Source organism: Cetorhinus maximus, chromosome 23 (genome assembly GCF_964194155.1).
Source record: "Cetorhinus maximus chromosome 23, sCetMax3.hap1.1, whole genome shotgun sequence".
Classification (NCBI taxonomy): domain Eukaryota; kingdom Metazoa; phylum Chordata; class Chondrichthyes; order Lamniformes; family Cetorhinidae; genus Cetorhinus; species Cetorhinus maximus.
Window position 1 is genome coordinate 8848641 of NC_135901.1, and position 72089 is coordinate 8920729.

The following is a 72089-nucleotide window of genomic DNA, read 5'->3' on the forward strand; positions in this document are numbered from 1 at the left end:
CAGCTCATTCGATCCAGCCTAAAAACGGTTCCTACCCCATGGAAGTCAAAGGATATCGGGTGCAAGTGGGAATGTGGAGTTGTGGCCATGATCACGTTAGCCATGATCTGATTGAATGACGAAGGAGGCTAGAGGGACCGAATGGCCTGTCTCTGCTCCTGATTCGTATGTTTGTATGTCATTGAAACACGGTTTCAATCCAAGGTTACTCATTTAATAGTTTAGTGGCATTGCCACTATAGTAATCTTCCCTTTGAGTTTGGGCCCCTTTACATTACGCCAATCAATCACTATTTCCCATTCTGCGCTAAAATTGTCCTTTAATTTGTTTCATTGTGGGTTTGCTGTTATAACGAAAGCCATGAAGTTATGAACTAAATGCAGTCTAAAAATCAATGCGGAGATCTGATCAAAATAATCACTGATGTCAAATGTTTTTAATTACAAACTCAATCATTATACTTACCGAGTAAGTTAACATAAGTAATTATGTTTCAGTTCTTTCATGAGAAAACCAGGTGAATATTTACTTTTTGTAGCTTCTCTTGCTGAGGTGCCGCTGCTTTGTTCTAATGGTTTTGCTACTCTGTGTTCTGAAACATTTTTCTCTGGCCAGAGCTGGTTGAGCGAGAAAGGAAATGTTGTTGTTTTGTTTCATACATGACAAAAATCCCCGGTAGATAACCGAGATCAGACAAGTTTGCAGAAAAATCGTTGTGGCTGAGCAAAGGAATTTACAATTTAACACAGATGTTTCATGGGAATCACGCTACGTTCCGTGAACGGAAGCTCATGGTTACGTCACTGGATTAATGATCCAGAGGCCTGAGCCAATGACATGAGCTCCAATTCTAATTCTATTTATTAATTTAAATGGAGATAATAAATAACTATGGAATAAAGTTGTAGTACCAGAAATAGTGATCAGGTAACGACAAGATCATCGCAATACACTCTACCCGGTTCACTGACGTCCTTCAGAGAAGGACATCTACTCCGGCCCAGATATGATTCCAGATCCACAACAATGTGGTTGAACATTAATCGCCTTCTTAAATGACCCAGAAAACCACTCAATCGGTAAGTGGCGGCTCGCCACCACCCTCTGAAAGGCAATTAGTGATGGACAATAAATGCTGTTGCTCTAATGTCGCCCAAATCGAGTGAATGAATGAATAAAAAGGGCCTGGGTGTAGGAGGGGCTAGAGTGCTAACCCTACATCCGGGAAGCTGGAAGGTAAGTCGAAACCGCTGTTAACTTGAGAATCAGGCATTGTACCGAGACGTGCACCACTGGAACAGACATACACCTAAACACATGAGCAGCTACCTGCGTGTAAATGAACAATGGACAAGTTCCATGTTTCTGTCATTATGTGCAGCTCTAACTGAGCATGATAAGGTCTTGTGATAGGCAACGCTTAAATAGGTACCAATAGGCTGCAAAATTTGCATTCCGCTCAGTGCGAGATGAAACGTGGCGAATGGGTAATTCACATAGAACCAAGCGTTCCCGATATTGGGGAGGTATAAAATCGGTGACTTGCATTGGGATATCCATTTGATGCCCTGGGGATCGCCAGACTGGTGTTACTGAGAAAGATTCTTCTATTCGATCCGGCCCAAAAACGGTTCCTGCCCCATGGGAGTCAAAGGATATCGGGGGCAAGTGGGAATGTGGCATTGAGGCCGTAATGAGATCAGCCATGATCTTATAGAATGGCGAAGAAGGCTAGATGGGCCGAATGGCCGGTCTCTGCTCCTGATTCGTTTGTTTGAATGTCCCTGAAACATTCGCCCAAGGCTACTGAATTAATAGTTTAGTGGCATAGCCACTATAGTAACCTTCTGTTCATTGCGGTTACAGGGCACAGATTGGCACGCTCCATACTTCAGCCGCTCAAACGTCAGAATTCACCTGGGAGTGAAGACAAATGTCAGGGGGAAAAATTAGTTTTTCCTGTCGCTCAGAGTGAGAGAGATTCCAAGCAAAATTCAAACCAAGACAGAGTTTTAGTTCAATCATTGTGCACTGTCCCAAAGAAGAATTTCAACGCCAATATTTGGTTTGACTCCCTTGGGGTATTGAATTGCCTTTTGGCCAATGGGGGTGAAGAGTGGGGAAAGAAGTACGAACATGATTCTGGTTACATCTATGGGTGCAGACTTTTAACTATTTTAAACAAGAGTTGCTCTGGGTCTCGATCTGTATCCCCGCCTCTTCATTGGTGTCACAGGGCCTGAAAATTATCGCTCCCATTTTGAGGCCCTCTAAAGGCAAGTGGTACTCATGAAAATCGCCTCATCTTTATTTTATTAATCCAAATTATATCACCTTGGACACCAGCAATAATCCAACTTGTTGATTTAATTAATGTCATTAGAACGTTAAAGTATGTCATCCATCCACACTTACAGGTAGCACAGAGACTGGGATCTGAAATACATGATCCAATCCAGGGGACTGCTCAGCACTGAGTATCAAACAATTACTGAAAATTATCTGGTTTACATATCCAGATGGACGATGTGTGATGGCCAAGAGGTGATCATTGTCATGCTATATATATATGTGGTCATGCGCTCTTACAGCTGCAGATTTACATATGGCACCACATGTGCTCCATTCATGCTGCGGTGTGATTGATGTCTTTCGGGAAGATCAGACAGGTTGGTGTACAAGAACACCAGAGATAGAAGCAGCAGAAGACCATGTGGCACGTCGAGCCAGCTCCTCCGTTAAATGCAATCATGGCTGATCCCGGGCTTCAACCCACTTTCCGCCCGGTCCACATATCAGTTGATTCCCTGGAACGCAAAAATTCTGTCTATCCAAGTCTGAAATATTCTCAACAATGAAATATCCACAGACTTCTGGGTATAGAATTCCAGAAATGCACAAACCTTTGAGTGAAGAAATTTCTGCTGACGTTCGTCCTAAATGATCGCTCTCTTATCCCGAGGCTGTTCCCGCGGGCTTTAGATTCCAGCCAGGGGGGAAAACTTCCGCATATCTATCCCGTAAAGCCCTTTGAGAATAGTGTTTGTTTCCATGAGATTACCTCTCATTCTTCTTAATGCCTGAAAATATAAGCCGAAGTTATTTAGCCTTTCACCGTAGAGCAATAAAGATCACACCTCAACAGAATGGGAACTCTGGAAACGTAGACATGTCGCCTCCAAACTAGCAGTGTTTCAGACATAAATCACTTGGTGCTTCTCCAATTGCATTCACCCGACACATCTTGCTTCCTAAACGCCCACCCGTGGAATCGTAACGAGCTAACTTAAACGATGTCACAGTGTACCTTTCAACGACAGAAAGATAATTAAGGTGTCTACTGTATTTAGAGGAAATGCATTGTAATATGATGCAATATCGAAACCTTGAGTGCCAAAAATTACAAGTAACCTCGAGGCCTTCAGCTGTTACGTCCTCAGCTCTCAGCAATTCCCTCCCTAAAACATTCCACCTCTCTGCTTCACTCTCTTCATTTAAGCCGCCCCGTTAACCTATCTCATTCTCATTCTTTTTCACCATTTGACATAATATCTCCTTATGTGGTTGGATGTCAAATTTTGCTGTATCACTCTCCTGTGTCGTGTTTGGGCCACTTTTTTACGTTAAAGGCGCTACATAAATGCAGTTTCTCCGTGTTATTTATGTTGAAACAGAGGTGACATTGAAAAGCTATTAATCATTGATTTGGTTGTCTTCGAAAAAAGAGGACGAAGTATCAAAAGCCTGTAAAGTTCACGTCCCTGCTTGAACTTTACAATGTTAATTTTGTTGTTTCGCTCAGTTAACGTGGTGGCGATTGTGATCCTATCCCGAGGATGGTGTGGTCTCTCCAAAGGCATCACTCGGTACCTGGTGTCTATGGCAGTGACGGATCTCCTAGTCGTTGTGAGCGCTGTGATATTCAATCGGATCATTGGCATTTATTTTCCCGTTAGTTTTATGTCCATGACTCCAGCCTGTACTCTCAGTACCGTGCTAATCTACGCAGCCACGGAGAGCTCTGTCTGGTTAACCGTCGCTTTCACCTTTGATCGATACATAGCCATTTGCTTCCAAAAGTTGAAAACAAATTATTGCACTGTGAGAGTGGCGGCTGTGATTATAGGAATGGTCTGACTGTTAAGCTGTTTAAAAAGTGTTCCTTGGTACTTTATGTATCAACCACTCTATATAATGAACAATGTACCGTGGTTTTGTAATATAAAATCAAACTTCACTCGTATGGACAGCCTATGATTGGTTTGCAGGTATTTTAAATCCGGGGTTGTCATTTCTCCTGATTCTGTTGTTCAATGCTGTCACCATCAGGCACATCCTCGCGGCCAGTCGAGCCCACAGGAGACTCCGGGCTGACAGCAGCGGAGCGCAGCAGAGTGATCCTGAGATGGAGAACCGGAGAAAGTCAATTGTTTTACTCTTTACCATCTCGGGAAGCTTCATCCTGTTGTGGATGACGTACGTTGTAAATTTCCTGTATGTGAAGATAAAAACGAACCGTATTTCGCAGGTTCCAATTTCAATGACTCCAAATTCATTCGCCAAGAAAGTGGAAACATGCTTCAGCTCCTGAGCTGCACCAACACGTGTATTTATTCAGTGACCCAGGGAAAATTCAGAGAGGAGCTGAAGAATGCAGCAAAATATCTTAGGAACCTAATTGTGAAGTTAGTAAACTAGGAAAGTCACAGGTTTTAGTTTCGATTACGAGTCAAAATGTATATTTTTATCTCTTCATTTTTCTCCCTGACATGTGGGGTGAAAATGGCCTGGGACAGCCGTGTATAACGAGCTCTAAGCAACCTGTCACCAGTTTGTATCCTGTTTCACTGATACGTGAAGTGAAGAAAATCGTAGCAGATGTAAAATCGACAGCCGGTTCGTCATCGCCAGACTTGTGTGACCAGTCCCTCCAATCCTGTCCCGCCTTCCTTTGGAGATTTCTCCTTAAGAACATAAGAAATAGGAATAGGGAGGGCCATGCAATTCCTCCAGCCTGCACTTCATTTAATACGATCGTGACCAAACTTCTATATCAAAGACAGGATTCTGCTCCGTCCTTTTAACCGCTGATTCCATTAGTGCCCCAAAATCCATCAACCTCAACCCTGAATATGCTCAGTAACTGAATTCCCACAGTCCGCTAGCATAGAGAATTCCAAAAATTGGCAACTTTTTGAATGCATAACTTTCTCATCATCCAAGTCCTGCATTCCTTATCGTGAAACTATGACCCTTAGTTTCACACTATCTGGATGGAGAAACAGCTTCTCGATGTCTGCTTGTCAATTTCCCAAAGAAATTGAAACATTTCAATGAGATCGCTTCTCATGCTCCGAAACTCTGAGACTAGAGGCCCATTCCACTCAATCTTCACCCTGCCTCCCTGGTACAAGGCAGCTCTGTCCCAGTTCCTTCCTCCAGATACCGAAGGATAGTGTAAAGTGATCTGGTAGATTTGCAGGTCAGTAAAGTTCACAAATGAACTCTTAAAAGTGCAGTACCTTACTTGGTGATTTATATTTACACGGGTCAATAAAGTATTTCAAACGAATGTGCTAACAGCTGTGAGGAATCTTTTACACATCAATGTTAAGCCTTCAAGAAGGAACTTCACCACTGGCACAGCTGCCTTCCTGACTATTCCAAGCACTCGCCATGTTTCCCGAAACGCCTGATTAAGATTTGACACTGTCTCACGGACACTGACGACCGTAAACCTTGACTTAAAATCTTGCCAGCAAACGCAATAAGACGCGCAATTTATTTCATGCCACCTCTTTTATACATATTAAGGGGTTTTAGATACTGTGAATTTCTGCTCACCGAATTGAACAAACATGATTTGTAAACATTGATCACTCCTCAAATATAACCCTGACATTGCTGAAACCTGGCCCTGGGGAGGAGGATGGTTTGTTTCATTAAGATGTCTTCAACCCCCCTTACAAAAACAACTTTGGGCCCTCAAGAGCAGCAGGATTGCATTCCAGCACAATCTGCAACCTCATGCCCTGGCCTATCCCTCAATCTATCATTACCATATACCCGCTCTATCCCATTAGCTCTGTATGTTTATTTTTCTCAATCCCCCATAACATTTCCTTTTAAAATCAGAGGAATGGTGGAGCTTGAATTCATAATCTTGAACCATTCTGATAATTCTTCCCTGCACTATCTCCAGGAGCCTCACGTTCTTCCTAAAGTGTGATGAACAGAACTGGGCGCAATGCTCGAGTTGTGGCCCAAGCAAATCTATTTAAAGGTTCAGCATATTTTCTGACTTTTGCATTCAATACCTTTATTAAGGAAGCCCAAGATTGACTGTGCCTTTCTGACTGCTCTCTGGATATGTCCTGCCACATTCAAATATCTATCCATATGAACCCAGAGGACCCGCTGTTCCTGTGAACTCTTCAATTTAGTATATGTTGCCTCTCCCTAACCCTTCTGCTAAGATGCTTCACATTTAATTCCACCTCTCACTTGTCTGCCAACCCTTGCTAACCTAACCTATTGTATCAGTCTCAATTGTGAGACATTTCAAAATTTGGTAGCACCAGCCAATTTTGAAATTTTACTCAGTAATGCAATACAATGGAATTTCCATATAACAAGACCGTGGCCTTAGTACTGAACGTTGGGAAACACCACTGTCTACCTTAACAGTTAGCCAAATATGTGTAAAAGTGAGGTTGTCCACATTGGTGGTATGAATAGAAAATCGGAATGTCTGGCGAGAAACTACAGACTGACAGAGTACAGAGGTATCTGGTTGTTCTCGTACACGAGTCACAAAATGTGAGCAATGGAGAGGATGTTGTAGAATGTTGCAACTGCACAGGGAGTTGGTGAGACCACATTCAAGGTACATTGTACATTTTTGGTGTCATTATTCAAGGAAGATTATACCTGCATGGAGGTTGTTCAGGTAAGATTCAATAGGGTGGTTCCTGGGATCAAAGAGTTGACTTCTGACGAAAAGTTGACCTGGTTGAGCCTATACATATTGGAGTTTAGAAGAGTGCGAGGTGATATTTTGGAAGCATATGCGGTTCTCAGCCGGGCTCAGAGAATAAATGTTGAGATCGGGGAAGCGAGAACCGGGGGCACAACGTCAAAATTAGAAGTCTCCAATTTAACAGCTTTGAGTAGAAATCTCCTCTCTCAGAGGCGTTTTTTGAAAATTTCCTACGCAGCGAGGAGTAGAGGCTGTGTTATTGCACATATTCAAGGCTGAGTTGGAAATGTTTTTGATCTACAAGGGGGTCAAAGGTTACAGGAGGCAGGCAGGAAAGTGGCGTTGAGGCCACAATCAGACAAGGGGGTGGAAAAGGCAGATTTAAACATGCCTTTCAAAAGCCAATTACATGAGCAGCTGAAGGAAATCAAATTCCACGATCATTGGGGAGTTTCTGGATCGCGGGGCTCATTAAATTGTTATTGCAAAGAGAGAGAGAGAGAGAGAGAGAGAAAATGACAGACAGGCATGCAGAACGAAATGAGCAGAAAGAACCTGGAGAGGTGGAGGAAGACTAATTGGCGAGATTCTGAAACAGATATCGACAACTGGTGAGTGTCTTTAACAGAATGTACATCACTTGCGGAGGGGCGGGGGCGATGGTGGTTGGGAGTTCCAAACAATTGCCTGTTGTGTGGAGTCAGGATGTCACATTGGAAAGATGGGAGAGCTTATTGTCCGGGCCTCTCGTGGTCAGGTGACGTTGTGTTTCCTAGAACATAGCTATACACAGCGTTGTCAGACAACTTCGCTTCGTCAATGGTTAAACGGACCGTTCTTGCAGCTTTATGTAAGGTAGCATAAAACAGAAGCATCCCAAAGGTGTTTGTTATGACGAGGCAGGTGATGTGTGCCAGGCGGGCCAAATGCACAAGGGAAACTTGGCCACGCTACCACAATGATTTTGCAATTTGTTTTTATTACAAGACGTTTTGTGCACTGAATTCTGAAGTAATGAGTCCACTAGCACCTTTAGAGGTTTAAAAAACTATATTTAAGCATGTCTTTACAAAAGAAAACATTTCAAGCACATGCATAAGGTCAGAGTCGCTCAAAGCGATAGCAAATCTCAAACTTCCTAATTAACTTGCCTTCCAACTACACACCCCCTTTAGAGCAGCAGCCCAAAATAGATTTTAAATTTATAGAAAACAAGCCAGCAAGGTTACCACAGCACCCGCTCGCCAGTAGAATTCCAAAGCCGTTTACCCAACTTTAGTTACTGTCCACAGCATACTTTTGCAAACATGACTGGAGGCTTCCCCAAGGCTGTTTCACACACTCCTGTTAGATCATACAGCCTGCCCCCCAACAGAGCCATTCATTTCCCTTTATGTTTCTCTCTCTCTTTGATCTGTAAATTCTATTTGTAAATTTATTTTCCCCATAATGTAAAATATTTCATGTTGCCAAAATGACCTCTTTCCTTTTGGGAAAAATAAACACACCGCATGCCTTGGTTATCTTGCCAGTTGTAAACATCCGACCATTCCTTTGAAATCTGAACCATTCCTTCACATGTCTAAAATGCAAGTTTCCTTCACAAATTACGTGCTAAGATCTCATCCATGTTTACTCATTAACATTTCAAGCACCCCTCTACTCCTAAGTCCTTTTGACAATTTCAAGCTTGCAGTCTATCCGTCTCCAATTTAACTAAATCACACAGACAGAATCGTACACACCCACCCCATAAACCTAGTTTACAATAAATCACAACAACATGATAAAAATTGTTAAAGTTTTGTGTCACATTGTTTTTTCCGAACTCGCTTTTTTTCCAATATATATTGAAGTTTTCTCCCTGGGTACTGAATATACCAGAGAAGGGAAGGATGAAGGTGTGATGTCGAATAATTGCAGTTCAAAGTCACACTGCCTCCGTAACTCACCATGATGTACGTTGGATCCTGAACCACGGGCCCCATTTCCTCAGTGGCTTTAATGAAAGTGAATATCGGTGTCAAACAGATGAAAGACAACATGTTATCAAAATAAAAAACATACCAGCAATAGAGGTTCATACCCTCAGCAAGAACTACATAAATCCTGAACCACATGGTATTGGATACAACCCACCATCCGTGTGAACAGTGGAGTTACGTGAGGCAGCCGCCAGAGAATGCACAGGAATTTAAACCTCTGCGACGCATGAGTGGAAATGGCAGCTTTGATGACAGACTGACAGGTTGCATGATATATGTCAATTTTAAGTGCACCCCCCCCACCCCCGCAACCACAACGCCCCCGCCCCCCTCCCTCACCCCACCTAATCAACATCACTGTAGACTCGGTCATTAATATATTCCTTGGTTATTATCACCTTGCTGTTTGTGGGAGCTTGACGTACGTAAATTGCCTGCCAAGTTTCCCCTATAAAGACAGTGAATACAGCCCAAAGCCTTCTTTGGTTGTAAAGTGCTTTGCAAAGTTCTGATTTCGTGAAAGGCGCTATATAAATGCATGTTTTCCTTTCTTGTTTGCTTTTGAGCGACAGAGTGCGAATCAGAGTCAGAAGATGGGATTGAATTCGTTACACTGACTGCAGTGTTAACCGTTACATTAAATCCCACTAACAGGTCTCTCCCTCTCACTGAATTTTTCTCACTGTCTTTGTGTGTCTCTGCGTCACTCTGTAGCTCTTTATTTCCATATCTCTCTCTCTGAATTGATCTGTGTCTTGAAAGGATTTGAAGGAAGTAATCGATAGACAAATTAATGAATTTAGTAACAGACAGAATAATAATAATGGGGCTTGCACTGTCTAGTATTACATCCCTGGGAGAAGTATGTAAAGGGGCTAAGGGAATGGAGTTCCCACAATGTGCACTGGATATCTCTCTAAAGCAAAATGCAAAAGAAAAAGAACGGCAAAAAGAAAAACAACAGAACGGGGAATGAAACAAATCAGGAAGAGAATAAAGCCAGAGGAACATCTAGGCATTGTTGACCATAACATAATAATGCTTTAAGGTGGGGATAGGGGTGGATAAAGTTATGACGGAAACCAACCAACCATCTGGTTGATTGAACGCTAGGCAGGTAATTCCAGTGAAGCGGGATGGTCGAGTGATTGAGGTAATAGAGATAAAATTGAACAAACGAATGCTCACGTGAGTTTGAACTCCATTCCTCAGAGTTTGTTTACCAGTGCTGCTCCGATTTTTATTGATTAAGGGAAATGGAGGTAAGGTAATGAAGTTGATGGACAGACCAACAATTCTCTTAATAAGTGCTCGAATGGCCTCCTTCTGTTCCTATGCAGAAATATTATGTCTCCAAATGAAGCGGTAGAGTTTGTCCAATGGAGAGAGATACAGAGTGGGGGAGAGTCAGATTCACAGAAAAAGAGAATGTTGGACTGACCGAGCAATTTATTTAAACATAAAGAAATTTTGACAAAGTGTGTCACAATGGCAGATGAGTTGAGGAGTTTAAAAGACGATTTTGGAAAGGCAGTTATTGATGCTTGAAGACAATTAGGGTTTAATTGGGGACAGTTGAAGACAATTGGAATTAAAAACATTAAATACTGTCGTGTTTAAAAAAACAATGTCGTAAAATAGGCGGGTGTATGAACTCCTCCTATTTCTGTATTACATCTCCTAATTTCCTTTCAGTTCAATAAAAACACCTAATAAATAAAAGGACGTGAGGGGGAATGCTAGAGACTGCCGCTCTTAACAATTACACTTTTCTAACCTTCTAACCTCAGCGCCTGAGAGACGTGCAGCTGTTAACCGTTTTCACTGTTCAGTTTCCCAATTCCACACTGAACAGTTAAACGAGCGGTTTCTGCATTGCGGTCGCCGAGAGCTCGATGTCCCTTGATCAATAGAACAGAATTTAGTCACATTGAAATCACACAATGGGACAAAATTAAAACACAATTTGCTGGAAACCAGAAATTGAACCGGAGGATTTTATAGAATGAGCAGCGGGCTCTCTCTCTCTCTCTTTGACTGTCTCTGTTTCTCTCTGCCTCTATATCTTTCTGCCCCTGCCCCCGCCTGCACTTCTCCATCTTTGTCTATCGCATTCTTATCCTCGTTCTAAATTTCTGTCTTTGTCTGTGTCTCCCTCCGTTGTCTCTCTCACACTCTCTCACACACACACAGACAAATACACTCACACACAGACGGACACACGCACACACACAAACAGACACACAATCTTTCTGTTCCCTGCGTCAACCCTTATCTCCTTCCTCTGTATCTTTCCCAACGCCTCGGCATATTTTCCTCCCTTTCTCTCTCTCTCTCGCTCTCTCTCTTTATTTCTACCTTTCCTTGGCTTTCGCTTTCCCTACCGCAGCCTCTTCCCTCATTGTTTCCAATCGAAAGTTAAATTTCTCCCGTTTTTGTTCCGAATCCGAAATGTTCGCAAACTTGACTTTCTGTCAATTAACCTTTTTAACTCCCGATGCAAATTTACAGCCGGAAGGAGTCGGTATCTGATTCTGATGCTGCCAGAGGTGAAGGTTCAGTGTTCACAAACTTAACTCCCACCATTCAGGTTATATTGCAACCCAGCGATAGTTTCCGTACGGGTGTTGTATCAGTTTGTATCACTGTGAATATTCAGCACACAATAAAACATCCCACTGTCACTCAGCTGCACATCTGTCAGGGTTAAACTGAAAAAACGATCAGATGCTCGGAGTGTTGAGGAGATTCGGCCTCCCAGACGCTCTGCTTCCTGTCCTTGTTCCTCCGAATTCATTTTGATTAAAAGTACCGGCGCCTCTTCCTTTCTTTGTCGGTACCAGAGCAGATCATAGCGGTGGCTGTCTGTGGAGTATGAACAGGGCAACACCATACGTTCTTTCTCCAAACATGATACCGATGATGCAGGTTGCTTAACTGTATTTGAATAGCACAGACTTTCGAATAGTAAATGAACAGAAAACAAATGGGCCTTTAGACACTGGAGACATAAATGAATACACGTTCCCTTGCTTCATCGGACTACCTTCCAATGAGACCATTCAGCACATCGTGTCTGTGTAGCCTCTTTGGCAGAGGCAACAAATTGTTCCCACTCCACTATTCGTCCCGTGAGCTTTGCCTAGCGAAAGTTTCCATTTCAAGTAGCTACCCAATTATTTTTTGATAGTTGATATTGAATCTGCTTCCACCATCCTTTCAGGCAGCGCATTCCGCAACACACAACACACATTGTAAATAAATGGCTGCTCAGGTTGCCTCTGATTCTTTTGCAAATTAATTTAAATCCAAGTCCTCTGATTACGGAGCTTTCCGCCGCTGGATACAACTTCCCTTATTTATTCAACCAAAACAGCTCATAATTGTTAATATATCCATCAAATCTCCTCCCAATCTTTTCTGTTCTACACAGAACAGCCGCAGATTCTCCGTTTCTCCACAAAGCTAAAGCCCCTCTTCATTTTTACCTTCCTCATAAATCTCTCCCGCATCTTCTCCAAGACCCTCAAATTATCCATCAGGTGTGGGGCGCCCCAGCTTTGTAGAAATGTTTAGCATAGCCTCTTATTCCTATTGATGAAACCAAGAATCTAAAATGTTCTTTACAGAAGTCTTAGCCTTCACTGCCAACTTCAAAGGTTTCTGCACATTACACCGTATCCATGTCTCTGTTCCTACAGCGCCGATCAAAGTGCATCATTTAGTTTATATCGGATACCCTCATTCTTTCCACCAAAATGCATCGCTTCACACTTCTCCGGGTTAAATTCCATCTGGTATGTGCCTGGCAAATTGAAATGCCCACATCCCTTTGAAGTTTGTTACCGTCTGCCTCATTGTTTATTACAAACGTCTCTTGTCATCTGCAAAGCCTGAGCCAACGGATAGGCTGTTACATTGTTATGTTCACTGGATTATGATTTTCTTATAATTATTGTGTATAAATCACTGGCCCGTGTATCGAGGTTTAAGGAACGCGCTTGTAAATTCCATCCACATTCAAACGAATAATCGATTAAATCTATCTGACTACCGATCCCTCATTCACTTTTGCCTCTCTCCATCCGTCCGCACACCCAGCCATCCATTCATGCATCAGCCCATCCGTCCGTCCTCCCATCTATCTTTCCGTCCATCCTTCCGTCCATCCGTCCGTCCGTCCCACATAACTTGTTATTCCCTTCGTCTCACCATAGCTGTCCTTGTGTTCGCACCACAAACCCTCACTCATCAGGCGCATGTCTATTTTATCAAACCTGTGTTTTAATGGAGCCTACGCCACTCACCTAGTTTCAGAACAAAAATTATAATGGAAGCTCCGAAATCCTTTGACATTTTCTTCCCTCCGAATCTAATGCTCCACAGACTTTGAAAATTTCAAGAAGGCGATCTGGAACCGAACTGCATTCGGTCCTAATGTTTCCACTGTTTGGAAACTAATATCTGAGTGGTGGGTTGCCTACCTGGTTCTGTCAGCCACAATTTCCCTTTCACCCAATAGGACCGCAGACAGAAAGTGCTGCTCTGAATCCAACAGGGAGAAAAATGGCCCCCAAGTGGCTTTTGCGAAACTACTTTGCACACGGAGAGGAAGGAGGTGGTTAAATCAGGATGCAGAGATTCCACGGTGGGATTCTGACTTCCGAGTGACTTGATGCATTAGCGTCGGGATATGATTTCTCTATTGTAAAGTCAGGGCCAACCTATTTATAGGAAGTGGATTAATCGCCACGGTGTGGAGAAAGAAATATGGAGACAGGTTCTAAACATCGTTTCCAAGACTGTAAATGTTGTTATTCTAATGCCCTTATGGTTATCCGCCTGACAGTGCAGGGGTGCTGATTCTATATTCATGGTGATCTGAGGTTCTGTAGCGGCGGAGAGCTTAATGCTTTGCTGCACTTGGAAGAGTTTCGAGTTTCCGATAAAAACAGGCTTTGAACAGGACCAGGAAAGAATTTCGAGCTACCGCCCAACCACACTGAGGAGGGAAATAGGGAAAGGAACAAGTGCGGTAATGCACAAACGTGGTACAATCTTTACTGTAGATGATAACATGTGAAACAATAATTAGAAACTGCAGATATAGCAATTTTCACCACCTCATCACGTATCAGAGATCCGTTCAGCCACTGAATTGTAGGCACTGCTGTAGGAAACACAGGCCCAATTACCCACAACAACATCCCACAAAAAGCAATGTGATAATGACCGGATGGTGTTTTCTTTTTAGTAATGTTGCATGAGAGACAATCATTTGGCGAGATATCAGCAAGAACAGCCCTGCTCTTCTTCGAAATAGTGCAATGGATATTTTAAATCCACCTGTGTGGGCAGACATTATAATATGACGATATCTGTGGAAGGCGACACTTCTACAGTTCAACACTCCTTCGGTATTGGGCGAGAGATTTTGAACTCAATACTCGGGAATGGGCCTTTAACCCATGATCACCTGACTCAGTGACGTTATATTGCCACTGAACCACGTGGTTGAACAATAACAGTACCGTCACTGTCACATAGTGCTTATGTTACAGGACTAGACATTTAGATGCCTGGGCGAATGCTCCAGAAGCATGAGGATATACATGGCCATCCTGGAAATTCAAATTAAGTTCAGCAAGTCGTGAAAACCAACCACCTTTCAGTGAAAGAACTTTCCGAGCCGCACCCACAGATAACTATGAAATGCCCAGCATGCCGCTCAGTCGTCGGAAGGGGAATTAGGGATGGACAATAAATGTTGGCCATGCCAATGGTACCCACATCAAGTGAATTGATTTTTAAAAAACAAAACACATTCGCGGCCATAAGCAGAGGCCAGCGGTAGTCCAGATTGTTACAGCACTTACATATTGTCCAGAGTGAAACCCGCTCAACAACAGGAAAAGTTTTCAATTAGCCTTAAAATACCTCACAGATGTTGCTTTTGTATGGATCAACGTCGATATAGCGCCTTCACATGGTCATGATAAAAAAATACAAGGATGGCATCATCACTGAAGGGTTGCAACTATCACGTAAGGTTGAACAGGCTGGTCTGTTCTCGATAAAAAGATGTGGCTTAACGGTGACACAAGAGAGCTCTTTAAAGTCATGAGAGATTTGGATAACATTCACAGAATCACACAGTGCAGAAGAGGCCCTTCGGCCCATCGAGCCTGCACAGACACATGAGAAACACCTTACCTACCTACCTAATCCCATTTATCAGCACTTGGTCCACAGCCTTGAATGTTATGACGTGCCAAGTGCTCATCCAGGTACTTTTTAAAGGATGTGAGGCAACCCAGTCAGCTCCTTCCAGACCGTCACCACACTCTAAGTAAAATGTTTTTCCTCACATCCCCCCTAAACCTCTTCTCCCTCACCTTGAACTTGTGTCGGCTCGTGACTGACCCTTCAACTAAGGGGAACAGATGCTGCCTATCCACCCTGTCCATGCCCCTCATAATCTTGTACACCTCGATCAGGTCGCCCCTCAGTCTTCTCTGCTCCAACGAAAACAACCCAAGTCTATCCAACCTCTCTTCATAACTTAAATGTTTCATCCCAGGCAACACCCTGGTGAATCTCCTCTGCACCCCCTCCAATGCAATCACATCTTTCCTATAATGTGGCGACCAGGACTGCACACAGTATTCCATTTGTGGCCTCACCAAGGTTCTATATAACTCCAACATGACCTCCCTACTTTTGTAATCTATGCCTTGATTGATAAAGGCAAGTGTCCCGTATGTCTTTTTCACTACCCCACTAACATGCCCCTCCGCCTTCAGAGATTTATGGACACACACGCCAAGGTCCCTTTGTTCCTCAGAACTTTCTAGTGTCATGCCGTTCAATGAATACTTCCTTGTCAAATTACTCCTTTCAAAGTGTATCACCTCACACTTTTCAGGGTTAAATTCCATCTGCCAATTATCTGTGATTTATTCGTTCAACACTCTACCGATGTCCTCTGGCTCCACCCATAGATTGCCCCGTTGGTCCCTAATGGGCCCTACTCTTTCCCTGGCTATCCTCTTCCCATTGATATACGTATAGAATATCTTGGGATTTTCCCTACTTTTACGAGCCAGAGCTTTCTCATATCCCCTCTTTGCTCTCCTAATTGCTTTGATAAGCTCCACCTTGCATTTTCTGTGCTTCACTAATGCCTCCGCTGATGTGCTCCCCTTGTACCTGCAAAAAGCCTCTGTTTTCCTTCTCATGGTGTCCTGAATATCTCTGGTCACCCATGGTTCTCTGGGTTTGTTACTCCTTCCTATCACCCTAGAGGGAACATGTTGAGCCGGTACCCTCCCCATTTCCTTTTTGAACGCCCCCCACTGCTCCTCCATAGATTTCCCCGCAAGTAGCTGTTCGCAGTCGACATTGGCCAGATCCTGCTTTATTTTACTAAAATCCACATTCCCCCATTCCAAAACATTTTTTTGCAACTTGTCTATTTCTTTGTCAATAACCAACTTAAATTGTACCATGTTGTGGCCGCTATCACTAAAATGATCCCCCACCACCACCTCAGCCACCTGTCTGGCTTCATTCCCCAGAATAAGGTCCAGCACTGCGCCGTCCCTTGTTGGGCTCTCGACATATTGGCCCAAAAGTTTCTCCTGTGCACATTTCCAGAAATCGACTCCATCCAAGCCCTTAACACTATGTCTATCCCAATTAATGTTGGGAAAGTTGAAATCACCTAATATAATTACCCTATTGTTATTGGCTTTACACACATCTGCAAATTGTGCACATATTTGCCCCTCAATTTCCTGCTGACTATCTGGGGGCCCAGAATAAACGCCTTACAATGTGGCTGCCCATTTTTATTCCAAAGCTCTACCTACAAAGTATCATTCGATGCCCCCTCTAAGATATCATCTCTCCTTACTGCAGTATCTGACTCCTAAACTAATAATGCAATGCCTCCTTCTCTTTTACCCCCTCTTCTGTCTCGCCTAAAGATTCTATATCGCGGAATGTTGAGCTTCCAATCCTGCACCTCCCTCAACCACGTCTCTGTGATGGCTACTATATCACAATTCCACGTGTCAATCCTCACCCTTAACTCATCCGTTCTACCTTTAATACTCCTGGCATTAAAGTAGAGGACATCCAGCCTTGCCTTACTCCCTTGAAACCTAATGCAGCTGTACTCCCTCTGACTTGATTGTTTTACTGTATTATGATGTGTTCCTATACTGCTAACATTCTGTGTCACCTCCCCCTGCCGAATTAATGTGAATTCCTCCCAACAGCACTAGCAAACCCACCCGCAAGGATGTTAGTCCCGCTCTGGTTCAGATGTATACCGCCCGCTTGGACAGGTCCCACCTTCCCCAGAAACGGTCCCAGTGATCCAGGAATGTAAAACGCTCCCTCTTGCACCAAATCTTAAGCCACATATTCGTCTGCGTTATTCTCCTATTTCTGAGCTCGCTAGCACGTGGCACTGGGAGTAATCCAGGGATTAGAACCCGAGAAGTCCTGCTTTTTAGTCGACTGCCTAATTCCCTGTATTCTTAATGCAAGACCTCATCCCTTTTTCCAACTATGTCATTGGTACCAACATGCACCATGATCTCTGCTTTATCACCCTCCCCCTTCAGGTTGCCCTGCAGCCGTTCAGTGACATCCCGGACCCTGGCACCAGGGAGGCAACACACCATCCTGCAGTCACGTTGACGGCCACAGTAGCGCCTATCTGTTCCCCTGACTATAGAATCCCCTATTACTATTGCTCGTCCTCTCTTCCTCCCCTCTTGTTGCTTATGGTGCCAGGAGTTTGGCTCCGGCTGTACTCCCTGGAGGAACCAGCACCCTCGTCAGCCTCCAAAATGGATTACCGATTTGCGAGCGGGACCCCAGGGGGCTGCTGAACTACCAGCCTGTTTCTCTTGGACCGCTTGGTGGTCACCCATTCCCTTCCTTCCTCAAGTCCCTTCAGCTGCGGTGTGACCACCTCTCTAAACGTGTTATCCACCATGCTCTCAGAGTCACGGATGCTCCACAGTGTCCCCAGCCGCCGTTCCAGCTCTGAAACCCGAGAATCCAGGAGCTGCAGCTGGACACACTTCCTGCACATATGCTGGTCCCGGGCACTGGAAATGTTCCCGGATTCCCACATGCAGCACGAGGAGCACACCATGGATTTGAGCTCTCCTGTCATGATCTATCCCTTTAAATTAAACCTTTTACATCAATTACGCTAGGGCACTTCTTTCCTGATCCTCGTTGCTAAAGAATATACTAACTATCAACCACAAAAAAAGACCGTAAACCATAGGCAATAAAAGTAGTAAATACTTACCCGACCATACCTGTCATTTCTCTCCCTTGTAGCCTCTACTGCTGCAGCAGGGCAAGACTACTCTATGAAGATTTTACAAGTTGGATAGCAAAGAAAAAGTGCAAAGAGCACCTCTTCCCCTCTCCACCGAATTCCCACTGTGTACCAAATTGCCCTTGGCCACACTCTCTCTGGCTGTGCCTCACTCAGGATGAGTCCCATCCCCTGCTCGTGCGAAAGCACACTGATCATGTTGGGGCAAGGGTTTTGCCTGTGGGGGTCCAAAACCAGAGGCCTAAATATGAAATTGTCACCAATAAAATCCACAAAAGGATTAAACAGAAATTTATTAAACCAGCGACTTGTTGGAATGGGACCTCGATACACTTGGGTTGGCTGAAGCAATAACAGTCGATGCATTTAAATGAAAGCTAAATAAAGGACAAAAGGTGAAATGAGAAAAAAACGTTGAAAGTATTAGATCAGGTCGTGTTGGGAGAGGTTCATGTGGAGCATAAACACCAGCAGAAACCAATGGGCAGAATGATATGTTTCAACAATATAATTTTACCAATATGCTGTCGCGGACAATGATACGTGTAAATCCTCATTGTCTCACCTAATGGCCACATGCATTATTAAGAATAATGTCACGGTTGACCTTTTTAAACCAGAGTGAGCCTTCCCCGGGGTCAGGGTTTTGTACAGCGGGGTCGCTATTGCTGTCACAGAGAGTGCCAAATGAAAGTAAAAATAGGCGAATATCTCCATTTGAGGATATCAGCTCCCAGTGATGCCAATTATTCGGATTTCTACCTGAATCGGTGATCAAGTTGGTAATCGATATCTCAATTTGTCAGCTCCTGGCAAAGGCGGCTGCATCTTATATGCCTGTTCTTCATCATCTAACAATCAGGCGGCTGAAGTGTTTCTCACAGACACGCCAGATATTCGAACTGGTTTTCATTTCGAAATGTCAAAAAGCGTTTGGTGTCTTTCCACTCTGGTGGAGGAGGCATATTTTGTCCTTGTAATTGGTTCAGAGAAACCATTCTATCCTCTGAGACTCAGTTGTTAAAATCTTGGCCAGAGGAAAGGGATAGAGGCCGCTCCTTGTGGTGGAGGCGACTGAAGTGAGCAATGTCCCAGGCTGATTAACGGCTAAGGCACCCAGGGTTACCGAACAGCAGAATGGACATGAATGGACTTAAATACCCGAGATGACAGAATATATGCCATACGATTGGTCGAACTTAATCCGGAGGAATGTAAGGTGCAAGGGATGTTCACATAGACAGGGTGAATTGATTTAACATTTTTTTAATCACATTTTGTTTAATTATGGGATTCAGCAGCACAGCACAGCGGCCGGACATGTGTGAGGAAATTACTTCATTACTAACACAGCGATAGAAAATGAAATCCCTCATTGCTAATCCTAGATTCAGGAAAGTATTTGCAGATTTGCTTCAATAACTATAAACCTGATCACCACTGATCTGGTATTAAACTCTCCGGTGAACGTAGATAGGGGCATGGGAACAGGATGTTCTATTCTATAAATAGATGTTCATCAATTTCACAAAATCCCAACCAATTGCAATTTTTAAATTAAAGTGAGAAGCGTATTTAATTCGAAACTGTAAACTTGAGGTATTAAACTCATTGGTGCTTAAGCAATATCTGAAAATGTTCGATGATAAGTGGACGGTAGAATATTAATGAGCGTAGAACTGAAATGTGATTTTTAGAAACTAATGTTGCTAATATCAATGGCAGTTTGTATTGGTTGGTGCAAAGGAAGTGATATTTGGAAGAAAAAAAGAGGTGTGCCAGCACTACCTTGGAAATCACTGAATTCTCACATGCGGTACAATTATATCACATGCCGATTCTCATTAGGATGAGTATTACATACTTCAATTAGATAAATATATACACGGCATTCATGCAATCTTCATTTTATAACTTGATACTTTCTTGCGTTTATTTTAACGTCCAAAACATATATAACGAAAGAAGTGGGTGCAAATCAACATGAAACGTTGCAGATTCGAGCTCCTGGTTACCTTGCCACATGCAGTGGGAAGAGATTTTGTTATCATTCCCGCATGTCACATAAGCATTTCAAGTGTAACTGCTGTTATTTCAAACTTTCCTGTGAGCTGAAGAACGAATTTTTGCTATTATTAACGGGCGCTTTGCATGGAGAACTCGTTGGAATGAGATTCTGAGGCAAGTTCGATTCTCTAAACTCCGAACTTTCATGGAAAACCGAAAAGAGCGGCAGAGCGAACGACTGATAGTGACATACACCGAGACAGAGACAAAGAGACAGAGACAGAGGCACTAAGAACGCAAGAAAGTGAAAGAGATCCCATCGGACATTATCATTCTTTACAACTCTCAATGATTGGTGCGAAACTCTCATCACTTCTGACAGAACAGCCAATCGTGTCCCTGAGGAAAGCCCCTCAGTTTCCCATTAGGTGATGCCCCTTTCGGACCTGCGTTACGCTTTAAGATCCGACTTGACGGGTGAAAATATTTAGAACAATCTGTTATTTTCTGTCGAACTCTAAACCAGACACTATGAATTCCCCCGTGTTTCTTCCTGATGATACTGACCTTACTGCCTGGTGAATTCATGTTTAAATAGTCAGTGTGTTACCCATGCGCTTTATTTACTCTCTTAGTTTTGAAATATTCTGGATTTGTGTTACAACAACAAATAATGATGATCCAGTGTGACAGGATCCGTCCGAATTAACGATTCGGGAAAGACAGAACATTATTCTGGACTGTAGGTACTCGGCAAACTACCCTGCCCCCACTCTGTTCCGGTATGTTCAGTGTCGCGGGGAAGTTCCGAGGTATTTACGGAAGATATAAATCTTGGGGAATGAAGGGGGTTCTCCAATCTTGCCAGACAGGTTCTCTGCTAATTTGCACAATGGAAACAAAACGTTTCCTCTAAATATCGCAAGGATGATTGTTGCCGACAGCGCCGTCTATTTCTGTGCTATGAAGCCCACTTTGCTGCAGAGAGATAGCGGATCCCGTACAGAAACCCTCACTGAGAGTTCCATTAAGCCCCCACCAGAGGGCGCTCTCGCACCGATTACGAGAAACAGTAATTGAATTTCCACAATGAGGATCACAGGGACATTCTTGAAAGATCATAACAAAACACAACACTCAACAAGAAGAGGCCAGGAACACTTGCAGAATTATATTAGGTGGCTTCAACTCGCATTTTTATTATAACCGACCCTCATAGTTTTATTTACTTTAATTTGCATAATGCATTTTGCAGCAGTTTCACTGCCTGGCTGTAATATTGAACAGCCCTTTCCCATCTCCCCTGTTAGTGCGCTGCAGCCTTTGACCGCGGGCTGTTCACAGGCTTTATTTGATCAGAGTGTGTTGCCCGGTCAGAACGTGTTTATGCACAATGAACAGGTTTCATAAGATAGTGGCTGTGATCTTTAAAACAAACCCCAAGTAAAAATTAAGCTTCAGAATGTTTCCTTAATGCTGGAATGTTTTAGACCATAAGACCATAACATATAGGAGGAGAAATTAGGCCATTCGGCTCATCGAGTCTGCTCCGCCATTCAATCATGGCTGATAAGTTTCTCAACCCCATTCTCCCGCTTTCTCCCCGTAACTTTTGATCCCCTTACCAATCAAGGACCTATCTATCTCGGTCTTAAATACACTCAATGACCTGGCCTCCACAGCCTTCTGTGGCAATGAATTCCATAGATTCACCACTCTTTGGCTAAAGAGGTTTTCCTCATCTCTGTTATAAAAGGTCTTCCCTTTACTCTGAGGCCGTGCCCACGGGTCCTAGTCTCTCCTACTAATGGAAACATCTTTCCCACGTCCACTCTATCCAGGCCTTTCAGTATTCTGTAAGTTTCAATCAGACCCCTCCCTCATCCTTCTAAAATCCATCGAGTACAGACCCAGAGTTATCAAACGTTCCTTATATGTTAAGCCTTTCATTCCTGCGATCGTTCTCGTGAACCTCCTCTGGACCATATCCAGAGCCATAACATGCATCCTGAGATACGGGGCCCAAATATGCTCACAATATTCTAAATGTGGTCTGACCAGCACCTTATAAAGCCTCAGTAGCACATCCCTGATTTTATATTCTAGTCCTCTCGAAATAAATGCCAACATTGCATTTGACTTCCTAACTACTGACGCAACCTGCAAGTTAACCAGAAGAGAATCCTGGACTCGGACTCATAAGTCCCGTTTTACTCCAGATTTCTGAATTCTCTCCCCATTTAGAAAATAGTCTATGCCTCTATTCTTCCAACCAAAGTGCATGACCTCACATTTCCCCACGTTGTATTCCATCTGCCACTTCTTTGCCCATTCTCCTAAGCTGTCCAAATCCTTCTGCAGCCTCCCCGCCTCCTCAATACTACCTTCCCCTCCACCTATCTTTGTGTCATCTGCAAACTTAGCCAGGATGCCCTCAGTTCCTTCATCTAGATCATTAATGTATAAAGTGAAAAGTTGTGGTCCCAACACTGACCCCTGCGGAACCCTACTAGTCACCAGCCGCCATCCTGAGAAGTACCCCCTTATCCCCACTCTCTGCCTCCTGCCAGACAGCCAATCTTCTATCCATGCTAGTACCTTGCCTCTAACACCATGGACTCTTATCTTACTGAGCAGCCTCCTGTGTGGCACCTTGTCAAAGGCCTTCTGGAAGTCCAAGTAGATAACATCCATTGGATCTCCTTTGTCTAACCTACTCGTTACCTCCTCAAAGAATTCTAACTGATCTGTCAGGTATGACCTCCCCTTGGTGAAACCAAGCTGACTTTGCCCTATTTTACAATGCACTTCCAAGTATTCTGAAATCTCATTCTTAATAATGGACTCTAAAATCTCAACAGCGACTGAGGTCAGGCTAATCGCCCTGTAATTTCCCGTCGTTTTCCTCACTCCCTTCTTAAACAGGGGGGTTACATTAGCGTTTTTCCAGTCCTCTGGGACCCTCCCTGACTCCAGTGATTCCTGAAAGATCACCACTAACGCCTTCACTATCTCTTCAGCTATCTCCTTCAGAACTCTGGGGTATAATCCACCTGGTCCAGGTGATTTATCCACCTTCAGACCTTCCAGTTTTCCTAGCACCTTCTTCTTGGCAATGGCCACCATACTCACCTCTTCCTCCTGACTCTCTTGAACTTTGGGGATGTTACTCGTGTTTTCCACCGTGAAGACTGACAGAAAGTACCTATTCAGTTCCTCCACCATTTCTTTGTTCGCACTACTACTTCTCCAGCGTAATTTTCCAGCGGCCCAATGTCCACTCTTGCCTCTCCCTTACCCTTTACATCTCTAAAAAAACTCTTGCAATCTTCTTTTATATTACTGGCTACTTTACCCTCATATTTAATCTTCTCCCTCCTTATTTCTTTTTTAGTTGTCCTCTGTTGGTCTTTGTAGGCTTCCCAAGCCCTTGGTTTCCCACTGCTCTTCGCCGCATTGTATGCTTTCTCTTTAGCTTTTATGCTGTCCCTGATGTCAGCCATGGTTGACTCGTCCTCCCTTTAGTATACTTCTTCTTCCTAGGGATGAATTTTTGCTGTGTCTCCCAAATTACTCCCAGAAACTCCTGCCATTACTGTTCCACTGTCTTTCCTGCTAGGCTCATCTCCCAGTCAATTCTGGCCAGCTCCTCCCTCATGCCTCTGTAGTTGCCATTATTCAACTGTAATACCGTTACATCTGATTCCATCTTTTTCCTCTCAAATTGCAGGGTAAATTCTATCATTAACAATCCCGAGTTTGCTGGCGGCAATGAAGAGGCCAGGGTTTTATTCCCACCACCCTCGTCTCCAGAAGCGCAGCCATTCCACTATCAGGACATTGACTGCAGTCCAGCTGGGGGTATTTCCATTCAATGTCAGACAGCTCACCACCGACGGATCTCACAGAACCAGAGAGACTGAAGGAAGTGAATTGAAACCACCTTGAGACATGACAGCAAATTATTGAGGGTGGGGATTAGAACGTGCGTCTTGCAATCTGCTTCCGTGATGACCTGACGGTCGGGTCGGGTTCAGGAGTTTGTTTCTCTCGGCCGCTGCTGGAAACAGTTGGTGACAGTTTGATGCGAGGTGAATGTGGTTTCCTCTCTGTTTGTGTTTGAGCGGCTGACAGAGCCGCTGACATTGTCGCTGCCTCTGCCGCCGATTCTATGCAACCCGCAAGACGGGAGCTCATATTCACAGTCCAAAGGCAGTTTTTGTGCAGGGGTGAGACTGTTTTCCATCATTGTGAGTGAGAGCGCAGTAATACACGGCAGCGTCAGTCAGCTGCAGACCCGAGATGCTCAAACTGGTGAATTTATTCGATGTCTGGAGCTCTGCAGAGAAACGGTTTTTGGCAAAATCTGCTTTATCTTCACTACCGCCCGAGTATTTCCCCAATATAAACTCAGGCTGCGAGTCTGGGTGTTGCCGGTACCAGTATAAATAGTAGTAGCTCTCTGTAGTATCATAGGTACAGCTTAATGTCACCGCTTCTTCTTCTGTCTTAACATCCGAGGACAGCGGCTGAGTGACAGAATCTCCATGAATCACATCTGAAAAACATGTTCAAACAGAAACAATCAGGTCGAGAATCGTTTAAAATTCACGTTTTATCCATTTGTTTAAAATAGGAGGAAATATTAAATGTGTCTGGTCCACATCTACCTGTCAGAAATGATCCCCACACAACCCAGATGCTGAGTAGCCGCATTGTCGCTGTCCGGTCTGTAAAAGGGGAGTTGGACATTTGAAGATACCGGTTCTAAACCACACCCTCAATAATCTGCTGTCGTGTCTCAGGATGTTGTCATCTCACTTTCGTGTGTCCCCAGTGGTGATGTGAGGACGTCAGCTCGTGAGTTGGCTCCCAATGCATTGAAACATCCCGAGGTGGGGTACAGTCAGTGTTCTTGTAGGCGAAATGATTTCGCAGTTAGACACGTGGGACAGGAAACTGAAACTTTTCTTTACTTGTTGTAACCGGAAACACGGGATTGCTAATGGGGGTTGTTTATTCTGGCGTCAATTCTTCAGCTCATGTTCCAGTAGCTTTTCCATCAGGGCACAGGTAACCGTGGCTCCAGTGAGATGTCCCTCCTCAACCAGTGAAGCAGTGAACTAACAGTCACTCCGTATTTTTCCAGAGTGGTTTTTAGATCCGTCATTTTAAAAAGATGATCCCTGCTGTTACTGAGCATACAACTGAGTAAACACGTAGGATAAACTCGGGCTGTAATTTAGTCAGCGTTACCAGCACTGTCCTTTTCTGTGGTTTGCATTTAAATGTCTGTTTCAATTTGTTCTGCTGAATTCTGACATCCTTCGTGTTGTGATGGTTAATCTAAACATCCATAATCTACAGGTTTAGAATTTGCGATGAGAGAGAATTTGAGGTGCGGCGCATCGGTGCTATTTTTAGCAATTTACCTCTGATCGGTTTAAAGCGGTCAGGAACAGAGCGCGGAGAGCGGGTTCAAATTCTCCAGGGTGAGGTGTAGAGCTTGTTTTCGTTAACAAGAACTCAACACCAGCAGGACTGTTGTTACAACGTTAGCTAGTGTCAGGAAAAAGCAGTGCAGCAGAATAAGAATTAAACCACAGCCGTTTTTAGCTTGTCTTGCGCTCCTTTAACATCCACTTCCACCATTGGTGCAGTAAGAAATATTGTTATCTTCCGCCTTCTGGTGGCTATTCTGAGAAATGTTCAGGCGCCCTTAGTGAGGTTGTACTAGATTCTTTGTTTAAACAGCGACCTGATGCGACAGTTCACATTTATAGGATGTTCAGTTTCAGCGGCCCTGACTTAATATTCTGAGACGAAACAAATTTATTAATTTATCATTAAAGTAAAGACTGCAACAAGGAAGGGGAGGCGGTGGCATAGTGGTATTGTCACTGGACTGGTAATCCAGAGACCCAGGGTAATGCTCCACCACGGCAGATGGGGGAATTTGAATTCAATAAAAACCAAGAATCAAAAGTCTGTTGATGGTGATAATGAAACCATTGTCGATTGTCGTTAAAAAAAAAACCCATCTGGTTCACTATTGTCCTTTAGGCAAGGAAATCTGCCGTCCTTACCTGGTCTGGCCTACACGTGACTCCAGACCCATTGCAAAGTGGTTGACTCTGAACAAGGGAAATTAGAGATTAGCAGCAAATATTGGCCCAGCCAGCGGCACCCATATCCCATGAACGAAAGAAAAAGAATATGGGTAAAAAGTGAAGAAAGACGGTGAGAGGAAACAGACAGGGAAATTATATCGAAAGGCAGAAGGTCAGTTAAGGTTCCACAGATGCATTTTTTTTTGTTATAAATGCGAGTTGTTGATGTAATTTTACAAGTGGCCCTCTCCTGTGCTTGCTGAGTGTTGTGTTTCAATGCAGTTTAAATAAACCACTTGTTAATCTCACGGCGGTGGTTGAATTATTGCTTCTGTTTCAGTACTGCGGCCTGCCCTCTAGTGATTCTAACTGGAACTTTCAGTGTGGGTTTTTGTCCGGGATCTGCTGTATCTCTGCAGCATTGTGGGCTCCATGGTACAGAAATACACGGAGGTGTCGCATAACAGCGCTTTGCTAGCCATTAACTCAGTTGTTTTGGCCGCCTTACTAAACATCGAAAAAAATCACTCTGCAAAGCCTGGGTTCTGCTTTGCTATCCCTCCATAGAGATAAAACACAAACTGTGGAGGCTGCCCGGGCTACTGACTGTACCAGGATACATAAGGGCTGGGATCGCTTGTCTTCAAGGTACAGTTTATGGCAACATCCTTTTCCTCTTTGACTGTCATTTCAGATAGCGACTGCTCCACCGAGTCCAGATTACTCCATAGATAATCACAATGTTTATCGTTACATCATCATTACAAGCATTTTGTTATTAATAGTGTTTGGGATACGGCAAGAAGGGGGAGGGTGATTTTTTACTGGGAAGCATACACTTACTGAGAAGCGGTACAATAACGAGGAGTGATCTAAGATAGTTCCACATGATGTTCCTTCCCTGAGTCTGTAACTCTGCAGCCTGTGAAATCCTCTGGCAGTGTAGAAATATGAATCGCCTCGCCACTGCGCCTCTGATTCAACCAATGACAAACAGGGAAAAACAACAACAATCTTTCCAATAAAACACGGCGGGCAAGGCGGGTCAGGGCCAGAACAGCAAATGGAAGCTGTGGGCGGGGCTACAGCGTGCAATGTTGTCACACGTAGCAGTTATCTGCAAGGAACTGAACTCAATAATAATCACACTTCGAAAATGATATCATTTTTCTTCTCTGTGAGAAAAATAGCTTATTCTTCATTCCATATTGCGGTTTCGCAACAGGGGGGTGGGGGGTGGGGGGTTGGGGGGTGGGTCAGGGTTAATATATTATTCAGTAGTATGCAAAATCTTCATCAGTGATAAGATTTGAAATCAGGGCTGAATACATGAGCAGCCAGGTTGAAGCTCTTCTGAAATAATGTACGATGTAGCAGAAAAATCTTTTATCACTTATATTAAAAACTGGAAAAAGTAAATGTGCACAATTTTCGAGGGAGACTGAAGATACGAGTGGTAAGGAACAAATAGGAACGGAAAGAAGTCGAAAACCAAAATAAAGTTTGAATGAAGGCATCACGGATCGATTTGTCAATCTCATGCCTATTATTATTGCAAGGCGCAATCACAGACTAATGTGACTGTTCAGGTGGACGTCACCTGTTATTGTTATTGGGTGCTGTGTTTTGCTGCAATATTCACTCTCATTGTGGAAACTGAATTACCGGTGTGTGCGCGCCCCCTGGTGAGCACTGGATGAAACTGCCTGTGACGCTTTTGTACGGGATCCGCGAAATCCCTGCAGCAGTGTGGGCTCCATGGCACAGAAATAAACGGCGCTGTCGGGGATCAGTGTGTTGTTGATCGTTCGCTCGACAATCTTGTTATTTTTATCAAATGTGGAAGAGAATCGATCATTGATGTCGGTGCTCCTGTGCACATTCTCACCAATAAGACGAAACATGTACATTGGAGGTTTCCAGTGGGCGCTGGCTGTCCCAGTACACAGTAGGGCTGAGATCGCTTTTTCTCAACGTGCAGGTTAATGTGATATTACTTTATTCGTCAACCGTTATTTCAGGAACTGATTGTTCCACCCTGTCTTGGTAGTTCCATTCTAAGATAAATAACAGTAACAGGCAATCAGCACCAGCCTCCTATTGATTAACATAATCATCATTATCGCCATCACTATTGTTTTACCAACAGTACCATTTGGGTTACAGCATTCAGGGTGGGAATTGAGTTTTACTGGGAAGGAAATACTTACTGAGAAGTGACAGAAGGTGCGGAGTGAGACGGTTCCCCAAGGCACTTCCTGAGTCTGTAACTCTGCAGTGCGAGAAATCCCCTGCCGGAGCTGAAATACAGACCCCCGTCCCACTGCACTGCTGATCTAACCAATTACAGGAATGGAGCAGCGGCAGCAATCTCTCCAATAATCGAGTCAGAGCGAGAGCAGCAAATGGAAGCTGTGGGCGGGGATACCGCAGGCCCAATATTGGGTGAAGTGTGCGGTGTCTCTCAGCTGCACTCGGAACTGATGGAGCCGAAATATCGACAGTTGAATCTCCAGACGTCAGTGACCATCCTGCACCTGCTCACTGTTCAAGCGACTGAGAACAAATGCAGCGGGAGGGGAATGAAGATACTGGAATTATAAGATCTTAGAGCAAAGAGAGGCTACTCGACATCTGGCGACGGTGCCTCTTTGAAAGAGTTATCCGATTCGTCTTTCAACCCCTGCATTGCCTACATAACCCTCCACCCTTCTCAAGGCATATTCACTTTCCTTCTGAAAGTTATCCTTGAATCTGCTTCCGACGCCCCTTTAGACACCACATTCCAGAATTTAACAAATTACAATGTATTAAATGAATAATATCTATCAGTGGATGTTTTTAATACCTACATCGGGGCGCTTGTGTTATCCACTGTTCTGTCAGTGGGAACAGTTACGTGTGATGTACTGTAACAAAACCACATAATTCTGAGCGCCTCAATTCAGTCTCACCTTTACCTTCTTTGATATAAGGACAGGAGGTCTTGTGGCGCAATGGGTAGTGACCCTGTCACTGAGCTGGAGGGGGCCTGGCCCCTCCAGAGCTTTATGGCCAAAGAAGATTCATTACCTGGTCAAGCAGGTACCGACTTGCAAATTCTTCTTATATACGCCAATGACAGGTTGTAAGAGTTGGAGAGATTCCTGGCCAACCATGTGATGGAATGACATTGGAGCCGCTACCACCACCATTCACAGCTCCATGTGTGTGTGGTTATGACCGTGTCCAGCAGAGGGTAGATAGCTAAAGGTGAGTGTGTGTGTGTGTGATTATGACAGTGTCCAGCAGAGGGTAGAATGCAAAAGGTGTTTGTGCGCGTGTGTGTGCGTGATTCGGGCAGTATCCAGCAGAGGGTAGATTGCTAAAGGTGTTTGTGTGCGTGTGTGTGGGCGTGATTCGGGCAGTATCCAGCAGAGGGTAGATTGCTAAAGGTGTTTGTGTGTGCGTGTGTGTGTGTGTGTGTGTGATTATGACAGTGTGCAGCAGAGGGTAGATTGCGAAAGATATGTGTGTGTGAATGTGTGTGTGTGTGTGAAGGGAACTCTTGAGGAAGCAGAGAGAGAAGGAGCCCAGGGAAATTGAGTTAAAATATGCAACACCAAGATGTAATAGATTCCACCATTTCAAAAAAAGAAGCAGTCATTCAATTTCCCTATTCTTCTTGGCAAGGAGATATACCTTTCTTTAAAAATATGTTCCTATTTAACACCTTCTTGCAAAGACAATTAACCATCCGATATCCTTTGCAGCCTCTTAATAGCTTTTACTTTCCAATATAACTCTGTGTCATCGGAAAGCTTCGGTACATTTAATCTGTTCCTTTTCCATCTTGATAACCTCCAGTTGGACATCAGCGGTCCAGGGAATATGTCTTCACCAATCCTGCTCTGTAAATCCGGGTCATTCCCTCTGTAAGAATAGTGAGTGTAATCCAGGCCAGGGCGCTTCGAGTTACTGTCCGCTCCCTCAAAACCTGCCGGTCTCGCCGCACCACAGGGGACACAGGAAGTGAGGTGTAAACATCCTGAGACACGAAAACGGGTTATTGAGGGCGGGGAATAAAAGGGTGTCTTCAAATATCGAGCAGCCTTTGACAGGGCGGACAGCGACAATGCAGCTACTCAGCGTCTGGGATGTTTGGGCAGCAATTCTGACAGGTGATCCTGAAGGGAATACATTTCATATTTCTCTCATTTCCCAGGCATGGGTTCAATCAGATTTGAATCAAATGTCGATCTTAACTTCTCTGTTTTAATATATTTTTTCCAGACGGGACTCATGGAGATTCTGTCACTCAGCCAATCTCATCAGATGTTAAGACAGAAGGAGAAGATGTGACTTTAAACTGTAACTATGACACTACAGGGAGCAGCTATGCGTTATACTGGTACCGACAACACCCAGACACACAGCCTCAGTTTGTACTGTTAAAGGATGCTAATAGCTAAGAAAGAAAGGCAGAATTTGCGGGGTGTCGCTTCTCTGTACAGCTTCAGGTCGCCACTAAATTCACCAGTTTAACCATCTCGGGTCTGCAGCTGACGGACGCTGCCGTCTATTACTGCGCTTTCAGACTCACAGTGATGAAAATCAGTCTCACCCCTGTACAAAAACTGCCTTTGCACTGTGAGTGGGAGCTCCTGTCTGTTGGGGTTTGTGTAGAATTGCGGGTAGATGAAGCTACAATGCGAAGCGGCGCTGTCAGCCGCTCAGACACACACAGAGAAAGGAAACCACATGAACCTCGGATCAAACTGTCAGCCAACTGTTCCCAGGAGCGGCCGGGAAAATCAAACAAACTGCAGAATCCGATCGACCAGACACACATGGAAGGTTATCGTATCTGAAAACACCCTGTCTAATCCTCAGTGGTTGTTCAAGATCACCAGTACATCAAGGCTAATGGAGACGGGATACATTCTAAATTGAGGGAGATATCCGAAAAAATAATACACACTGAGGGCGCTCTATGCTTGGTTTAATCTTCACAGGGCTATACTGGGCCTGCCATATAAATACTATGGCTATAAGGGCAGGTCAGAGGCTAGGAATCCTGCGTCGAGTAACTCAGCCACCACTCCCCAAAGCCTGTCCACCATCTACAAGGCACAAGTCAGGAATGTGATGGAATAGTCTCCACTTGCCTGGATGAGGGAAGCTCGCACAACGCTCAAGAAGTTTAACATCATCCAGGATAAAGCAGGCTCCTTGATTGGCACCACAAACATTCACTCCCTCCATCACCGACGCACAGTAGCAGCAGTGTGCACCATCTAAAAGATGAACTGCAGGAATTCACCAAAGATCCTTAGACAACACCTTCCAAACCCGCGACCTCTACCATCTGGAAGGACAAGGGCAGCAGATAGATGGGAACACCAGCAAAAAATAGGACAGCAAAGGAGGTAAAAAAGACATAGATGCATTTATGAACTTTCCTATATATTGTGAGTTGAAATAAACTACTATAAATCCAGAACTGAATGTCATCTGCATTCAAAGGTGAAAATATGGATAAAGGAGGGAAGACTGTGTGCAAGAGAAGGCAATCCAAGCCCTAACATGCGTGAAAAACCTTAAACGCCTCACAACTCAGTTTTGCGCTGCTTTCTGATATATCAGGGAGGTCTCCTTGAAACTCACTGTGGAGCCTGAATTCTCCCTCCTGCTCATTGGTGTGAGGGAGATCTCTAGTGGGCACTGACTGGCACTCTCGGTGTGAGGTTTTCTTCAGGCTCCTGGAAGACATGTTCACTGTTATTTGTTATTTATTCATGGGATGTGGGCTTCGCTGGCTGGGCCAGCATTTATTGCCTTTGCGTAATTGACCTTTGAGAAGTTGGTGGTGAGCTATCTTCTTGAAGCGATGTAGTCCATGTGATGCAGATTCTGCCAAAGTACTGTTGGGAACGGAGTTCCAGGATTTTGACCCAGCGACAGACATGGAACTGCATGCAGTAAATACTGCATGTATCACAATTGCAATGAAGCACATCAAAGTGAAACAGTTATGTAGATATCTTAAATAAAATTGCGCTGCCTGACTGTCTGTAAAGATTAGGTTGGACTGTCTGTAATGGCCAGGTTGAAATGTCTGCAATGTTCATTGATTGTATTGAAGCACCTCATGATCCACGTAGAAAACTGGAATATGATTTCACTTTTTCTGATTGCCATTTTGAAACGCATTGCAATATTCTTTCAGATATTTTATGAGTGAAGCATATTTTTCCTAAAATCAACTAGGTCACAGGAGGCAGACTCACTAATGGGTGTGGCATAATTACTGATAGCTTTAGTGACTTAGTTCATTTATTACCATCACCTTAGTAAGATGCGAAGAAGACAATAATTGATACAATAGATAAAAGCTTAGAGATCGCGTAAAATACTATCTGAAATGTGCAGGGACAATAATTGAACCCTGCTCCCAGTGAGAGCGGGTACTGTCACTGATACTGTATCTACTCTTTTAGCTGGGAGGTCTCCTGGAAATCTGGCCTGTTTACTGCACTTTGCCTTGTACAACATGCAACGGTCGAATTACCACCACAGCCGTTTCGGGGCAGTTTCCAACTAAGCCACTTTGATGAGCAACTCTCGCCCACTGAATGGAAGTAGAAATTGCTGGGTTGAAATTTTGATTTCCTCCACCAGGTGGCAGGCAAAGCCTTGATATCCCCCTGCTCCCTGCCTGGAGCCGGCCTCACCCACTGACCAGCCTTGGAATTGTCTGTCATCCAACAAGTGCTTCCAAATCCCATTTCGCTCCTGGAATCCACTCGGACTCAATGGGTGGCATTCATCCGCCTGCAGGGAAACGACAGTCTCTGTCCCACTCGCCGGTCCCTGGGAAAAGCAGTGGAGAGTTCAGTCACATTTACTGATCTCACATCCATTCTGTCAATGCTTCCACAATCCGTTATAAGGGGGATCAGTAGTAGAGTAATTAATGCTGCGGAGCCCGCACAATCTCCACCACACCTCTGCTAAAACAACGGCCATCAAAGCCCTCGGCCCCCACCTTCCGTTCTGAAGAAAATGTGGCTCTTTCTCATTTTGTGAGCTCTTAAATGGAGATGAATGGTAACGTAAACCCATCTGATATACTCCTGCTCCATCTCAGAAGATGGGTCTCGCTCCTTCAGGCTCCTGGGCTTCAAGGCAAACGCCACAGGTTGAAAGGTCAGTCTCTGCCCCAATGGCCAACTGAAAGCCTCCTCGGCGACAGGAGGCCCTCTTCGAACTCGTCTGAGGCAGAACGGACTCCGGGTCCGTGAGGATCCTAGAACAAGGATCTGACTCACCACATCACAGTTCTGTGCAAGACCGCAGAAAGCATTACAGCATTGAGTCCTGAAATGAGGCGAAATGCCACGAGAGTGTGTGTCAGCGCCAAGTGGGCATCAGCATGGCAGTGTGACCTGAACCTCCGGCAATATGTAAGAGACACTTGCACTCAGACCCGGCAGAAAATGCCATCATCGATTGTAATCGGGAATATCGCAACTGATTGAAACTCAGTGCAGTGTAAACACCATCGGTGCCGAGGCTAAACACTGGTCCAGACAAGGACAAAACCGTGGCCCAGATTCATCATATCTGCGACCGCTACACTGACGGGGCCGTACAGATTCTATCTTCACCGAAGTAGAAGTTATGACAATCTCAGTATTGAGAGCATCGGGGCATCAGCCGTTGGTGTGTTTGGTGTTCAGTGAGACCATGGTGGGACGAGACCGAGCGCGCTCATAGAATACCCACTGCGGATTCCCATCAGCCAGTCCTACACAGGTACCATTATGGGGGTTCCTTTCCACAGGCTTCACCCATTCCATTAAGGGAAGGATAAACAGTTTCCTCTGAATGTGCTGACTCCGTTGGTCGGCAGAGTATCATCGAGCCCGCCCATCCTCCCGGTGAAGGGGTTGATAGACCACGGTGAGCGTGTTAATTGCTTTGTGAGGTACAAGTCCACAAGGGCCACGCATTCTGCAAGGAAATGACTCATTGGGCTGTCCTGATGGTGTTAGCTGTTTCCTGAGGTACAGTCCCTCTAGAGATCACTCATTCTGTAAGGAATGTTTTCCACTGGAGTTGAACACCCAGTGTCAGGTTGGACGCTTACGAAAGTGACTCTCAGAAAGAAATGTGCTTCCTCTGACTTGCCTCCACCCGGGCCAGAAGAAGCTGCTGGTCTTCAACCAAACTGATAGGTTCAGGCGTGAACCACAGGAGAAATGAACAGCGGACCAACAAGCCACCTCCTTGTATCCGGTGAACAATATCAATTTCCAGCCAATGAGGAGCGGGGAAAGTTAACACGTGACCGAGACTTTAGATATCCCATCGTTGACTTTAATCAGCCAACATTTTAATCTCTTCACCCGCTTCATTTTCTTCTGTTGTGAGCTGTGTCCCGTTTTTGTATAGACATTCTCATAGCAAACATGTGTTGTGTTGCACAGTTAAAGCTATTATCCGTCATCCTGGCGATACGAACAGGTAGGTACAGGACAGGTACCCAATGACCCAGAGTGAGTTTTTAATTATTAACCTCGTTGATCCAGTGTTTCATTCCCTGAATATTATTCCAGGTCGATGTCTCCGGAACCGTGTGCTTCAATCTCCCGCTTCGAAAGCAGTCCAGAGCGGGGATTCGGTACAGATAGACTGCAGCTACGACGTGCCCGGCTTTTACGCGATACATTGGTACAGAAAGAAATCCGGTCAGGGACTGGAGTGGATTGTAAAGCGAGCATCGAATGGCAAGGAGAGAAGTGGGCGATTTGAACTGAAACGCGGAGAACGCGGCCAATTGCTCATTGGGGGCAGTGAGGCCGCCGATGCCGCGGTTTATTACTATGCGGCTGAGCCCCACACTGAGGCAACACGCGGCAGTCACTGTACAAAAACCTCGCTCCTGGTTACAGTTCCAGAAGAGCGGCAGCAATCTCTCTGATAACACAAGGCGGGCCAGGAGGCTCCGAGCGTCAACAGCTAACGGGAGAGACGGGCAGGGCTGCCGCGGGTTGTCTGATAAATCCCATTAGGGAGGGTGTTTCATCAGAGATGCTGACGGTCACAGCAGAGATTGTCGGACTGAGGGGGCAGTTAGTCAGTGCAGTCTTTGCTACGTTGGGAGCTTCATTGTCTGTTTGTGTCTCAGGGAACCGAGAGAGATCCTCAGTGTTTATTTCATGCCGTTGTGTGATGATTCTTAAAGAACATTGGCATAATTATACAGTAGAATCCGTGCTTAAACTGAAATGTCCACAATGTGGGCAAATTTACTCTCGTCCCAAATTGTAACCAAATATTTATCTAAAAGAATGCGCCTGTGATTCTCCTGCGGGTGACATTCTCCCGTCCTCTCTTGTGCCCAGCATCATAAAGATAACCAAATTCGACGCACAAACTGAAAATGCTGGAAGTGCAACCAGAAACAGAGTGAAGGTCCCAGTCTGCAACTGGTCAAACTGAGCTCAGATGAAATGTCACAGACATGAAACCTTATATCTGATTCGCTCTGCACCGATCCTTCCTGATCTGCCGAGTATGGCAATAACTATCTGTTATTGTACCTCAAAATCCTTTGGATGGGAGCATAAAAGCTGATAATTAGACTCGCTGCTGGTGACAGAGACATACCAAGAGAGAGAGAGAATATCCATTCTCATTTCTAAGTGGCTGTGGGCCTAGTGTCTCCTGCTGGACAGACCATTCATGAGCCACATGGGTTTTCATAAAAATCGACAACGGTTTTCTCCTGCAGATAATTCAAGCAAGTTATTGCATTCAAATTGCATTATTTGACGTGGTGGGATTCGATCCCGGAATAATATATTGGATCGTTAAATTGCCAGTGCAGGTACAATACCCCTATGCCAGCGCCTCAGCCTTCGCTGAAAAGAGATCAGAAAGGTGAAGGCGTGTATGTGACTCCGGCAGTGTCCAGAAAAGGGTAGATTGCTAAAGGTGTGTGTGCGTGTGTGCGTGCGTGTGTGTGTGTGTGTTTGTGTGTGTGTGTGTTTATGTGATTATGACAGTGTCCAGCAGAGGGTAGATTGCTAAAGGTGTGTGTATGTGTTTGTGTGTGTGTGTGTGTGTGTTTGTGTGTTTATGTGATAATGACAGTGTCCAGCAGGGGGTTGACTGCTAAAGGTGTTTGTGTGTGTTTAGGACACTGCACAGCAGAGGGTAGATTGCTTAAGGTGTGTGTGTGTGAATGAGTGTGTGTGTGTGTCTGTGTGTGTGTGTGCGAGAGAGAGGATCCGGCAGTGTCCAGCGGAGTGTTGATAGCTAAACGTGTGTGTGTGTGTGTGTGATTTTGACAGTGTTCAGCCGAGGACAGAATGTTAAAGGCATGTGCGCATCCGTATGTGCTTCTGGTAGTGTCCAACAGAGGGTTGGTTGCAAAATGTGTGTGTGTGTGTGTGTGTGTGTGTGTTTGTGTGTGTGTGTGTTTATGTGATTATGACAGTGTCCAGCAGAGGGTAGATTGCTAAAGGTGTGTGTATGTGTTTGTGTGTGTGTGTGTGTGTGTTTGTGTGTTTATGTGATAATGACAGTGTCCAGCAGGGGGTTGACTGCTAAAGGTGTTTGTGTGTGTTTAGGACACTGCACAGCAGAGGGTAGATTGCTTAAGGTGTGTGTGTGTGAATGAGTGTGTGTGTGTGTCTGTGTGTGTGTGTGCGAGAGAGAGGATCCGGCAGTGTCCAGCGGAGTGTTGATAGCTAAACGTGTGTGTGTGTGTGTGTGATTTTGACAGTGTTCAGCCGAGGACAGAATGTTAAAGGCATGTGCGCATCCGTATGTGCTTCTGGTAGTGTCCAACAGAGGGTTGGTTGCAAAATGTGTGTGTGTGTGTGTGTGTGTGTTTGTGTGTGTGTGCGTGTGTGTGTGTATATGACAGTGTCCAGCAGAGGGTAGATTGCTAAAGGCCATTGCGCATCTGTGTGTGATTCTGCCAGTGTCTAACAGAGGGTTGGTTGCAAAAGGTGAGTGTGCATGTGTGTGTGTGTGTATGCATGTGTGCGTGTGTGCATGTGTATCTGAGCCTGTATGTGTGTGTCTGTGTGTGATTATGACAGTGTCCAGAAGAGGGTTGACTGCTAAAGGTGTGTCTGTGTGTGTGTGTATGTGTGTGTGTGTGTGATTTTGACAGTGTCCAGCAGAGGGTAGATTGCTGAAGGTATGTGTGTGTGCGTGTGTGCGTGTGTGTGTGTGTGTCTATGTGTCTGTGTCTTGTGTGTGTGTGGTGTGTGTCTGTGTGTGTTGTGTGTATGTATTTGTGTGTGCGAGAGAGAGAGAGAGAGGAACTCTTGAGGAAGCAGAGGGAGAGGGAGCCCCGGAAAATTGAGTTAAAACATGTCACAACAACATGTAATAAATTCCACCATTTCAAAAAAATTCATTTCATTTATTCATTTCCTCTATTCTTCTTGGTAATATGTTCCTCTTTACCACTTTCTTGCAAAGACAATTTACCATCCATATCCTTTGCAGGCTCATTATCGCTTACTCTCCAACATAACTCTGCATCATCGGAAAGCTTGGAACATTTTATCTGTTCCTTCTCCATTTTGATAACGTCCAGTTGGACAGCAGCGGGTCAGGAAGGATTTCTTCCCCAATCCTGCTCTGTAAATCCGGATCCATTCCCTCTGTAAGGATAGTGAGTGCAGGGCACTTGTCGTTACTCTCCGCTCTCTCAAATCCTGCTGGTCTCGCCACACAACAGGGGGCACAGGAAGGGAGGTATAAACATCCTGAGACACGACAACAGATTATTGAGGGCGGAGATTAGAAAGTGTGTGTTCAAATATCGAGCAGCTCTTTGACAGGGTATACAGCGAAAATGAGGCTACTCAGCACCTGGTTTCTGTGGGCAGCAATTCTAACAGGTAACCGTGAAGGGAATACATTTCATCTTATATCTCATTTCCCAGGCATGGCTTCAATCAGATTTCAATAAACTGTCGGTCTTAACTTTTCTGTTCTAATATCTTTTTTTTCAGACGGGACTCATGGAGATTCTGTCACTCAGCCACTCTCATCAGATGTTAAGACAGAAAGAGAAAAGGTGACTTTAAACTGCAACGATGATACCACAAGGGGCAATCATAAGATATACTGGTACTGGCAACACCCAGGCACACAACCCCGGTTTGTACTCTTCAAGGGTACTAAAAGCTATGAAGGTAAAGCAGAATTTTCGAAAATTCGTTTCTCTGTAGAGCTCCAGATCTCCACTAAATTCACCAGGCTAACCATCTCGGCTCTGCAGCTGACTGACGCTGTCGTCTATTACTGCGCCCTCTGGGGTCCACAGAGATGTAAATCAGTCTCACCCCTATACAAAAGCTGCCTTTGCACTGTTAGTGGGAGCTCCTGTCTGCTGGGGTTTGTGTAGAATCGGGAGTATGTGAAGCGACAATGCGAAGCGGCGCTGTCAGCCGCTCAGACACATACAGCGAGAGGAAACTAAATTAACCTCGGATCGAACTGTCACCCAACTGTTCCCAGGAGCGGCAGGGAAAATCAAACAAGCTGCATAATCCGATCGGGCAGACGGACATGGAACAGAATGATACCTGAAGTCCAATCCTCACTGGTTGTTCATTATCACCAGTAAATCAAGGTTAATGGAGAATGAGGGACATATCCACAAACAGAATACAAACGAGGGCGATCTATGCTTGGCTCAATCATCACAGGGCTGGCCTGCACTAGCCATATAAATACTGTGGCTACAAGAGCAGGTCAGAAGCTAGGAATCCTGCGATGAGTAACCCACTCCCCTACTCCCCAAACCTATCCACCATCTACAAGGTACAAATCAGGAGTTTGATGGAATACTCACCACTTGCCTGGATGAGTACATCTTCCAAAACACTCAAGAAGCTTGAAACCATCCAGGACAAAGCAGCCTGCTTAATTGGCACCACATCAACAAACATTCACTCCCCCCACCACTGACGCACAGTAGCAGCAGTGTGTGCCATGCACAAGATGCACTGCAGGAATTCACCAATGTTCCTTCGACAGAACCTTCCGAATATATGGCCTCTACCATCTAGAAGGACAAGGGAAGCAGACACCAGCAAACAACTGACAGCAAAAGGTAAGAAAAGATATAGTTGCATTTCTGAAATTCTGCTTTGGTTTATATTGTGATTGGCAATAAATCACTGTAAATCCAGAACTGATTGTCACCTGCATTCAAAGAGGAAAATATGGATAAAAGAGAGAAGACTGTGTTCAAAGGAAGGCATTCCGAGATCTAACAAGCGTGAAAAACCTTCAGCATCTCACAACTCAGTTTTGTGCTGCTTTCTGATATACCAGGCAGGTCTCCTTGGAACTCACTGTGGAGCATGAATTCTTTCACCTCCCCATTGGTGTGAGGGAGCCCTCGAGTGGGTACAGGCTGGAATTCTCTGTGTGAAGTTTGCTACAGGCTCCTGGAAGACATGTTCACAATTTATTTGTTATTCATTCATGGGATATGTATTTCGCTGGCTAGGCCAGCATTTTCGGCCTCTGCATAATTGCCCCGTGAGAAGTTTTTGGTGAGCTATCTTCTTGAACAGCTGCAGTCCATGTGGTGCAGGTTCCACCACAGTGCTGTTCGGTAGGGAGTTCTAGGATTTTGGCCCAGCGACAGAGAAGGAACTGCATGCAGTGAATACGACATGTGTTACAATTGCATTGAAGCATCTCAGGCTGCAACCGTTATGTAGATAACTTAAATACAATTGCGCTGCCTGACTGTCTGTAAAGGCCATGTTGATATGCTTTTATTATTCATTGACTGCATTGAAGCACCTCAAGATCTATGTGAAAAACTGGAACATGAATTCACTTTTTCTAATGGCCATTTTGAAATACTTTGTAATGTTTTTTTCAAATATATTATGAATAAAGAATATTTTACCTAAAATAAACTGGATCACAGGGGGCAGACTCACTAATGGGAATGGCATAATTACTGATAGCTTTAGTGACTTAGTTCATTTATTACTATCACCTTAGTAAGATGCGTGGAAGACAGTAATTGATACAACAGATAAAAGCTTAGAAATGGTGGAAAATACTATCTGGAATGTGCAGGGACAAGAATTGAACGCTGCTCCCAATGGGAGCGGGTACTGTCACTGATGCTGTATCTATTCTTTTAGCTGGGAGGCCTCCTCGAAATCTGACCTGTTCACTGCTCTCTGTCTTGTGCTGCATGCGACTGCCGAATTGCCACCAAAGCCGTAGCGAGTAAGCGGCTTTGAAGAGTAACTCTGGCCCGCTGAATGAAAGGAGAAATTGCCGGGGTGAAATTTTGATTTCCCCAACTAGGTGGCAGATGAAGCCGAGAAATCGCCCTGCTCCTTGCCTAGAGCCGGCCTCACCCGCTGACCAGCCTTGGAATTGCCTGTCATACAATCTGTGCTTCAAAATTCCATTTCGCTCCTGGAATCCACTCGGACTCAGCGGTCGGCATTGACCCGTCTGCAGGGAAACTGCAGTCGCTGTCCCACTCTCCAGTCACTGGGAAAAGAAGTAGAGAGTTCAGTCACTTTCACTGATCTGACATGCATTATGTCAATGCTTCTACAATCCTTTCTGAGGGGTGGGGGCGGGGACAAAGACAGAGTAATTAATGCTGTGGAGCCCGCACAATCTCTACCACACCTCTGCTACAACAGCAACCCTCAAACCCCTCCGCCCCCACCTTCCCTTCTGATTCAAATGTGGCTCTTTCTTATTTTGTGGCTCTATTTGAATGGAGAGGAAAGGCACCGTGAAAGCATCTGATGTGTTCCTGCTCCATCTCAGAAGATGGATCTCGCTCCTTCAGAAACCTGGGTTTCAAGGCAAACGCCATAGCCTCTGCCCCAATGAACAACTTAATGCCTCCTCAGAGACAGGAGGCCCTCTTCGATCAGGGCTGAGGCAGAGCAGACTCCGGCTCCGTGAGGATCCTCGAACAAGGATCTGTCTCAACACATCACAATTCTGTGCAAGGTCGCAGAAAGCATGACTGCATTGGGTCCTGAAATGAGACGAAATGCAATCAGAGTGCCTGTCAGTGTCAATTGGATTTCAGCATGGCAGTGTGACCTGAATCTGCGGTTATATGTCAGAGACACTTGCGTTCAGGCCCGGCAGAAAATGGCATCATCGATTGCAATCGGGATTATTCTAACTGATTGAAACTCAATGCAATGTAAACACCAGCGGTGCCGAGGCTAAACACTGCTACAGAAACCGTGGCCCGAAATCCATCATATCTGCGAGAAGTTATGACATTCTCAGTATTGAAAGCATCGCTGCATCAGACGTTGGAATGTTTGGTGTGCAGTGAGACATGGTGGGGCCGAGACCGAGCGCGCCCACACAATACCCGTTGCGGGCTCCCATCAGCCAGTCCCTACACAGGTACTGTTATGGGGGTTCATTTCCACAGGCTTCGCCCATCCTATAACGAAAGGATAACCAGATTCCCCTGAATGTTTTGGCCCCCTTGGTAGGCAGAGTATCTTTGAGCCCGCCCAACGTCCCGGGGAAGGGATTCATAGACCATGGTGAGTGTGTTAATTGCTTTGCGAGGCACAAGTCCAGAAGCGCCACGCATTCTGCAAGGAAATGGCTCCTTGGGCTGTCCTGTTGGTGTTAACTGTTTATTGAGGTACAGTCCCTCGGGAGATCACTCATTCTGTAAGGAATGTTTTCCACTGGATTTGAACACCCAGTGTCAGGTTGGACGCTTTCGAGAGTGACTCTCATCAAGAAATGTGCTTCCCCTCACTTCCCACCACCCGGACCAGAAGAAGCTGCTGGTCTTCAGGGAAACTGATAGGTTCAGACGTGAACCGCGGGGGAAATGAGCAGCGAACCAACAAACCACCCTCTTGTATCCGGTGAACAATATCAATTTCCAGCCAATGAGGAGCGGGGAAAGTGAACACGTGCCCGAGACATTGGCTATCCATCATTGACTTTAATTAGCCAACATTTTAATCTGTTCACTTCTTCCGTTGCGAGGTATCGGTTCCTCGGTAGTATAGTGGTCAGTATCCCCGCCTGTCACGCGGGAGACCGGGGTTCAATTCCCCGCCGGGGAGGAAGCAATATTTTAACAATCACACCAAAAATAATCATCTGTTGTGAGCGATGTCCCGTTTTTGTATTGACAATCTCAAAGCAAACATGTGTTGCGTTGCACAGTTAAAGTTGTTATCCGTCATTCTGGCGATGCGAACAGGTAAGTACAGGACAGGTACCCAATAACCCAGAGTGAGTTTTTCATTATTAACCTCGTTGATCCAGTGTTTCATACCCTGAATATTTTTCCAGGTCGATGTCTTTCGGACCGTGTGCTTCAATCTCCCGCTTCGAAAACAGTCCAGAGTGGGGATTGGGTGCAGATAGATTGCAGATACGAGGTGTCCGGATTTTACACGATGCATTGGTACAGACAGGAATCCGGTCAGGGACTGGAGTGGATTATAAAGCGAGCATCGAATGGCAAAGAGAGAAGCGGGCGATTTGAACTGAGTCTTTCCAAGTCGGAGAAACGCGGTCAATTGCTGATTGTAGACACGGGGAACGCTGATGCCGCGGTTTATTACTGTGCGGCTGAGCCCCACACTGAGACAAAACGCAGTTCAAAAACTGTACAAAAACCTCGTTCCTGGTTACAGTTCCGGAAGATCGGCAGCAATCCCTCTGACAACAGAATGCCAGCCAGGCGGCTCTGAGCTTGAAAAGCTAACAGGAGAGACAGGCAGGCCTGCCGCGGGTTGTCTAGTGAATCCCATTAGCGAGGGTCTTTCATCAGAGATGCTGACTGTCACAACAGAGAGTGTCGGACTGAGGGGGCAGTTAGTCAGTGCAGTCTTTGCTATGTGCGGAGCTTCATTGTCTGATTGTGTCCGAGGGAACCGAGGGAGATCCCGAGTGTTTATTTTATGCCGTTGTGTGATGATTCATAAAGAGCATTAGAACCCTTAGAACCATAGAAAAGTTACAGCACAGAAGGACGCCATTCGGATCATCTTGTCCATGCCAGCCCGAGGACACCCATTCTAATCCCACCTTCCTGCACCCGGCCCATTGCCCTGCAGCTTAGAGCACTTTAGGTGCAGATCCAGGTTCTTTTTAAAAGGGTTTAATGTTCCTGCCTCGACTACCGACTTGGGCAGCGAATTCCAGACACCCACTACCCTCTGCGTAAAAAAGGTCTTTCCCATGACCCCCCTGCACCTTCTGCCACATCTTGAATCAATGTCCCCTGGTTCTAGAATTCTCCATCAAGGGAAACAATTTTATCCTGTCCACTCTATCTGTTCCTCTCATAATTTTGTACACCTCAATCAAGTCACCTCTCAGCCTCCTTTGATCTGAGGAAAATAACCCCAACCTATCCAATCTCTCCTCGTAGCTACTCTTTTCTAACCATGGCAACATTCTTCTGAACCTCCACTGCACTCTCTCCAGAGCTATTACGTCCTTCCTGTAATGTGGTGACCAAAACTGTACACAATACTCCACTTGTGGCCTCACCAGTGTTTTATAGAATTTCAACAATATAACCTTACTTTTATATTCTATACCTCTGCCAATGAAGGAAAGCATTCCATATGCCTTCTTTACAACCTTGTCTACTTGAACTGCTGCCTTCAAGGACCTGTGTACTTGTACGACAAGGTCTCTCACTTCATTAGTATAATTATACAGTAAAATCTGTGCTTAAACTGAAGTGCCCACAATGTGGGCAAATTTACTCTCGTCCCAAATTGTAACCAAATCGTTATCTAAAAGAATGCGCCTGTGGTTGTCCTGCGAGTGACATTCCCCACTCCTCTCTTGAGTCAAGCAGCAGAAAGGGAACCAAATTCGACGCACAAACAGAAAATGCTGGAAATACAACGAGAAACAGAGTGAAGGTCCCAGTCTGTGACCTTTCACCAGAAATCTGCAACTCCTCAAACTGAGCTCAGATGAAATGTCACGGACATGAAACCTCATTTGCGATTCGCTCTCCACCGACGCTTCCTGACGGCAGCGTATGGCCATAATTATCTGTTATTGTACCTCAAAATTCTTTGGATGGGTGCATAAAAGCTGTTAGTTAAACTGGCTGCTGGTTACAGAGACATATCAAGAGAGAGTGAATTGCCATTCTCATTTCTAAGTAGCCGTGGGTCAAGTGTCACCTGCAGGATAGACCATTTATGAACCAGGCGGTTTTTCGTAACAATTGACAACGGCTTCCTCCCGCAGATAATTCAAGCGAGTTATTGCATACAAATTGCATTATTGGCCAAGGTGGTATTCGAATCCTGGACATTATATTGTGTCGTTAAATCACTGGTGCAGTTACAACACCACTATTCCAGCGCCTCAGTCTTCGCTAATAAGGTATCAGAAATGTGAAGGCGTGTTTGTGACTCTGGCAGCGTCTAGCAGAGAGCAGATTACTAAAGGTGTGTGTGTGTGTGTGTGCGTGTTTGCGTGTGCCTGTGTGTCTGTGTGTGTGTGTGCTCATGACAGTGCCCAGCAGAGGGTAGATTGCTAAAGGTGTGTGTGTGTGTTTGTGTCTATGTATGTGTGTGTGTGAGAGAGAGAGAGAGGAACTCTGAGGAAGCATAGAGAGAGGGGGCCCCGGAAAATTGAGTTAAAACATATTATAACAGCATGTAATATATTCCACCATTTCAAAACAATAAGCAGTAATTAATTTTCCCCATTCTTCTTGGCATGGAAAATAACCTTTTCACTTCGAAATATGTTCCTCTTTGCCACTTTCTTGCAAAGACAATTGACCACCCCATATCCTTCGCAGCCTCATTATCGCTTACTCTCCAACATAACTCTGCATCATCGGAAAGCCTGGAACATTTTTTGTGTTCCATTAACATCTCGATCACGTCCAGTTGGACAGCATCGGCTCAGGAAGGGTATCTTCCCTAATCCTGCTCTGTAAACCCGGATCTATTCCCTGTGCAAGGATAGTGAGTGCAGCCCAGGTCAGGGCAATTGTAGTTACTCTCCGCTCTCTCAAAACCTGCCGATCTCGCCACACAACAGGGGACACAGGAAGTGAGGTGTAAACATCCTGAGACACGACAACGGGTTATTGAGGGCGGGGATTAGAAAGGGTGTCTTCAAATATCGAGCAGCTCTTTGACAGGGCGGACAGCGACAATGTGGCTATTCAGCATCTGGGTTGTGTGGGCAGCAATTCTGACAGGTGATCCTGAAGGGAATACATTTCATCTGTTATCTCATTTCCCAGGCATGGCTTCAATCAGATTTCAAACAACTGTCGGTCTTAATTTTTCTGTTTTAATATGTTTTTTTCCAGACGTGACTCATGGAGATTCTGTCACCCAGCCACTCTCATCGGATGTTAAGACAGAAGGAGGAGAGGTGACTTTAAACTGTAACTATGATACTGCAAGGAGCGGCTATACTTTGTACTGGTACCGAAAACACCCAGACACACAGCCTCAGTTTGTACTGTTCAAGGATACTGATAGCAATGAAGACAAAGCAGAATTTGCGAAAAGTCGGTTCTCTGTAGAGCTCCAAATATCCACCAAATTAACCAGTCTAACCATCTCGGGTCTGCAGCTGACTGACGCTGCCGTCTATTACTGCGCTTTCAGGCTCACAGTGATGTAAATCAGTCACACCCCTGTACAAAAACTGCCTTTGCACTGTTAGTTGGAGCTCCTGTCTGTTGGGGTTTGTGTAGAATCGCGGGTACATGAAGCTACAATGCGAAGCGGCGCTGTCAGCCGCTCAGACACACACAGCCAGAGGAAACCACAATAACCTCGGATCAAACTGTCACCCAACTGTTCCCAGGAGCGGCCGGGGAAATCAAACAAACTGCAGAATCCGATCGGCCAGATAGACATCGAAAGGAACCATATCCGAAGACAACCTGTCCAATCACCACTGCTTTTTCAGTATCACCAGCTTTGTTGAGTGACGGGTTTGATCCCGAGATCACAGCAGACAAAACTGGCAGGTCTATTTATCGCACAGTTATGTTAATGCTATTGCCTTTGTCCAAATTAACAGATGGGCAGCTTTTAAAATGTTTGGACTTACCATCATTCCGCCTTTTTATGCTCAATATAAACACGGATGGTTGATGTGCCGGCAGAGGTGATTAAAGATAGCAGATTGGAGTTACTATAGCTGAAAATTACCGGGAAAGAGACCCACATTGGGAATTCCAATTAGTGCTCACAGCGGTAAAGAGGAACAGCACAAGTGATTCAACCTCCAGAGTGAGAGTAACCAGACCCTTATTGACGGGGCAAAAGAACAAAGCAGTCAAGGGAAACACACGTGGTGCACCAGCACAAGTATATTACCAGACATTTTCAAATTCCATTTCAAGTATAAATCAACTTCGCAAATTCATCAGTAGCGCCTTAGATCATCTAATCTCCATCGATGCTCTTTGCATGCTTGAAGGTCTCGTCTTTTCCCCTGACCCCTCACTTTATCTACAATCGTATACACTCCCTCATTCTAGTCCTTAATGTGACGATGCAAACCCTTTATTTCTGACCCGAATATGAGCCAAGTGCCGTTACAACAGAGCTCCCTTAAGGAGAAAGTGCAGACTAGCGATTGAACACAGAAGCAATTTCTCACACCCTGTCCACCGACACCTGATCATTCCTCAGAACAGGCAGCAGAGAGCAGCTGAAATGAATGTTTCTTCTTTGGATCAGGCCCTGGACGATAAATAAAAAAATATTTATCTGCTTATTGTCTCTGAATTGAGAACTCATGCCTCAAATACATCGGACAACAATCATCACTCGGATGCCTTCATCATATCGAAGGCATTCAGTCCAATATCAGGCAATGGGCAGAGCAGCTGAACTCCTGGTCTGGAAGATAGAGAAAACAGTGTAAGATCTAAACAGCAGACACACGCTGATATCTGATATCACAGAATAACAGAAATGTTACGGTGTATAAGGAGGGCATTAGGCCCATCGTGTCTACAACCGATCTCTGAGCATTTGAACTTAGTGACAATCTGCTGCCTTTTCCCCATGATCCTGCACATTGTTTCCATTTAAAAATTCACCCAATGCCGTCTTCATCGCCTCAATCGAACCTGCCTCTACCACACTTCCTGGCAGTGAACCCTAAACATTCACTGCTCGCTGCGTGAAAAAGTTTTTTTGGCACGTCGCATCAGCTCTGTCTTTGCTGGAGATCAAAGTTAAAAGGGAAAAGATAAACTGATATCGTCCTGCATTTGTTTTATTTTCCTGCATCACATTCTTGGCTAATTTGTGTAAAAGCTGAGAGGGCAGAGTTTCATGCCCAGCTTTCGCTCCCTTCCTGTTATCTAGAACCTGTCCTATCCCTCGCCCTAGGTGTGAGGGTATGAACCAGCTCCATAGGCAATGCTCCCAGGAGCTGTACGCAGATGTATGATGAATTACGGAAAAGAGACAATGCGTTTCTCCTTCAATTCTGTCCCGCACCATATTCAGAAATCTTACAGCTATGGGAGTTTGAATGTACAATTCCAGCACGAGAACTGATAAGATCGGATTTTAACAACGGGCTGCCTTCATTCCTTAAGGCAATCTTTGTTTCAAATGGCTACAAATACCTGGGGGCCAGGTTTGTCCCTTTAGAAAGTCAGAGCCTCAAAGTTATTGTTTTCCGCTCACTTCCCGCCACAAGGAGTAAAAGAAATTCCTGGCGTATCGGCAATTGACATGATCCGATGGGGACCGATGGAGAAAGGAGCCGTGGGGGTCAAAAACAAAATACTTTCGTCACGAGAACAAACCCTATTTCCTACCAACCCAAGAGCAGCAAAACCACGTGACTCAAACATTACCTCTGGCTGTCACATTAACCGACTATTGACGTCGTTCAGACGCTCCGTGCTCAGCTGATGTGAGCTGTGCTTCCTTTTCTTACTGACATTTCAATTGCAAGGATGCATTACGCGGTGCAAATGAATCTACTTCCAGTAATTCTAGTGCTGCTAACATGTAAGTATAAGCGCTTATTCTGTCACTTGTAGAGAGTGTCTATTTAGACTCATGTTGCTCCAATGTCTAATTGCCTGAATGCTTTTACAGGTCGGTGTCGCTTGGAACATGCATCCCACTGCGAGAACAGTCCAGAGCCGGGGTTAGGTGCAGATAAACTGCAGCTATGACAGGTCCAGCTTTGACGGAATGTACTGTCACAAACAGAAATCCGCTAATGGGGCTGGGGTGGATAATAAAGCAAATATCGGCTGGCAAAGAGAGAAAGGGCCGATTCGAATTGGAAACTTTCCACTGCAGACAAACGGGCCAATTGGTTATTGAGAAGACGGAGAAACGCGGATACTGCTGTGCATTACCGTGCGATAGAGCCCCACACTGAGGGGAAAGGCGGCAGACACGGTACAAAAACCGCCCTCCTATTTACAGCCCCGGAACAGCAGCAGCGACCTCTCCAATAACAAAGGGCAGGCAAGACGGGTCAGAACGAAAGCAGCAAACGGAGGCTGTTGTAGGGGCTGCCGCTTGCTTTATAAAACCCTTCAGATAGCGGCTATGATCAGAGATTGTGACAGTCACATCACAATGTATCCGATAGGAGAAACAGTCACTCACTGAGTGCAGCCTTCGTTGTGAGAACATCTTCAGCATTGCTTAATTGTAGGATTATAATCAACTGCGTCGATTCTGACATTTTACTGAATATGTGTGTATTTGATGTTGCTGTGTGACGGCTGATCGGGAATTTTAACCTAATTCTCCCATAAAATTCACGTTTCCTCTGACATCTAAATACTGTGTAACTGATTTCCTCTTGAACTTAATTCTTACAAGATATTGAGCTCGTGAGTCCAGAACGAATTTCAGTGAAAGTTTCCAGAGGCTGGAGTAAGATTTTCCTCTTGTGAATCGTAACATAATGATAATTTACTTCCAACCCGCGTCAATCGCCTCGCTCTGATAGTGACAGTGAGTGAAATGAACTGTAAATTTTCAGCTACATTTGAAATTTTTTTTAACCTAATTGAGATAAGATATTAGCGGCATCATCTCACCGTTGGTAATTTCACGGGCTGGTATCCAACCTCCTCTCCCTCTTATCTGCTGAAATCTGTAATGCCTGCCTGAAACAATCAGGAGGCGCCATTCGACTCTGCTGAGGAAAATCACATGGGGAAAGAAACCATTGTTAGTAACACGGGAGAAACTGTTCATCCGATTACAACCACGTTTCTTCAAGATGTTAGGGCTGGGCACTTAGAAAATTCATGGCAATCAGGCACAGTCCTCATGGTTTTGTGAAAGGGAAATCATGTTTGACCAATTTATTGGAGCTTGATGGGCGAGTGCTCTCCTTCTCCTTCTCACTCGTATGAATATGCCTTCATTCATGATGCCATATTTACGAATTTATGTTCGAAACGTGCCTTTAACATGCTATTAGGGCATTCAATTTTAATTGCTTTAGAACCTTCAGTGTAGTTAGATAATTATTCACTGTTGTCGGGCGCATTTTCACTACGAATTTCAGCCAAAATAGACTGAGCTCAAAAGCACTTTTTTTTTAATCCAACAAACACCAGCTGAATTCTAAACAGGTTTCATAATCTTTGGCTTTCCACAAACCAGGGATAAATTTGCTTGATTCCCGAGGGAGGAGTGAGAAGTATGTGACGATGGCGTCCTCTGGTGGATATGATGAGAAATTGCACACCGTGCGGATCCTGGTGAAGACAGACAGCCAGTGTATCTATGGGGGCTTTTCGGTTTCCCATTTATAGGGAGACGCGTTGCGACGATGCTGATGATGAATCTCGATCCTTATATCAACAGTCACAGGGCATAAAATTAATCCGATGAAATGGCGATTGGAAATTCGGAGATTCTGCTCGCCGATTTGAGCCTTAATGAACTGCGCAACCTACAGCGACAACCTCAGCATTTATAAAAGTACCTTAAGTGTTCCTTCAATTTAACTGATGCCGGATAACATGATCGGTATCTACAGGCTCCACAGGGTCAAGATATGCATTTTGTTTTTACTCCAACGTTTCCAATGATTCATTTCTCTGTGTGGATTCAATTTAAATGCCTTTCCGTCCAGAGTTGGGTGAAAAGCCAAGTGGCCGAGATAGCAGATGCCATCCGATCAACTGACCGTTCCAATGTTCCACAATCCATCCAATCTACGCCGAGCCCGGTTGTTCTCCTGTTCATGAGGGCCATGCAGGGAGCGGGGGACCGAGCGAAATCCTTCTGTTCACAGCAGGGAATGGGAACAGCTGTGACGCCAATGTTGACCTTTGAAACGGGGCAGTCTTTGAGGTGGGAGAAGCGAAGCATTTAATATTATTCCATTGTCAATGCCGGAGATCCCCATTAAAGCATTTCTACTCATAGACAACGTAAGACGCGGAGGGTGTCGCAAATAATTACTCCGAGATAACCATGTTCTGTGAGGTCAGGTCAAAAAATGTATTTTAAAGCCGGCCACCGGATGGCAGTGAGAGATCACAGTTTCTCACATTCGCGACCCGCGCATCCACCAACACAGACTGAAAAGTGCTCAATATCAATTATGGCGAAATTGCTTTGAACTCAGCTCTACCCCATTACTTTCCCAAATTTGCATAATGTCACATGTGAGCTCTGTGTAAATAAGCTGTGCAGGGTTTTTCTTAGACCCAAAGCTGACTTCAGCCCTTGTTTTCAACACAACCCATTGATGCAGTTGAATAATATAATAATTATTCAATTACTGTCGCTATCCTGCTTGTCCCGACAGGCAGTCAATGCGAAAGTAACGTGACATTTGCAAACATGCAGACTTATACAGTATTCAAATGAGGCATTATTACTGAATTCTGTTCCTTACAGATTGAGCATTCGTATGCTCACTCTTTCCGCCGTATCCCCGTTGCTTCTCTTCTTCGGGCCAGCTTCGCTTCCCATTTATTATTTTGAAAATTTTCGCACACCTGCCTTCTTTGGTTCTGTATTGAGGAGCAGCGTAATATGGCGCTGATCTGTAATCTTGCTTCCCACAGAGCATTCCCTGCGCCGCTCACTCTGACTGCATCATAAGGATCTGTTTGGCATCTCTTCTCATCAATATATCACCTCCCAGTAATAACCACTCACCCCCTTCCCAGCTTAAATGCATTTCACCCTGCCCAAATTTAATTACAGGTAAAACGATGACGATGCTCCTTCAAGTTATGAGATGATAGACACGGTAATAATGATGAACGATCCCGATACATTCACAGAATCCCACAGCACAGTATAGCACAGCACAGAATGAAGCCATTGGCCCCTGAATTTTGGTAGGAGAAACATGGAAAGACAAGATAAAATAAAGGATACCATTCTCAAGGGTGTGGAGGAGCAGAGGGACCTGGCTGTAAATGTGCATAGATTATTGAAGGTGGAAGGACAGGTGGAGAGAGCAGTTAATAAAGCAGACAGTATCCTGGACTTTATTAATACGGGCATAGGGTACACGAGCAAGGAGGTTTTGATGAGCTTAAATAAGACATCAGCTGGAGTATTGGGTACAGTTCTGGACACCACATTATAGGAAGTATGTGACCGCTTTGGAGACAGTGCAGAAGACGTGTACAAGAATGGTTCCAGGGATGAGAAACGTTAGCCATAAAGATAGATTGAAGAGATTGGGACCGTTCTCCTTGGAGAGGAAAAGGCTAAGAGGAGTTTTAATAGATGTGTTCAAAACAATGAGGGGGCTGGACAGAGTAGATAGGGAGAAACTGTCCCCACTCGTAAAAGGGTCAAGGACGAGAGGGCACAGATTTAAAGTCCGAGCGCTGGAAGACACGGCAGTGTTTGTCAGCGACAGACTAGCGATGGTTAGGATGGTGGATTCAGCTGCTGCCTGAATCTCTGGAGAGAAACGCGTTTTAGCAGAATATGTTTTGCAATCGACACCCTAAGTAACCATCCACGGGATGAAGTCAGGCTGTGTGCCTGGCTCATTCCGCTGCCGGAATAATGCTCGGACTGTCCATGCAGCGTCCTGATACAGTTTAAAGTTACCCCTTCTCTTACTGTCTAGACACGAGCGGGCAGAGGCGGTAGAAGTTGTTAAGACGCGGTTGTAGGCAGCGGCTATTCGGCCCATCGTGTCCGCACAGGCTCACCGAATGAGCATTATGACTCAGTGCTATTATCAACGTTGCTACTGTCCCTATGATTAGAATGTGCTGAGTCAGTAATTACCTGTCAGTAATGTGGCCCACACAATTCAGATGCTGAGTAACCGCATCCTCTCCAGTCACTCTGTAAAAGGGAGTTCACCGGCTCTAATACTCACCCTCAATCATCTGCTCTCAGTGTCTCAGGTGCTCCCCCCTCACCTCCTTGCCTCCCCAATGGTGCTGTGCGGCCGTTAGGATCTGAGGTGGCTGCTGGCGCATGGATAGACATATTGACACCTGGAATCAGCGCACTGTGTCTTAACCTCAGTGTATCGGCATTCCAGTTAGAAGGACGCGTTCACTTATGATATTCTTGATGGCGTTATGACTGTAACAATTAATGGTGTTCATAGACGGAGAAATTTCATTCATACCAGGTGAGAGACTAATTGGAATCTCTTCAATTTTCAGGTTTACCAAGGGTCGAACAATCTGTTCATCGATAAAGAAACTGAGTTTGACAGGAAGACAGGCAAAAAAAAAAAGAGGCAGAGAGATATAGAACAAGAGAGCGGGACAGGGGTGAAGGGGGAAAACAGTGAAGGAAAGAGTTCGCAGGGCGACGGAAGTAATTTCTGTGCCAGTTCCTACACTATCACTGCGTCAAAATCTTGGCACTACCTTCCTAACAGCACTGTGGGTGTACCTAGACTACATGGACTGCAGCGGTTCAAGAAGGCAGCTCCCAACAACTTTCTCAAGGGCAATTAGGGATGGGCAATAAATGCTGGCCCAGCCAGCAAAGCTCACATCCCATGAATAAAGTAAAAAGGTAACAACGATTGGTGTTCAACTGACGTTAGACTCAGGAACAAGCCAATCATGCCAATGGAAAACGCCTCTCTGTCTCTCATGAAGCGAAGCCTGCCTCTGAGCCGTGTTTACTATTCCATATCTGCTTTGCAGGATAATCATATTGAAATCCTTCTCTTATTCTGTTCAGAAGATTAAAACCGTCATCATGTTGTTCCCTTTGTTTAATTGTGATAATAATGACCGCACCTATATTGAAATAAACAGTTTGTGCTACATGCATTACATTTACTCCTGGACATTTCTCACCTCCTGTTTTCTTGTTACAGGGACGAATGGAAAAGATTCGGTGTCCCAAGATCAACCCTGAGTTACCGGTGCAGGAAGGACAGACACACCGTCACAATAAACTGCAATTATTCGACAGCGCGCGTTGTCTCCACTCTCTTCTGCTACATCCAGCATCCCGGAGAAGCTCCGAGATATTTACTGCAGAGGTATAGCTCGGAATCGGGAGGTCGGTCTCCTGATTTCTCACATAGGTTTACTGCTGACTTGAACCAAGAGGAGAAAACGGTGCCTTTAAAATTCGCTGTGGCTTGGCTTTCCGACTCTGCCGCCGATCACTAGGCGCTGGGCCCCACACTGGTCCACAAGTACAGACAGCCCGTGCAAAAACCAGCAACGGACTCTCACCTCCTCTCGCTGAATCTGATCTGTGATGTGATAATAGAACGAAAAACAACCAGAAGGATATGCAGGTGGTGGAATAAATGCACGGCGTGATATTTAAATAAATAGGCCCGGCAACAAATGGATGCTTCGCATCTCTTCACTTCACCTCTCCTTTCCCGAAACTCTCCAAGCCGTGCATGCAGAGCTCAGGCTCTGTGAGCTCCGTCTGTCCGCGAGAAACGCGCGGCGCCTCTCGGCTCAGGAACGGGTTTGGTTATGGTTCGTTTGGGAGGGAATGATTCGTTCCGTGGACCGCGAGCGCTATTGTAGTTACACGGGGTCGCCACCAGAGATCAGGCAGAGGCTTTACTCACGAGCTATGAAGGTGTCAGCCGAGTTGCAGATTGACAAGGTAATTTAGTGAATGTCCCATTTTATTTCTGGAAGAATGGCAACAAATCAACAAATTCGAAAGTAGAGGTATTCATTTGAAGCTGTGCTATATTTTACAAATTCAAAGCACTACTAATGTCAATGCCTCATCAATATTTTAATAAGAATCTCATCCAAGAATAGTTGAGGCCATCTGCTGATCGCACCCTTTCATTCTTCTCAAGCCTTCCAGTCAGTTCCCATTCATTTCCTCCAAATGGAAGACTTCGGCTTGTTGACAGCAAACTGTGTTAAAATCCGCCAAGTTCCGCTCCACCTCCCCATCCCTCTTTGATATCGCCTGAGGCTCAGTCCCTTGTAACATCACCGATAGACGAATTAGCTGAATCACCAAAGGGGAGGGTGAATTTGTCAATTCACTGAGTACAGCCAATCCTAATTCTTTCCGAGACAACTTTATCTGGGCCCCACTAAGCTAACGTTAAACGCGTCCTTTGTGATTAAACTGTTGTGAGGTGAGGTGGGGTGGGAATGGGGAAGGAAATCGTTTACAATGCATCTCGAAATTCTGGCGTGGGGCGTCATCCTTAGAACAATTTTGTTGTTGCAGCACACAATTCCGCCTGCTCCCTGATGATGTGGCACTGTCAAAACCGGACATAACATGGCTGTAGAATCACATTCCTTTCTATCTCTGACACAGGTTTAGTGTTACAGCACAGGGACTTGCAGGAGGGTCAAGCAGACTGCTCACCACCAGCTTCTCAAGGGTAATTAGGGATGGGCATAAAATGCTGACCGAGACAGCGACGCCCAGATCCCACGAAAGTCTAATAAATTGAAAATACGCCAGCCCGTTGCTGGCGACAGTTTGTCCCCGGCGAGAAGGTCTGGATTCTGACATTGTGGCCCGCAGCCAGCGATGAGTTTTGTTGTTTAGTTCAGCCTGGCTTTGGCCCTATCTCTGCTGTGTAAGTTCATGCGGTATCCAAATATAGATATCACTAATTGGTGCACCTAATGAGACGGCTATTTTCAATCGCCCAACTTATCTTGCAGCACCCACGGCGTTGGCGCCGATTTTGTACATTTAGACAATTCGATCAGAAGGGTGCGGGAAGGTGAATCAGTGACGCTAAATTGCAGTTTTCCAACAATAGATACAACCCTTTACCTTAAGTGGTACCAGCAGATTCCCGGGAATGCACCGGCGAACCTCTTGGATATTAATCCATACGGCAACGTCTCAGCCAACTTCGGCCTGGAGCATTTACCATCAGGGCTGGGCAGAGAGCGCTGTTTGGCTGAGAATATCTCGGGCGGAGCTGTCAGCTGGAGCTCTGTATCACTGTGCTCTGAGATACACAGCTGCACAGCTGCGTGCCTGCCCCGTACAAAAACAGCAGCACAGAATCTCACGAGAACAATGTGTGGCTGCTCCATCCGCCCTCTTCAAAGTTCGAATAGGGCGGTTACCCGGCGAGAACAGCCCCACAGGACATTTCCCATTGGCTCAGGGCAGAGGCCCCAGATTTCAGACTTCTGTCGCTCAGATCAATTAGAGATCAATCTGTCTCTCTGGTCAATTAGAGATAAATCTGTCTCTGAAGTCAATTAGAGATCAAGCTATCTGTTAGGTCAATTAGAAATCAAGCTGTCTCTCAGATCAATTAGAGATCAAACAGTCTCTGAGGTTAATTAGAAATCAAGCTGTCTCTCAGATCAATTAGAGATCAGTCTTTGAGGTTAATTAGAGATCAAACTGTCTCTCAGATTAATTAGAGGTCAAACAGTCTCTCGAATAAATTAGAGATGAAACTGTCTCTACGATCAATTAGAGATCACACTGTTTCTTAGAGCAGTTAGAGATCAAACTGTCTCTCAGATCAATTAGAGATCAATCTGTCTCTGAGGTCAATAAGAGGTCAAGCTGTCTCTCAAGTCAATTGGACATCAATCTGTCCCTCAGGGCAATTAGAGATCAAACTGTCTCTCAGGTCGCTTAGAGATCGAACTGCCTCCCGGATTAATTAGAGATCCAACTGTCTCTCAGATTAATTTGAAATCAACAACCTCTCAGAACAACTGGAGTTGAATTTGTCTCCCAGGTCTATGGGAGATTCAGCTGTCTGCATGTAGATATCGTTGTCTCTGATCCGTGGAATGCGGTGTTAATCTTTACATTCCCTTAAATAAAAAAACACTTATTGTTAAGGAAGGTCAGTGCAGTCAGAGTCAAAGCACGGAGATCTATGTGATATCCAGCATAAAGTGACATCAGACCAGATCCAACTCCTTCCGCTCCGATTTTCTTCAGGAAGTGATATCAGGCCAGTCCAGTCTGAGTTGTCCTGAAGGAGGTGACATCCGCTCTCTTTATGTTGGTTATTCTGCAGGTTTCTGAGATACAAAATCTCTCTCTTGAATCCCGGAGCAACAGCAATGTGGCTTCCCCTTCTCGCGGTGGCCTGGATAACATTCAGTGTCAGTAAGGAGATTAAAACATTTTTTTTTAATGAATTGTTTCCAGAAGAATAAATTTCAAGCGCAAATGCTTCCTTGTAAATTTGTAGCGGACAGTGGTTAGACCGGACTTGGAGTGTTAGGAAAATGATAGAAGGGCAAAGGAGTAAATGGAAAAAGCGATTTACAAGGATGATAGTAGAATTGAGGAAAAATAGCTATCAGAAATCATTGTCCAAGCTGGGGGTCTTCTCTCTCGCACCGCGAGGGCTGAGGGACAACCTGATCGAGGTCTTTAACGATGTTGAAGCTGTTTCATATGCTAGTCGTTCAGAGAATTTTTTCACCTCTGGACGATTTAAAAACGATAAATATAAAGAAGGGAACTGATGAGAAACTGAACTACCCAGAGAGTGTTTGTGATCTGCAAATCAACTTCACATGTAGGGATGAGGTGAATAATCTCGATGGATTTAAGGGGAAGCTAAATGAAAGGATTATATAGAAAGGGGTTGAAGAGTATTCTGATGGAGTGAAATAAAGAGAGGTGGGGGATGCTGTCGCCGTGTAAAACGGTGAAATCCATTGTGTCGAATGCAGTTGTATTCTCGGCTCTAAGTGCTGTCTAATTTAATGGAACACTGACTACGATTTACTCTGACACATTCCAGGCCTGAGCAATGGAGATTCTGTTACGCAGAGGGACTCTTCGCTCACACAGACAGAGGTAAAAGATGCCACTTTAACATGCACCTATACCGGCGATAGATTTTTCTTATTCTGGTACCGGCAGTACACAGGAAGACAGCCCGAGTTTGCAGTCCGGAGGTACACCGACGGCGATCCGGATTATCAGGCAGATTTCGCTCTGAACCGGTTTTCTGATATAGTCCATAAGTCAGACAAGTCGTACCGATTGACCATCTCGGAGCTGCGGTTGCGTGACACCGCGGTCCATTACTGTTCACTGAGTCTCACAGTGATGGATCCGAGTTGAGCCCTCGTACAATAACTGCTGCAAGTTTCAGGGTCACAGTTGCTGTCTGTTGAGGGCTGTTTATAACAGCGGGTCAGACACTGATACTTGATACCATTCCCCTGAGCGCAGACCCCGAGCACTGTCCACACAAACATCATCTAAAACTGTTCCCTGTAACCACTGGTTCCACCTTATTTACATTAACGATGTGAAGGCAAAACTGGCTGTTCACCATTCCCATTTGCAAAACAAACTCCAGCCGCTTTCCTGGAACTAGCCCTACTGGTTTACCACTGTTTCAGAGACAGCTCATAGCAAACAGAAAAGTAATAATTGGTTTAAAATATCAGTCTGCAGTGTAGACAGACGCATGGCAGGTGGAGAAGATTGTAATCATTACATGAATTTGATTAAATATTCCTCAATGTTCAAAAGACTTGGACTCTAATATCGTGATACTGGCCTTCCCTCAGATATCAGTGCACTAAAATAACATGTGCATGGATTACACGGCGCCAGGCTTTTACTTACATCACAATAGGCTCTCTCTTTCTTTCTGTTATTGCTTAGTAGAGCATACATATAGGTTTATATACCGCTCTCCAAGCCGTACATTTTTGCAGTGATGCAAAACCTGGATATGGGCTTCGCTGGCTGGGCCAGCATTCATTGCCCTTGAGAAGCTAATGGTGAGCTGCCTTCTTGAACCACTGCAGTTCATGTGATGTAGGTACCCACAGTGCTGTTCGGCTTTGTAGCGGTTTGTGGCTTGTTCGGCCATTTAGAGTCAACCGCATTGCTGTGGGTTTGGAATCACATGTAAAGGTCACAAAGGACGTTAGTGAACCAGATGGGCTTTTACAAAAATCTACATCAGATTTCGAGATTTAAGATTTTTATTGAATTCAAATTCAAACTTATGTGCTGTGTTTCAAACCCAGGTCGCACGATAATTACCCTGGGTCCCTGTTTTACACGTCTAGCGACAATACCACAATGCCATCGCCATCGTCTACCCTTTCAAAGGTACAAAAATGCATCAACCTCACTCCAGATCTGTGAAGCTCAATTACCCCGATGCAGTACGAGTTTATCACAGCAATTTCACTCCTACCCGATCCACAATCCGTCACCCATCAAGTAACAGCTTCCTGTGCCTCAATCTCCCCTGCCCCGGTGTGGGGTAGACCATGGGGACTTAACTGTGTCCAGGCTCAGTGTGGAGGTAGGGGGCATGGCGTGACTTCTGCCATGTGACAGTGTCCCCAATGGTTTCTTCCTGGGCAGGCAAGAGGCTTCTGAGACTGAGATCCGAATGCATGGCCGAATGCATGGATTCCCAGTGGCCTATGGAATACAGACAAACACTGGTCTGTTACTATCATTAAATAAAAGCAAAATACCGCGGATGCTCTAAATCTGACACAAAACAGGAAATGCTGGAAAACTCAGCAGATCTGGCAGCATCTGTGGGGAGAGAAACCGAGTTAACGTTGTGTATCTGGGTGACCCTTCTTCAGAGGGGGTCTGTTACTCCTGCACAGGGACAATGACCGGGTCATCCTGTCATTCAATTGCTTACAATCCCCCACTTTTTTTCAATTGAACCTTCATTTTGTTTTTCTGCTTTCTCCCTATGTTCCTTATACCCTATTAATTGCATATATTGAGTCATGTTTGCAGTTTTAGTCCTCTTAAAAATGGTAGGGTGCACTTTCCCGAGATAGAACACAACGAATATTCCCTAAACTGGTAAAGGCTCTGAAAAAGAGTCATACGGACTCGAAACGTTAACTCTGCCTTTCTCTCCACAGATGCTGTCAGACCTGCTGGGTTTTTTCAGCACTTTTTGCTTTTGTTCCCTTAACTGGTTCCTGGGATGAGGGTATTGACCTGTGAGGACAAGTTGAGTACGTGAGGCCATTATTCCAGAGAGTTCAGAAGAATGAGGAGTGATCTAATTGAAACATAAAGTACTTAAGGCGCTTAACGGGACAGTTCCAGGGAAAACGCTTCCCCTGGCTGCAGAATTTAGAACGTGTGCTCCCAGTCTCAGAATAACGGGTGGACCATTATGAGGGGGATTTCTTCACTCATAGGGTTGTGAATCTTTGGAATTCTCCACTCCAGAAAGCTCTGCATACTCAGTCGTTAAGCACATTCAACACAGATGTCGATAAAGGTTTGGGTACAAAGGAAATTAAGGAATATGAGGCGGGGGTTTGGGGGTGGAGTTCAGGTTAACGTCAGGCACGTGGGAACGGTCTGGAAGAGCGAAATGGCCCGTGCCTGTTCCTATAATTTATTAGATAATACGCTGGCTACTACCCAGAAATGCAGAAAATTAGAGGATACATCCAGTCCACAAATAAAAACAAGAAAATTCGATCCAGTCAATTACTGCGTCACCAGTCTTCAAAATCATCAGGAAAGTAATAGAAAGTGTCGTCGACAGTACGACCATGCTGCACTCACTTTACAATAGCCTGCTCATTAATGCTCTGTTTGGGATCTGTCAGCGCCACTTGGCTCCATATCTCACTAGTCTTAGCCCACACAAAGATAAAAGAGCTCATTTCCAGAGGTGAGGTGAGAGCGTCTTCCCTTGACATTATAGTAAAATTTTATCACGTTTGGCATCACGGAGCAAACTGGAAGTCGTTGGGAGCATGGTGAAAACCCTTCACTGGTTGAAGCCATATTCGGCTCAGAGGAAGATAGTTGCGGTTGTTGGAGACAAATCATGTCTACCTCGGGACTTGGGTGCAGGATTTCCTCAAGGTGGAGCCCGAGGCCCAAATAGATTCAATTCCTTCATTCATGACCTTCCCTCCTTCATGGGGCTCGAAGTTGTGATGGTCGCTGATGATTTCACAATGTTCTGAAATTGTCGAGACTTCTCAGAAACTGAAGCAGTCAGTTCGGCATGCAGCAAGTCCTGGGAAACATTGGTTGGTATGTGGCAAATAACATCCGCTCCACCAAAGTGTCAGACAATCATCATTGCCGAGAAGAGAGATTCTAAATGTCTACCATTCCGGGACAATAGCCTTCTCATCTCTGAATCCGCCACCATCGACATTCTGGCGATTACCATTAACCAGAAACTTAACTGGATTCACCTTTAAAAGTACTGTGGCTACAAGCTCAGGTCGGAGGCTGGGAATTCTGCATAGAGAAACATGCCTCCTGACTCCCCAAATCCTGTCCAGTAACTACAAGGCACAGTGAGGTGTGTGTTGGAATACTCTCCAGTGACTTGGATGAGTGCAGCTCCAACAACACTCCAGAGGCTCGACACCAGCGAGGACAAAAAAGCCCGCTTGATTCGCACAACCCATTCGCCACTTTAAAAATTCACTCTTTGGCCTAATGAAGCACTGTGGTAGCAGTTTGTAGCATCTACAATATGCACTGCAGCAACTAGCCAAGTCCACTTCCACAGCACCTTCTAAAGCCGTGACACTTGGCGGCCTAGAAGGAGAAGTACAGCCGGCGAATGGGGACAACATCAACCCCAAGTTACCCTCCAAGGCTGCAGCTGCAGAGGGTGGTAGCTCAAGAACACTTTCTCAGAGTTCTGTTTGGGGGAATGTTTTGTGAGAATAAGTTTAGTTGTGCAACCGTAACCCTGTGTGTTTAAATTTTCCTTTATTCTTGCTAATAAAACATTTACTTTAAATGTTTAAAATCTCAAAAGTGTTGCTGAAGTTCTTACTGTTGAGATTAGTGCATCATCTTCTGGTTTTCAGAATACAAAAGAAGAGTATGGCGCATAAGCTAAGTTTCCCTCTGGGGTTTGGTTTGTTCAGCGATTAACACCGGCTGTGGTCATAAAACATTCACTTGGACAGATGTGGGTTAATTAGTGAAACCCATCAGGGATTTGTTAAGGGTAAATCGTGTTTAACTAACCTCCTTGTGTGATTTGACGAGGTAACAGGGAGGGTCGATGAGATGTACATTGATTCCGAAAGGCATTTGGTAAAGTTTTCTGAGTGACAAGAAAAAGAGCCTAGTTGCGAACGGTTATGTGTCAGAATGGCGCAAGGTATATGTGGGAGTATCCAAGGGTCGGTGTCAGGTTCATTCGTTTCTTGATATTTCTATATCTATATCTATGCCCCCTCCAAGGTCTGGAGAATTGGACACATTGTTGGAGAGAGTGGGGAGGTGGCATATTGCATTATATCCAGAAGATTGTGAACTTATTCGTCTTGCTGCGAAGAATGATAAAATACAGCATAAAATCAAGTGTGCAATTCTAAACAAAGTGCAGCAATAGAGGAGCTTCGAGATATATCAGCAGAAATAATTGACGCTGGCACGGCAAGCATGCCTCATACTCGAATTCATAAACAGGGACATGAATTACAATAACCTGAAATTTATGAAAACCTATATAAAGCACTGTTTAGACTGGAATGTGACGTCCATTTCTGAGAAATGCACTTCAGGAAGGATGTGATGGCCCTGGAGCGGGTGCATTAGAAAAATCATGAGAATGGTTCTAGGGAAGAGGAACTTCAGTTATATGTATGAATTGGAGAATCTGTGCCTTCTCTTCTTGGATAAGAAAATATTATGAGAAGATTTAATAGCAGTATTAAAAATGCCAATGGGTGTGGAAAGTATGGAGTGAGAGAACCTGTTTCTCTTGGCGGACGCATGGAAACCAAAGGAAATGGATTTAACGTGACTGTCAAAGGAAGCAACGGCGATACGAGGTAAAGCGTTTATTCACAGCTAATGATTAAGATGTGGAATGCACTGCCTGAGAGCGTGGTCCAGGCAGTTTCAACACAGGAATTGTATAATTACCTGAAGCAAAAACGAAAGTGCAGGGCTAAGGGGAAAAGGCGGGTGAGTGGTTCTAGGTGAGCTGCACTTTCAGAGTTCCGACACTAACATGAGTTCGAATTGCATCCTCCTGTGTTGTAACCATTCTGTGACTCTATTCTAAGATTTTAATCAGACTGATGTGATTGATGGGGGTCAGATTCGATTAATTTCTGCTGGGGAAGCACATTGAGAAAATCCCCTCTGGTCTCTCTGTGGAAACATTCACTGAAAGGTGTGTTAGCATCATCGCAAATTCGTTCCAGTAGAATCCCTTTATTGTTTATTACCAATAACGACGATAAGCAATCTAACGTTCAGAGCGACAGTTCAGGGTAAAGAGGGAACGCACATGACAATGATGTTAACGTCCTTGGTTTGCCGTTACACGTCGGCATAAAAATATACAGCACTCAATATGCCCAAGTGGAGCCGATGAAATAAATCCGCAAACATCAGTAATGCTGCTTCTTCCCTCACACCAGAGGCTACTCACTGAGAGACTGACTGCGCCCTCAGATACTTAACACTGTTGGTCAGAAAGCTTCAAATGGTCCCCGAACCTCATTTCAATACATGACGGGCAGATTGGAGATTGTTTCATTGGGCGGGAACATTGAGACCAGAAAATGACGTTAAGAACAGATTCTGTTCCGGTCCGTGTTTGGGCTTTTAAAGGAGCGACAGTTTCGGGCTCTGCAGCGGCCATGCAGATATTCAGCGCCTGGATTGTGTTCGGGGTGCTTCTTGTCGGTAAGGGTGACTCCAATCTGATGAAATTTTATCTCGACCTGAAACGTTATCGCTGCTCTCTCCAGGGATGCTTCCTGACCTGATGAGTATTTCCAGCTTTTGTGTTTTTATTCCATGACTCCAATTATTTAGGGTTAAATGTAAAGTGTTAATATTATTTCAGGAATGCGTTTAACACTAAGTTCTGTCTCCTTCTTGAACACGTGTTACAGATCCAAGTGATGGAGATTCTGTTACTCAGCCGCAGACGCCTGAGAACGGGAGAGAAGGTGAAGAGGTGACTATACGATGTATCTACAGCACTGCAGCAAGCAACTACGTTTTATATTGGTACCGTCAGCAACCAGAGAAGGGTTTCCAGTTAATTATATGGAAACGGTCCTGGAATACTCAGGAACAGCGAGGAGAAGGTTTTGGAATCCGTTTCTCTGCAGACCTCCAGGCGTCGAATAAATTAACCAGTTTAACCATCTCGGGGCTGCAGCTGACTGACGCTGCCGTGTATTACTGCGCTTTCAGGCTCACAGTGAAGGAAAGCAGTCTGACCCCCTTACAAAAACTGCTTTTGGGCTATAGTTGGGAGCTGCAGTCTGTTGCGGTTTGTGTAGAGAATCGCAAAGAGTTGCAGCCACAACATGTAGCGCGCTGGCAGTCGCTCAGACACACAGAGAGGGGAAACCTCACTAACCTCGGATCAAACTGTCACCCAACTATTTCCACTGGCGGCCGAGAGGACAAATTGCGGAATCCTTTCGACCGACAGATTTATTAGAGAGAGAATCTATCTGCCGGTTAAACAGTCCCTGCTTCTGGTCGAATTTTTATTTCCTCAAAATCAGGTCAGTTTAGCTCGGGGGAAGAGGCTGCTCAGACTCAAACGTTCTTCAAAGCTGCCGAGAGCACATTATGGAAAACAGGCTGCAAGGCGTAACCAGGGAATGTGGCAATGGGGAGGGGGAGTAGGGGAGTGGTGAGGGGTTGTTGAAGGCGGGACGGAAGGAATTTCATGGGATTGAGGAGGATGGGGTGCAGGTGGCAAACTGTCGGATTAAATGTAGAACAGATGGGAATAAATATAGGTTTAAAAAGTCCAAACAGAGAACAGAAAAAAACAAACAGCAGGTAAAAATGGTGCAACAGCACGAAGAGTTTGACAGAATGAAAGGTGTACTGACTTCTCAGTGTAAGTTACTGAAAGCCGAAAGGTACGTTTTCTTACCCCTGTATATCCTCCGTGTGGAGAATCTGAGCAATGGACCTGCTCAGGTGAGTGTAGCCCATTCTCTGCATAAGCTCAGTGGCTGCCTGGAATTAACGGTTGGGGATCTAAGGTTTTTCGCCGTGGAGGTGATTTAGACATCGCTCAGTGGATCAGCACTTTCACTGCCTGGTCTCCATGGTTAAAATCTGAGCATATTTCCCCGGTCATGTGGCTGATTGAGGCACAACTGTGCATCAGCTCAGTGCCTGCTTAATCTCAATGTTTAAAGATTTGATAGACGGCGTTACGTAGGTGAGTAAATCCCGCTGCGCCTCTCCCCGCCACCCCCTCCCTCTGCACACACACACACACACTCACAAGCACATACACAGACAATAACACATACGCATACACAAACACATATACTAGCACATACACATACACACTAACACACACACACACACGCACACACACACACTCTCTCTCTCTCTCTTCGTAAATCAGGCTTGCACCTGTACACTTTGAGGCAACTATAAAAATCAGTAACGTAAAACTGAGACTGAGCAGAATAATATTGAGAGACTCTACAGAGGGAGATAGGTAAAGGTGAGACGCAGGCTGAAGTATTTTAATTAGGAGTTGATAAGATGTTGAGCAATATCCCGGCCTCGCTAAGGATTGGTTCATTCCTGACAGAGCCAACAGGTGACACCCAATCAGCCCAGAGCTCCTTTGTCCTACATTTTATCCAATCAGCTCACAATTTCTTTGTTCTACAATCCATGACATCAGAGCGAGGAATATGGAATCAGTGGAAATTGTTCTGACAACAACAAACTGGACTGAGGAATATAAGAGAATAAGAAGTAGAAGCTGGAGTGGATTATTTGGTCCTTCATTTGCTCCTGCTCCGCCATTCAATAAGATCATGGTCGAGCTGCTTGATATCTACTTTCCTGTAATATGGCAGGAGTACACAGACCCGTGATATGCTCCTCCTGCAGGATGTGGGAAATGAGGGACGCTCCCGCGTCCCTGTTGACCATGTGTGCGGGAGGTGTGTCCAAATGCAACTTCTAGCTAACCGGATTTCGGAGCTGGAGCCGCGGGTGGACACATTGTGGAGCATCCGCGATGCTAAGCAAGTCGTGGATGGCATATTTAGTGAGGTGGTCACACCGCAGGTGAAGATTACACAGGCAGAAAGGGAATGGGTGACCATCAGGAATAGTAAAAGGCTCAGGAAGGGAGTGCAGGAGTCCCCTGTGATCATCCCCCTCTCTAACAGATATACCGCTTTCGATACTGTTGCGGGGGATGGTCTCCCAGGGAAAAGCAGCAATAGCAAAGTTCACGGCACCGTGGGTGGCTCTGCTGCTCAAGGGGGCGGGAGGAAAGCAAGTGGCAGGGCTATTGTGATAGGGGATTCAATAGTTAGGGGCACAGACAGACGTTTCTGTGACCGCAAACGTCAAACAAGGATGGTATGTTGCCTCCCGGGGCCAGGGTCCGGGATGTCACGGAGCGGCTGCAGCACATTCTGGGGAGGGAAGGTAAGCAGCCAGTGGTCGTGGTACACATTGGTACCAACGACATAGGTAAACTAAGGGATGAGGACCTGCAAGCTCATTACAGGGAGTTAGGACATAAATTAAAATGCAGGACATCAAACGTAGTAATCTCAGGATTACTCCCAGTTCCACGTGCTAGCGAGAGCAGGAATAAGAGTATAGAACAAATGACCACGTGGCTGGAGAGATGGTGCAGCCGGGAGGGAATAAGATTCTTGAGGCACTGGAACCTGTTCTGGGGAAGGTGGGACCTGTACAATCCAGACGGGCTGCATCCAGGCAGAGCTGGGACCAGTGTCCTTGCGGGAACTTTTGCTAGTTCTGTTGGAGAGTATTTAAACTAGTGTGGCAGGGGGATGGGATCCAAGGAGTAGGATCAGATAGGTCAGATTCAGCTCAGAAAAATGGAGGTAGAACATTAGCTAGGGACGTTGTGATAGTCAAGGAATTACAGGAGAACATAAGTTTGAAAAGTGTCCAGCAAGGGAAATTGACGGGGTTAAACTTTATACTTCAATGCAAGGAGTATTACAAACAGGGTCGATGAGATAAGGGCACAGGTAGACACATGGCAGCAGGATGTCATTGCTATAACGGAGACCTGGCTAAAGGAGGGACAAAACTGGCAGCTTAATATCCCTGGTTATAGCGTCTTCAGACACGATAGAGTAGGAGATAAAAAAGGATGGGGGTAGCACTAAAGGTTAAATAATCAATTCCAGTTGTGAGAAGGGATGATATACTAAATGGGTCAACAAACGAGGCTATATGGATTGAGCTCAGAAATAAAAAAGGGGCAGTCACACTACTGGGAGTATACCACAGACTCCCAAATAGTGAAAGAGAGATAGAAGAACAAATATGTAGGAAAGTTCCTACTTGTAAGGACAAGAGGGCAATAATAGTAGGAGACTTCAACTATCCTAATATGAACTGGGATTCAAACATTATAAGGGGTACTGAGGGAGAAAATTCATGCAGTGTGTCCAGGAAAATGTTTTCAACCAATTAGTGACAAACCCAGCGAGAGGATATGCATTTCTAGATCTAGTCTTGGGGAACGAAGAAGGGCAAGTGGGTGAAGTGACAGTTGGCGACCATATCGGGGACAGTGATCACAATTCAATTAGATTTAGCATTACCATGGAAAAGGATAGAGATAAGGCAGTACTAAAAGTCTTGTACTGGGGAGAGACAAATTTTGCAGAAATGAGAAGGGACTTGGCTGAGGTGGACTGGAAAGTACTGCTGGAGAATAAAACAGTAGAAAACCAGTGGGAAGCACGAAAAAGCGAGATGCTAATTGTACAAAGTAGACATGTCCCCTACAAAAATATGAGTGGTACTGCCAAATCTAGACCTCCCTGGTTGTATAGAGGAATACAGTGGAAGATCAAACATTGCATATTTCATGTGTTACATCTAGTCCCCGACTTTGACAAATTCTGTACTTTGTTACAGGAACGAATGGCGGAGAATCTCCCCAGGTTTGTCTGAGTTAGAGGTCTGGAAGACAGGTTCGTAATGTTAGGCTTTAGTTGCTGTACATCCGAAAGCTTTCTCTACCTCTGTTCACATATCGATATTTGGGTGAACTTCGAGACACTTACCGAGGAGAGAGAGCTGTGGACATAAATAAATGGCGCAAGATTTCCCAGACCGGTTCTCTTTGATGTGGACAAGGGCAACAACAGCAATAAAACTGCTTGAAAAGCCAACCTGCCAATATTTGATCTCCGTTGGCTTGGGGTCAGGATTCCCGCACGTAAAAGAGCCAAAGAGCACTGAATAGAGCCTGGAACACTCACTCAGGTTTTTGTACGGGGTCCTGGCTCTTATCTGACGCTGTGCCTCACTGTACAGTAATTGACCGGCCCGCCCACCACACTCAGGCCGTTTATATTGAGGTAACCGGACTGTTTAGACTTGTCAGCAGCCATCAGATATCGTCCTGAGATTTCGAATCACTTTAGTGTTGTTGCTTTGCTAATGATCCAACTGGGAGGCTTTTTTTTTGCCGATGCTAGGGTATATATCCATGGTTTTGTATTCGCAATATAACTTCACCAAACCCCTTCTGACACGTTTATTGCCACTGGAGATTGTGTTACTGGATCTGCACATTGTCCGTCTGTGATAGAAAGAGAAACAAAAGAGCAGGAGGTTAAACAGTATCGATCTAATTCTGTGTCTAGCTGTGTGAATTTGTATTAATTCCCACCTCCCAACTATCCATAATATGCATATATAGAATCGCTAACAGCATTAAATTCCTGTACAAGCTGCAATTGCATCAATCTGCTAACGTGTCTTGATTACCATAATCGAGTGCTGATTGTCCCAGACAGCGGCTAGTATTATCAGAAACATGTCTGATTGAATCTCTGTCAGTGAATGTGAATGGAATGAGTCAGAGGTTGAGAAGGAGTTCCCTCACCCGCAATCTGTTCAGCTCATTGTTCCACACACATACTGCAGGGGGCCAGGCCCATTGTGACCTCACTCAGGAAACCATCCCTATTGGTTTTACCGTTGGTGACACATGAATTGGTGATGCCCTTGGCGCCCTCTGCTGGTGAATTCTGTTCACTCCGGTTTAGAATGGGGTCATTGACTAGATTTTGGATTTCTTGATTTATATGTTAAAGCGTGAATGTCAGACAATGTCTCTCAGAAGTCTAATTTGGACCTGATTAAACACGGTCAGTATTGTTTCTCATGCTAATGCCAGAAAGTGATGACAAATGTGGGGACATGGTGGAGTATTAATAATATCATTGGACTAACAATTCAGAGGCCCAGAAAAATGCTGTGGGGACATGGGTTCAAGTCCCACCATGGCGGCGGCTGGAATTTAAATTCAATTAATTAATCTGGAATATAAAAACAATCTCAGTAATGGTGACAATGAAAATATCATCCGTTGTTGTAAGGAATGTAGGGAAGGAAATTTGCCATCCTTAACTGGTCTGGCCTACATGTGACTCCAGACCCACAGCAATGTGGTTGACTCCGAAATATGCAGTTTGAGGACAGTTAGGCTTGGGCAGCAAATTCTGGCTTTGCCAGGGGCGCCCCATTGCAGTGTCAATCCTGGGCATCACAAATTAGAAAAGAATGTAAGGCCTTTGGAGAAAGTGTGAAAGCGATACATCAGAATAGTGCCATGGGTGAGGGCTCAGAGAAACCGGGATTGTTCTCCGTAAATCCTCTTCTTCAGCTGTCTAGCCGAAAGCAGGTCCAACTCACACAACATACTCTACATCCAAGGACGCAGGTTTCCATCAGCCGTTGCTTGCTCTAAGATTCCATGGTTCGAGTCTCTTCCTGTCCCTCCCACTATTTTTTCTCAGTCACTTGAACAGTGAGCAGGTGCAGGATGGTCGGGGACTTTTGGAGTCTCAACTGTCACTATTTCTGCTCCATGAGTTCCGAGTGCAGCTGAGAATCACCGCACATTTCGCTCAGTTTTGAGTCTACAGTATCACCGCCCACAGCTTCCGTTTGCTGCTGTCGCTCTGACCTCATTGTGTTATTGGAGAGGTTGCTGCTGCTGGTCCATTCCTGTCATTGGCTGGATCAGCAGTGTAGTGGGACGGGGATCTGTATTTCTGCTCCGACAGAGGACTTCTCGCACTGCAGAGTTACTGAATCAGGAAGCATCATGGGGAACAGTCTCGCTCCTATCCCCATCATTATGTCACTTCTCAATAAGTATTTCCTTCCCAGTAAAACTCCATTCTCCTCCTGACTGCTATAACCCAGATGTTATTGTTGGTAAAATAATAATGATGGTGTTGATGACGATAATGTTGATTAACATGGGGCTGATACTGATTGTCGCTTTTATTATTATTTCTGTTCGAATTGATTCATCATGGCACAGTAGAGCAGCCTGTTTCCGAAATAACTGGTGAAGAGGAAAGTAATGTCACACTAACTTGCACCTTCACAACAAGTGATTCTAACCCTTATGTGTACTGGTACAGACAGCGCCCCGGGAAACCTCCAATGTACATGTTTCGTCTTATTGGCCAGAGTGTGCAAAGGGACACCGACCTCAATGAGCGGTTTTCTTCCACGTTTAATAAAAATAACAAGATTACCGAGCTAACGATCAGTAACACATTGACCCCCGACAGCGCCGTGTATTTCTGTGCCATGGAGCCCACACTGCTGCAGAGATATAGCGGATCCCGTACAAAAACCCTCACTAGCAGTTCCAGTCAATGCTCACCAGAGGGCGCGCACACACCGGTAATTCAGTTTCCACAGTGAGAGTGACAGGGAGATTCTGAAAATTGCGACAAAACACAGGACTCAATAACAGCAGCAGGTGAGGTCCACTTGCACAGTCATATTGGTTTGTGATTGCACCTTGTATTTTTAATAGATATGAGGTTGAAAAATAGGTCTGTGATGCCTTATTTCCCCTTTTTGGTTTTCGACATCTTTCCCTTCCTAAATGTTTCTTACCATTCGTGTCTTCAGTCTTTTCTGAAAATTGCGTACATTTCCTTTTTCCCTCACTAATATAAACGTCTAAAGCTTTTTCTACTATCTTCTACATTAATTTAGAACCACTCCGAATCCTGTTGCTCATGTATTCGGCCCTGGTTTCAATCCGCATCACTGATGAAGATGGCGCTTACTATTGAATAATTAATTAACTCTGACACTGCTTTTGCGAGCCTGCTGGCCAGCAATATGGAATGAAGATTAAGCTACAGTTCTTACACACAGGAAAAGTTATATAATTTTCGATGCTGTGATTATTATTGAGTTCAGTTCCTTGTAGATAAATCCTACGTGTGACAACACTACATGCAGTAGCCCCGCCCGCAGCTTCCTTTTGCTGTTCTCGCTCTGACCTGCCTTGCATGCCTTGTTTTAGTGGAGAGATTGTTGCCGCGTTTCTCTGTTTGACATTGGTTGGATCAGGAGTCCAGTGGGGAGGAGACCTCTATTTCTACCCTGACAGAGGATTCGTGGACAACAGTGTAACAGACGCAGGGAGCATCATGTGGAACTATGTCAGACCACTCGTTATTATGTCACTTCTCAGTAAGTATATTTCCCAGTACAAATTAATTCTCCCCCTGGCTGCCGTATCGCAAGCATTATTTATGGCAACATGCTTGTCCTGATGATGCAACGTTAAATATCGTCATTGTCTATGTTAGAATGGAGTCATGATGATTCAGTGGAGCAGTCGGTACCTGAAATGACGGTTAAAGAGGAAGGGGATGACGCCATAAACTGCATCTTGTAAACAAGCGACCCTAGCCCAGTGTTACAGTCAGCAGCCCGGGCAGCCCCCACAGTTTGTGATTTACCTCTGTGGGGGGATAGCAAAGCGGAAGCCAAACTTTACAGACCGATTCTCTTCTACGTTTAGTAAAGCTGCCAAAACTACTGAGTTAACGACTAGCAATGCCCTATTCTCCGACACCGCCATGTATTTCTGTGCCATGAGCCCCACAATGCTGCAGAGGTACAGCGGATACTGTACAAAAGCCGACACTGGGATTTCCAGTTAAAGTCACTAGAGGGCGCTGCCGCACCAATAAAACGGATGCACTAAATCAGCCACCACGTGAGATTCACAGGGATTTTTAAAAACTGAAATGAAGCACAACACTGAACAAGAACAGGCGAGTTCCACTTGTAAAATTATTTCAACAGCTCACATCTATAATAAAAATAAAATTTGCAGATTTTTTTTTTTTTTTTTTTTGTAAAAA

The 72089-nt window shown here is 45.0% G+C and overlaps 1 non-coding gene across 1 annotated transcript; it reads left to right on the plus strand.

Moving 5' to 3' along the window:
* Window positions 1-42501: 42501 nt before the first annotated feature.
* trnad-guc (transfer RNA aspartic acid (anticodon GUC)) lies at window positions 42502-42573 on the plus strand. Its single transcript has one exon. It is a non-coding gene; the product is annotated as a tRNA-Asp (tRNA).
* The last annotated feature ends 29516 nt before the right edge of the window (window positions 42574-72089 follow it).